This window comes from Ammospiza nelsoni, chromosome 22, assembly GCF_027579445.1.
Source record: "Ammospiza nelsoni isolate bAmmNel1 chromosome 22, bAmmNel1.pri, whole genome shotgun sequence".
Lineage (NCBI taxonomy): Eukaryota > Metazoa > Chordata > Aves > Passeriformes > Passerellidae > Ammospiza > Ammospiza nelsoni.
The window spans coordinates 762,681-830,324 of record NC_080654.1 but is presented as its reverse complement, the minus strand read 5'-3'; the positions used below and the strand labels follow the sequence as shown (position 1 = coordinate 830,324).

At 55.2% G+C, this 67,644-nt stretch overlaps 4 protein-coding genes across 5 annotated transcripts; 2 read left to right on the top strand and 2 right to left on the bottom strand.

The window, feature by feature from the left end:
* Nucleotides 1-3,287: 3,287 nt before the first annotated feature.
* Nucleotides 3,288-13,226, bottom strand: H6PD (hexose-6-phosphate dehydrogenase/glucose 1-dehydrogenase). The gene is made up of 6 exons (XM_059487425.1): nt 13,077-13,226; nt 11,745-11,896; nt 9,923-10,578; nt 8,763-8,880; nt 7,021-7,290; nt 3,288-6,416 (listed from the first exon to the last, which is right to left on the bottom strand). Exons 3-6 carry the CDS (start codon nt 10,547-10,549, stop codon nt 5,059-5,061), a joined length of 2,373 nt encoding a protein of 790 aa, XP_059343408.1. The 5' UTR covers nt 10,550-10,578; nt 11,745-11,896; nt 13,077-13,226; the 3' UTR covers nt 3,288-5,058.
* Nucleotides 13,227-35,297: 22,071 nt separating this feature from the next.
* On the top strand, nt 35,298-46,548 carry GPR157 (G protein-coupled receptor 157). The gene is made up of 5 exons (XM_059487528.1): nt 35,298-35,674; nt 41,372-41,585; nt 43,162-43,356; nt 43,860-44,124; nt 45,473-46,548. Exons 1-4 carry the CDS (start codon nt 35,298-35,300, stop codon nt 44,088-44,090), a joined length of 1,017 nt encoding a protein of 338 aa, XP_059343511.1. The 3' UTR covers nt 44,091-44,124; nt 45,473-46,548.
* A 2,472-nt stretch (nt 46,549-49,020) lies between these two features.
* Nucleotides 49,021-58,191, top strand: LOC132082983 (solute carrier family 2, facilitated glucose transporter member 5-like). Of its 2 annotated transcripts, none has more exons than XM_059487464.1 (12): nt 49,021-49,071; nt 50,578-50,673; nt 51,312-51,472; nt 51,947-52,071; nt 54,471-54,623; nt 54,702-54,827; nt 55,307-55,494; nt 55,865-55,975; nt 56,236-56,337; nt 56,500-56,575; nt 56,900-56,986; nt 57,594-58,191. In XM_059487464.1, exons 1-12 carry the CDS (start codon nt 49,021-49,023, stop codon nt 57,686-57,688), a joined length of 1,371 nt encoding a protein of 456 aa, XP_059343447.1. In that variant the 3' UTR covers nt 57,689-58,191. The 2 variants fall into 2 exon arrangements, with proteins under 2 accessions (XP_059343447.1, XP_059343446.1); XM_059487463.1 differs by having other exon boundaries at nt 56,859-56,986.
* A 733-nt stretch (nt 58,192-58,924) lies between these two features.
* CA6 (carbonic anhydrase 6) lies at nt 58,925-67,358 on the bottom strand. Its single transcript, XM_059487708.1, has 8 exons — nt 67,215-67,358; nt 64,306-64,454; nt 63,057-63,152; nt 62,534-62,600; nt 61,930-62,087; nt 60,489-60,612; nt 60,047-60,145; nt 58,925-59,538 (listed from the first exon to the last, which is right to left on the bottom strand). The coding sequence occupies exons 1-8, from the start codon at nt 67,234-67,236 to the stop codon at nt 58,925-58,927; spliced, it is 1,329 nt and encodes a 442-aa protein (XP_059343691.1). The 5' UTR covers nt 67,237-67,358.
* Nucleotides 67,359-67,644: the final 286 nt, after the last annotated feature.

The window sequence follows — 67,644 nt, the reverse complement described above, 5'->3', positions numbered from 1 at the left end:
GCTGAGGCTATTAAAGGAAGGTGGGAGGAGGAATGGCTCGGCATGGCTGATTTCTTGTGGTCAGCACTCAGCAGTGCAGATTAGCTCTGGGGTCTGGATGGGGATGAGCATCCTCCTTCTGACAACCGCGTCCCTTTGGAATGTCTGAAGCTGAATATTTAAATCCTTTGGGCTCCCAGCATGGACTGTGAGGCTGGGACAGACTCTGGAGTGACACTGCCCTAGCTGCAGAGGGGATCCTGTCGCTGCAGCCTCTGTGCCCAGGGCAGAGGGAGAGCAGCAGAGCAGCCACTCTGCCCCAAACACGTCCCTGGTGCTTGCAGGCTGTGCCTGCGGGCTCGGAGGGACACAACGCGGCACAGAGGAACAATGAGTGCCTCTAAGTGCGGCCACAAAGCCACAGCAGCCCAGTGTGCTGCCGGACAGAGGGGCTGTGAAAACAGAGCCTCACCAGGGAGAAACGCTGCCAAGCCTGCCCGGAGCACAATCAACAAACCCTCCCCAGCTGGAGAACGGGGTGGAAAGGGGAGTAAAGGAGAGTGGGATGGAGGAGGAGGAAGAGGCGTTCCCCAGGGGCACTTTGCAGGGAAAAAAGTGGTTGTCTTCATTTTAGTGCCTTCTTGAGAGCTGAGATATCAGCACAGCCAGCACAGCACTGCAACACAAGTAAATGCAGCTGCTGAATGAAATTAAACCCTTCATAAAAAATAAAGATAATGGAGTAGAATCCAGGTATTTTGCTTTACATTCACCTGGAGAGCAGAGTCGTGTTGTGATGTCTCCTCTCATGACTCCTTTGCCTTTCTCTTTCAGCACAGGGTGCTGGATGTGAAGATGCCTTAAAGAATGGAATATATGTAATGGAGCACAAGGATGCAGAATTACTCTTTAAATAGAGTGCTCCCCTACTTAGAGCAGCACTTACAACCCCAGCTCAGTGCTGGGTTATCCCTAAGATACCTGCAGGTGACTGTCTCCTCCTGAGGGGAGCACCCCTGAATTCCCAGTGGTTTACTGGCCAGCACGAGTCCTGCAGACTGGGAAAGGGACAACTCCTGCCATCCCTGCGCTGGTGTCACACACAGCCGTGCTGGTCCGGGCCTGGAACGGCTCCTCCGGCAGGACAGGGCTGGGAAAGGCTCCCAGCAGCACGGGCAAGCAGCACCCTCTGCTGCTGGCACTGCCGGCTCTGGGCTTGCAGAGAGCGGCTGAGGAAAGGCACCCGCAGCGATTCCTCTGCAAAACCAGGGCTGCTCTGGGTGCTGGACACTGAGCAGGGTCAGCTCTGTGTGCTGGACACTGAGCAGGGTCAGCTCTGTGTGTGCTGGACACTGAGCAGGGTCAGCTCTCTGTGCTGGACACTGAGCAGGGTCAGCTCTGTGTGTGCTGGACACTGAGCAGGGTCAGCTCTGTGTGTGCTGGACACTGAGCAGGGTCAGCTCTGTGTGCTGGACACTGAGCAGGGTCAGCTCTGTGTGTGCTGGACATTGAGCAGGGTCAGCTCTGTGTGTGCTGGACACTGAGCAGGGTCAGCTCTGTGTGTGCTGGACATTGAGCAGGGTCAGCTCTGTGTGTGCTGGACATTGAGCAGGGTCAGCTCTGTGCTGGACATTGAGCAGGGTCAGCTCTGTGTGCTGGACACTCAGCAGGGTCAGCTCTGTGTGCTGGACAATGAGCAGGGTCAGCTCTGTGTGTGCTGGACATTGAGCAGGGTCAGCTCTGTGTGTGCTGGACATTGAGCAGGGTCAGCTCTGTGTGTGCTGGACACTGAGCAGGGTCAGCTCTGTGCTGGACAATGAGCAGGGTCAGCTCTGTGTGTGCTGGACATTGAGCAGGGTCAGCTCTGTGTGTGCTGGACACTGAGCAGGGTCAGCTCTGTGTGCTGGACACTGAGCAGAATCAGCTCTGTGTGTGCTGGACATTGAGCAGGGTCAGCTCTGTGTGTGCTGGACACTGAGCAGGGTCAGCTCTGTGTGTGCTGGACACTGAGCAGGGTCAGTTCTGTGTGTGCTGGACACTCAGCAGGGTCAGCTCTGTGTGTGCTGGACATTGAGCAGGGTCAGCTCTGTGTGTGCTGGACATTGAGCAGGGTCAGCTCTGTGTGCTGGACACTGAGCAGAATCAGCTCTGTGTGTGCTGGACATTGAGCAGGGTCAGCTCTGTGTGTGCTGGACACTGAGCAGGGTCAGCTCTGTGTGTGCTGGACATTGAGCAGGGTCAGTTCTGTGTGTGCTGGACACTCAGCAGGGTCAGCTCTGTGCTGGACACTGAGCAGGGTCAGCTCTGTGTGCTGGACACTGAGCAGGGTCAGCTCTGTGTGCTGGACACTGAGCAGGGTCAGCTCTGTGTGCTGGACACTGAGCAGGGTCAGCTCTGTGTGCTGGACACTCTGGCCATGGCCAGCCAGGGCTGCTCTGTGTGCTGGACACTCGGACACTCGGCTCCTGCAGGAAATCCTGTGCACAGAGGAATTCTGTGTGAGAAAGCAGGGCCAGCTCCTCACCATGGGGAGTGCTGGGGCAGCAGCTGGCACAGAGCTCATCACTGCAGCACTGGTGCCAGGCCAGCCCTGCATCACTGCAGCACCCTGTGCCAGCCCTGCAGCACCCTGTGCCACCTCTGCATCACTGCAGCACCCTGTGCCAGCCCTGCATCCCCCTGTGCCACCTCTGCATCACTGCAGCACCCATGCCAGCCCTGCACTGCTGCCAGCCAGGCCTGTGTGGCAGAGCCCTTCCAGCTGCATGCAGGGAAACCAGCACGTCTGCATCAGCAGGAGTGCAGCAAGAAAATGCCTGATTTAAATCCTGCCACATCCCCTTGCCAGCCCCGGGATACAGCTGAGCTCAGCTGCAGCCCTGAGCTCACAGAGGACAGCTCAGAGGCAAACACGCAGCTCTGAGAGCTCTGTGCTCTGGTGACAGTGTCCATGGAAATGCAACACGCAGTAAATGTGGGTCAGCCAGGCCTTCCTGAGGCCTGGCCATTCCAGGGCCCTGCACAGCACTGCGTGATTCCATCTCCTCACCTTAAAAGGGCTTTGGCTGCTCCTTGTTTTGGAACGTCCTGGCCTTCTCTGGATGAGACACTAAAAAAAAAAAAAAAAAAAAAAAAAAGCAAGAGTCAGAGTGAACACTTAATACTGCAGTGACATTGTCCACTTTGCACAACTAAAACCCTAAAACTTCACTCAGCAGGAAGTGCTTCCCATCTCTGGAAGAAATTAAAAAGACACTTCTTGTTAAAAACGATTTCTTTTTTATAAATATAATTCTTTATTCATTAAACAATATGAAAAGAATCACAAAACTTTACTCATGGGGGGAAAAAAAAAAGATTGTACAATTTGATTTATAAAAGCTGAAGTGAAAAATGAGTTATTTCCAGTGTTAGCTTTCTGTAAAACATATAATCATACCATTGAATTGTTGGAATGCACTTGACATTAAAAAAATGAATAAAAATCAGTATCAATAATCACTTATGGGAGAAACAGACTGTAAGAAGTTACTCCATGGAGCTGCCTTTGCAAAGAAAGGTTAATACAAGCTCTCAAGAAGGTGCACACCTTCTATTAATAACTTTCACAAAATAAAAATAGCCCTGCTTCCTTGGCCTACAGCCCAGTGGATTGCTACCATTCCTCCTCATCAGATTTGCTGCTCATTTAACCCTTTTTCCCATCCAGTCTCTTTCTTTCCAGTCATAAATGTTGTATATTCAAAAATATTTGGTTTTCATTTAGCAAATACTAAGAATTAAAGAGTTTAACAGAAATTGTGTGGAAAAAAATACACTTTGGAAAAACCCCCCGAATAGCTCCATTCACCAAGGAAGACATGGAAACTTTAATGGATTTTAATAAAATCTCAGATAAATTTTGGGGTAACCCACTAGATAGAGACTTCACAAATAAACCCTATTTTCACCTGCAAAGAACAGTAGCTCCCTGGGGAAAAGCCCATGTGCTTATTTCAAAGTGCAAATGAACCTTTCAGTGTTCATTTCAAGAGATGCCAAGATGCCAGCCACGTATTACCAAGCAAGTGTGCAAAAATAGAAAACTCTAATGCCACAGTCACCTGTAAGACAGGAATAAACTCTGTTATTCATAACAATATAGCTACTCTCTCATAGGTCACTTTTTCATTAAAACTTGTTCCCTCACACCAAATACAAAAGAACTGGAATGAAGTTAACACAGGCATTTTTGTTTAAAAATAAAAGATTTCTCTGCTAGCTAAACCCAACAATTCCTCTGAGCACCAAGCTTTCCCTCAGTAATTATTGCACTCTCAGGTTTACATTCACCTGGAGAGCAGAGCTGTGCCACACTCTCAGCCTGCCCCATGATTTCCAGAGCCCCAACACACCCACGTGCACAGCACCATCACTGCCCTGAGACAAGGGCCTGGCCCAGCCAGGCTGAGCAGGGCAGGGATCGGTGTGGTACTATTGTCTTTTAGCCTGAGAATTACATACAATTAGACAGAATTTGGCAGGCAGTTGATTTAACAAGTCCCCCGAAGTGCCTGTGAGGTAGTTACATGCCAGTAAGCACAAACAGGGAAAGCGAGGCACTTCAAGGTGAAGTTATTTGTCCAAAGTCTCAGTGAGAAGCCAGAGCAGAGCCAGAAAGGGCACAGTGGGCTTGTGGCTCCTCCTGAGCTCCAAACACAGAGCCCAGGCTCAAACACCAGAGGTGTGCAGGCCAGAGAAGCCAGAGCAGAGCCAGAAAGGCCACACTGGGCTCATGGCTCCTGCTGAGCTCCAGACACCAAGCCCAGCTCACTCAGGCTCCAGTGTCAGAGGTGCTGCAGGCCAGAGAAGCCAGAGCAGAGCCAGAAAGGCCACACTGGGCTCGTGGCTCCTGCTGAGCTCTGGTTACTGAGTCCAGCTCACCCAGGCCCAAACACCAGAGGTGCTGCAGGCCATGGATCCCCCTGAAGGCCGGAGGCGTCAGGGATGGAGCTGCTGCTGGCACCGCAGGAACAAGGACATCGTGTGTGACAATCCAGGCTGTAAAGGCCACGCAGACAAAGGAGGGACACTGCGGCATCACCCCAGCAGAGCCTCATAATCCACGTACCAGACGAGCTGGCCGGAGCTGGGGCTGACCCCCGAGATGGGCCACTTGTGGGGCTCGCGGCCCACCCTGCTGAGCAGCGTGGTGATGTCGTGCTTGCCCCGGCCCAGCACCAGCACGAACACCTGCCTGGCCCTGTTGATGAGGGGCAGGCTGAGGCTCATCCTCTGGTGGGGCTTCACGGGGCTCTCGGTCAGCACCACCGTGGGGGCCCCTTCCAGGCCGTGCTCGGAGCGGGGGAACAGCGAGGCCGTGTGTCCGTCCGTGCCCACGCCCAGCAGCACCAGGTCAAAGCTGGCGTTGGCCACCAGGGCCGCGATGTCCTGGGCGTAGAGCTCGGCGCCGCCGTCCTCCTCCACGCAGAGGCGGCGGTTGAGGTGCACGGGCATGGGGTGGATGTTGAGGTAGGGCACCCTGACGTGCTGCAGGAGGTGCCGCTGCAGGCCCTGGAAGTTGGACTCGCCGTCGGTCAGGGGCACGCAGCGCTCGTCCGCCAGCCACACGTGGCTGTGCTGCCAGGGGAAGCCGTGGTGGTGCCTGGCCAGGCGCTGGAACAGCCCCACGGGGCTGGAGCCGCCTGACAGGGCCAGGTGGAACTGCCCCGAGCGAGCCACGCTCTGCACGGCCGCCGCCTCCATGTCGGAGGCCAGGCGGGCAATCAGCTCCTCGGGCCAGGCCGACACCAGGGGACTCTGCCGGAACTGGGACTGGATGGCCCTGAACTCACTCGGCATCTGCCCGCCGGGGTGCAGCAGCTCTGCCGGCTCTGCCAGGCTGAACTCCACTCCCCCGGCCACCATCTCAAAGTCCAGCAGCTGCTGGTTCTCCACGCCGCCGGGGTAGAGGCGCGGGGCCAGCCGGGACGTGCTGTCCAGCAGAGGCGTCCAGAAGGCCCAGGAGGCCAGCAGGCTCTCCGTGGTGATGAAGAAATCCTTCCTGCCGTGGTAGATGTGGGAGATGAGGACGGAATAGGCATCCCTCTCCTTGACGGGGCTGTACATGTAGAAATCAGACAGCGGCTGCCCGAAGATGTGCAGGTCTGAGCGAGCTCCTGCTTCCTTCCAGCTGTCCTTGGGCATGGCAGGCTGGAAGAGGTTCCTGCTCACCAGCACTGCAGGGGTGTTGAGAGCGCCGTGCCCGAAGTAGAAGATGATCTGCTTGGGCTTGCACTGGCTGTGCCCTGCGTCCCTCAGCGTGCCACTCTGAGGGCAGTAGGCCCTGTTCCTGAAGAGCACGCGGGCGTAGCCCACCCGCTCATCCAGAGCCTTCCCCGAGGTGAGCAGGAACGGGACCCCTTCCCAGCGCAGGCTGTGGCTGTGGATCAGCACCCCTGCAATGACAGACAGCCCAGCACACCTCAACAGCAGGCACTCCTCTCCATCACTGCCAACCATTGCCCCCTCAGCTCCCTTGGCACCCATTGTCTCTAGCTCCCCATCAGCCCTTCCACGACTTCACTGCCTGCCCAGAACTCCATGATCCTTATGGTCCTCTCCCACCCAGGCCATCCATGATTCTCACTCCCTCCCAGCTATCCCACTTGTTCAGCCTCCTTTCATCTGGCAGGAAACCAGTTTGTGAGCATGAGCATCATTTAGACAATTCTCTTCCTGTTCACAGCATGGCTGGAGATGGCCTCGTGGTTCACTCACCACAGAGATCAAAGCTTTACCCCTCAACTCAAGTTTATGGGAAGGCAAAGGAGGTTATAGGCTACTTCTAAAAACAGTGCAGAGATTTTATAATAATGGGCCTTAACCCTTACACTTCCCATTCCCTGGATCCCTGGTTAACTGACACAAGAGCATTATCTTGTCCAGTTCCCACGTCAGGGGATGCCTGGGCACATCCCTGAGTGAGCAGCGAGCCCCAGAGCCATGGGGCTGGCCCTGCAGGGCTCACAGCTCTCACTGCTCCCCGGCCCAAAGCCTCACCTGCAAAGGTCGGCGTGGTGCTGACGTGGCCCCGAGCCTCGGGCAGCTCCTCCTGCACCTGGCTGTCGTAGGCCTGGTACTGTCCCAGCACAGCACTGCTCCTCTGCAGCCCCCACAGGGCCTGGAAGGCCTGCAGCTTGTGCTGCACCACCTCCTGGGCGCTGCTGACGTTGGCAGGGAGCTCCATGATGAGGAACAGGAGGGCCTCGGTGAGGTGGTTCTGCAGCACGTCCCGGATCACCCCGTACTGCTCGTAGAAGCTGGTGCGCCCTGGGCGTGTGGGGAAGGCAAAATGCTGCACAGGGCACCTGGTTCCCTTCTGCATCTCACTGTGGGGCCAGGGACAGCAAAGCTCCGAGCTCCTCTCTCCCCACCCAGCAATTAACCCGACGCAATCAAGCTCAGGGAATGGGTGTCCTGTCACTGGATGTGTGCAGGGTCTGGTTGGACAGAGCTTTGGGCAACCTGTCCTAGAGCAAGTGGTCACTGCTTGTAGCAGGACAAGAAGGTTTTCCTGTCCTCAGAAGGCTCTGGCTGAGCCATACCCTTGGGAGACAAAATTTCGTGCACAGAGCCACGCTTGCCTTTCCCTGCCCGGCCTGTCATGCAGGTGGGGACAGTGGGAGAAGGACAGGGCACTGCAGCAGTGACTCAAGGCTGTGTGTCAGCAGCAGCAGGCTGCATCACCACCACAGGCTTTCCCCATGACTGATCATTCATCTCCCCCCCAATCCAAAGGCACATTCAGCAATGGGATCAGTGCTGCAGACTTGCTGGGAGCCAGGCTGCCAGCTGAAGCTGCACAGGGGAAACAGACATCAAGTGACAAATGACATCAAGTGACATCAAATGACAAAGGTGTTCGGAGAGGGGGGCACAGGGAGCAGCCGGGGCTGTGCACAGACAATGCTGCTCTCCCTAAATCTCTCTGCAGTGCACCCCTCTCCCACAAACAGGCTCTGGGCTGCCAAACCAAAGATTACCAGCCCAGGTTTGACAGGACTGCATTAGCTGAGCCTGTGTAGGCTGAGGGAGGGAGGCAGAGCTGAAGGGAGTGGGGAAGCAGCCCTGCCGGTGCAGCAGCCAGGGCACCTGCCTGGCCAGGAGTGCTGCAGGCAGAGCCCAGCCCGGGAGCTTTGTGCTGAGCACTGCAGAGGGGATGCTGCAGCATTGCAGCAGTGCAGCCGTGCCCTTCAGCAGGAGCTGCCTCTCTGTCTGGGACTGTCCCTCTGCAGTGCTCCTCCTGCCACAGAGAGGAGGGCACAGACACAGGCACACAAACCCAGACTGGCCCAGGGACAGACACACCCAGGCAGGAGATGCACGAGCACCTCCCAAAGAGCTGCACAAAGGCACACTGGGGGTGAGCCTGGGGGCTGGCAGGACAGCAGGACAGCTGGAGTGGCCTTAGACTGCACCAATTCCCAATCTAGGGCTGTTTACCAAGAACTGGGGTAGAAAGGTCAGCGATGCCCCCAGAGCTCTGCAGCAGAAAAAGCTGGGGGGTTCTGCCCCTGCTCCCAGATGAATTACAAATGGAATTTTTCCTTAGAGGCAGCAACTCTACCTGGAAGTGAGTCAGTCTCCAGCACAGGAAGGGTGGGACAGTCCCTCTCTGTTTCCCCACACCATTCACCTGCTCCTTCTGTATTTCTGTACCAGCACCACCTCAAGGGCCCCCTCCCCGTTATTGAGGAGCCTGCCAGCTCTCACTCACTCACCCTGCACACTGCCTCACCAACCTTTAGCATCCACAGTCTCCTTCAAGACAACCTCCACTCTTTCCACATGGTGCCGGTTCCAAATGGGGTCCAGAAACTGTCGGTTCTGATCCCGAAAAGGCAGGATATGGGCCACAGCCTGTGAGGGCAAAATCCAAAGACCCAATAAAAACTCAGCAGACTCCCAGAGTGTGTCTGCCTCCCTGCCCCATGCAGCAGAGCGGGTCAGAGAAGAGAAAAGTAGCAGGAGAGGCTGCAGTGATGCACAGCAGGGTCACCAGTGGATGTGTCCAGAGCAGACATTAAAGGTCCCTCTGAGGAATTTTGAGGTTTCATGTGAAAAGGCTGAACTACAAACTGCAGAGCACTCAGTTTATATCTGTCAGAGGACAAAGGGCTGAGTCAGATCATCCTGGGACTAATGTAAGGTTCCAAAGTGCTGAAATACATGCTTCAGATGCTTACACCACTAAAGCCATCTGCTCTTTTAATAAAATAATATTAAAAAAAACCCATTTAAAATAAAATAAGCCCCCAAAATAAAACAGAAGAATTGCCCCCTCTCAGTGGCGATGCTCTCCACAGCTGGACATGCAACTTCTGAGTAAAACCTGGCCACCTTTCCATGGCTGGAACAGGCAGCTTTAAAGTGTGGCATCACATCCCTGAGAAGCAAGGATGGCATGTCCTTGAGCACCCTCCCTCTGGGACAGTGCAGCTCCACATCCTGAGCTGTACCTGCAGCAGACAGCCCTGCAGGGCAGGGAGAAACCTTCCCTAAGCATCCCCCAGAAGTAACATCCCATCAGCTCCTTATCATATCAAATGGAGGAGCGCTTCCAGAAGCCATGGCTAAGCAGAGAGGCCTGTGTGGAATGAGATGTGGAGCTGGGAGAGGACAGGTGCTGCTCACTCAGCGAAACCAAACCCTGACCTTGGCGAGGAGGCCAGAGGAGCTCTGCATCTCTGCTCCAGGCACAGAGCCCAGCCCTGCTCCGCAGAAGGGACCCTCACTATCCCAACAGGAGGAGCCCTGCTTTGCTCTGCACGCTTCCCCTGCTCCCCCAGGACAGAGAAACAGGACTCCAGGAGGCCCCGCATGGATTTGGGAGGGGAACAACGCTCCCTCCAGACGCAGAACCGACCACGAGGAGCCCCTGGGGCTGGCGGGGGCTGCTCACCTGCTTGCCCAGGTAATGGTCCACTCGGTACATCTCCTCCTCCCTGAAGAAGCCTGCCAGCTGTGCAGCCAGCTGCTGTGCCGAGGGCAGGTCGTGGCCAAAGGGCTTTTCCAGCACCACGCGCAGCCAGGCCCCGGCGCGCGGCCGGCAGCTGCCGTTGATGTGCCCCGCGATCTCCGTGTAGGCAAAGGGCGGCACGGAGAAGTAGAAGATCCTGCCAGCCTCCTCCAGCCCCTCCTGGCCGAGCAGGGTCTCGATCTCCCTGTTCAGAGCTGTGTAGTTCTCGGCGGTTTTCAGCTGGTGGTACTGGCTGAGCTTCAGGAACTGGTCCTTGAGCACGGCGCAGCGGTTGGGAGGCTCGTCGGGGGGACAGGACAGCTTCTTCAGCACGTCAAACATCAGCCTCTGCCCCGGCTCCAGAGCTGCCAGGGCCCCCCCGTGGAACGTGAAGCTGTGGCCGCTGCTCACTTGGTCCCTGTAGAGCTGGAACAGACCCTGCCACAAGTACTTCTTGGCCAAATCCCCCGTGGCTCCCAGCAGGATCACGGAGATGTGGCCCTGGGAGGCTCCAGCTGGGGATGGCAGGGCTCCCACCAACAGCACCGTGCACAGGACCCTTCCCAGCATCGTGGGGAGAAGAGGCAGAGCCCGGAACACTGGAGGCCAGGAATAAAAACACAAATCAATCCATGGTTTAGCACTGCGAAACACAACACAAGGTACGTGCTTTCCCCAGAGAGCCAGGGGTCTCTGCCTGGATCCTCCACCCACAGCCTCTCCTCCCCTCCATGATCTGAATCAAGGCAGTAATTTGGGCTCCTGACAAACCTGCAGCCTCCCTCTGCACAGCAGAAGTGAAGGCAGTGTGTGCTGCAGGTCCTTGGGCAGCACATGCACTGCTCCCACAGCTTGGGGGTGTCAGTGCCTCTGCACAGGGAAACAAACCCATTTCCATCCAAATCAGGCTGGCCACAAAGGAGCACACGGGCTGCACCCTGAGCACACGTGCCTGCACCCTGAATCCTGCTGGGGCCTGTGCTCAGACACTGCCTGGCTGCCTTGGCATGGCTTCATGTCAATATTGTCACAGCAGCTCAGGGACAAACACGACCACTGGCAGCCCAGGCTCTTCTTCTCTCACTTGTGGCTCCTGTGCCCCACCACTGAACTGGGTCTGATGGCTGCTGGCAGACTGGGGTGATAAAACAGCTCTGGGGAAGAAGTGCAGTCCCCAGACTGATGTGAGCCAGTCTAGGTGCTGCCCCGTGGTGCTGTGTCTGTGGCCAGGTGACAACCTGGGCTCTGTGTTCTGCCTCCTGCAACCTTCACTATTGAAGAGCAGGTCCTGTTCTGGCCCTCTCCACTCAGTGCCCATTCAAACCACTGCAGCCAGGCCAAAAAATCCCTCTGTTCACACTCATTTATTCAAAATAAAGTTGTTTTTATGAGAAAGGACACATTTAGCAGTTACCCTGAGAAACACAGCAATGACTTTGCATCTTAAGAGATGTAATGTCACTGAAGAGAGGTTTAGTCACTCCTGTATGGGTGACTAAACCACTGTGCTGCTCTCATTACAGCATGTATTATTTCAGCAGCTCTCTCACTGGCTATCTCCTTCCCTTAATGTCATTTATAAGCTGTGTTTAGTTTAGGAGCAGAGCCTTCACAGCACACAATGTTATTTACTTCTTTAAAAACTTTGAGCTCTGGTCAATAAATGGTGATAACTAAATAACCACAAGGAACATCTAGACATCTCTCCCTGCCTGCAGCTTGAACTGCTCTGCAGAAATCTCGTGTTTCTCTCCAGCAGACTCACCTGTAACACAGGAGCTCTAGAGACCACAAAAGCAGCTGGAGATTTTCCTCCTGCCCAGCCTCTCTCAGCGCAGCTCCTGCTCCTCCTGTGTCTCTGGGTGTCTCTGCTCAGTGCTCAGGTGTGCAGCACAGGTAAGGCAGGCTGTTCCCTTCCTGGAAAACGGGAGGAAAGACCCAATTACAACAAGAGAAAAAAACTGAAGTGTCTGAGCCAACAACGAGCCAGCAATGTCCCAGCATATCCCTGCTCGCACTCCTGCCCTGCTGGCTGTGCCAAAGCCTTTGGCTGCTGTTTGTAAGCAGGTAAAACACAGGCACGGGTGGCAATTCCTGCTCCCAGGCAGCTACATGGAGCTGAAATGCAGCCTGGAAGTTTAACTCCTCCCTGCCCAGCCCTCTGCGGTGGCTGTGTCCCCTCCCTCCCTCCCTCCTCTCTGCTGTCTGAGCTCCCTGGACCCACTGAAGGAACACACCAGCAGCACTGGCAGCTGCCAAGGGGCACTGCTGAGGCCGTGCCTGCAGAATAAATGATTCTCTGCTTCCCCCTCCCCTGCTGCGGGGTTATAACCCAGATGACAAAGTTTCTCAGTGCAATAAATGGCTATTTACACTTCCTGAGCAACCTTTGTTCCAGGAACCAGAGGCACTGACACCCTGGCAGCCCTGCACAGTGAGGAATGGGATGGGTCTGGGTGGGCCATGCTGCCCCAGACCCACAGAAAAAAGGGAATTAGCCAGGGAACTTCCCGGCAGATTCAGCCACAGTCACGTGTGTTCCCAAACCAAAGGCAGTTTCACAACCCTCCCAATTGCAAAATATTGAGCTATACTGCACAGAATAAAGTAAACCCAGCAGTGTTTGTTTACTGCTTTCATATCAGCTAAGCACCACTGCTCCCATTAAAAAATAATACTCCAAAAATCCCCCAGCCAGGCAGAACAAAGTTACTCAGGCTTCAGGAAAAGCCTCCTGGGCCTGATCCACATAAAACACGCAGGAGCTTGGCCCAGCAGCCAGGCTGGGCACTCCCCTGCACAGCCACTGCAGCTCCCCTTCACAGGAGCTCATTCCAGGTCTCCAGGAAAAAATGCAAAAGGTATTTTTGTTACTGTTGTATCCCCACTGAAAAATAATCACCAGGTGCACAGCCAGAAGAGCTGGACTTTGATGGTCTTTGGGGGTCCCTTGCAGCTGAGGATATTCTGTGATTCTATGGAAAATGCAGCATGGCCTGGGGCTCCCACATGAAGGAAAGGGCTCTGGGATTCTCTGAGGACTGGGAAACCCCACTGGTGTTCTGTACTGCAAACACCAGGGCAGCAATGAGCTCACCATCAGCTGCTGCAGAAGCCAAGGCTTAATGAGGAGACTCGCATTAAAAGCAGGATGAGAGGTGCAGGAATTCGTGTTTGGCCCGTCTGGCTCTGACTCAGCCTCACTCCGTGTGCTCTGGCCCCAGCATCGTGACAGCAGCCAAAACCCTGGAAAGGCAGGACAGGGGACTGTGAGGAACCCAGCCCGGTGCGTGGGCAGCGCATGGAACACGGGGATGAGCTCAGGGCTGGCAGGGCTGAGCCCACCTGCGACAGGGATGAGCCCACCTGCGACAGGGATGAGCCCACCTGTGACAGGGATGAGCCCACCTGTGACAGGGCTGAGCCCACCTGTGACAGGGATGAGCCCACCTGTGACATCCATGAGCCCACCTGTGACAGGGATGAGATCAGGGGTGACAGGGCTGAGCCCACCTGCGACAGGGATGAGCTCAGGGGTGACAGGGATGAGCTCAGGGGTGACAGGGCTGAGCCCACCTGCGACAGGGATGAGCTCAGGGGTGACAGGGATGAGCTCAGGGGTGACAGGGCTGAGCCCACCTGTGACAGGGATGAGCTCAGGGGTGACAGGGATGAGCTCTGGGGTGGCAGGGATGGGCCCACCTATGACAGGGCTGAGCCCACCTGTGACAGGGATGGGCCCGTGACAGGGCTGAGCTCACGGGTGACATCCATGGGCCCACCCGTGATAAAGCTGAGCCCACCTGTGACAGGGCTGAGCCCACCTGTGACAGGGATGGGCCCGTGACAGGGCTGAGCTCACGGGTGACATCCATGGGCCCACCCGTGATAAAGCTGAGCCCACCTGTGACAGCGGCTGTCGCAGCTCCCGGATACCGAGCAGGGCCCGCCCGCCGCCCCCGCACCGGACGCTGCAGCTCCCCGGCCCCGGGAAGGCCGGGCCGGTGCCCGGGAAGGCCGGGCCGGGCTGCGGACCCGCGGGCTGCGGGGCAGCGGGGCCGGGAGCGGGCAGGGAGCGGCCGGGCCGGGGCTGCACCGCGGTCCCTCCGCCCCGAGCTCCTGCGGCCGTGCCTGCCCCTCGCCGGAGGCCGGGAGCATCCCCCGTTCACCCCCGCATCCTTCCGTCCATCCCTCCATCCCGCATCCCTCCATCCCGCATCCCTCCCGCATCCCTCCATTGCCCACGCGGTGCCGGAGCGGGGCGGCCGGTGCGCGCTGCCGCAGGGTATAACCGGCTGACCGCCGCGCCCGGGCTGACCCCTCCCCGGCCCGAGCTGACCCCTCCGGCCCCGGCTGACCCCTCCCGGTCCGCTCCGGTCCCGACTGCGCCCCCGGCCCGGCCCCGCTCACCGCACCGCGCCGGCGGCGGCGGGCCCGACACACAGCGCCCCGCCCGCCGCGCCCGCCCCGCGCAGACTCTGTGGTTGGCGGCGGCTCGTGCCCGGCGCCGGCGCTCGGGCGGGAGGAAAAGCCCGCAGGGCTGAGCGGCTCTGGGGACACGGGGACACAGAACCCCCCCGGGGGGACACAGAACCCCCCCGGGGGACACGGGGACACAGAACCCTCCCGGGGGGATACAGAACCCCCCGAGGACACACGGGCCCCGCCCAGCACCGGGAACGCTCGGTTTGCCCGTTCAGAGTGGTGCAAACCCCAGCTCAGTGCCACCTCTCTGCACCTGGCTCTGCTCTGCGGCTGCAGCACCAAAGGGCAGCAGAGCCCCACTGCAGCAAACTCGCTCGTGTACATCGTGTTCCCCACTCCTAAACAAAGAACCCCTTGCTGTGGAGCACATTTCCACCGCAATGCCAAAGCACAGCCCGTGCCCCGGGTTTAGAGGGGCTCTGGATTGATAAACTGTCCTCTCCAGCTTAATGCTTCCTCCTCTGGTACACCATCTTTAAACACCACCAGAACAGCTCTTTTTCCTATTGAGCTTTTTATTTGCTTGTAGAACATCTGTCTCCTTAATGTCCCTTTCCTTGCTAGCTGCCTTTTATTCCTTTATTACCATCACATGTCTCGTCTGTCACACTGGACCTTTTTCCCTTAAAGGCACACGCAGCCGAGGAAGACTGAAAAGGCTTTGACAAAAGCACACTCTGATCCAAGCCATCATCCTTACAAAATCTTACTTGCCCCAAATTATGAGATGTTACAGCTCCTTAATGAAACAGCTGAGATATTTTTAACATGGTCAAAAAACCTATTTTATAATCTGACCTTCAGCTCAGAAATAGCTGCACTATTTTTTTTTTTTTAGTTAAAAAAGAAAAAAGACTGCATAAAGCAAACCACCCCTACAGTTTCAGCCTCAATATTTAAAGTTTGGCATCATACAACTAGCTGAAAACATGGTCTCTCAACAGAGGATATTAAATGACTGCTACTCCCAATTTCCAGCTCTGTCTGTAATAATAACAAACTTGAGTGACCAGAGGCTGATTTGTGATTGCAGGGGAAATCTGTTTAGGAGTTTAGGAGTGGGGAAAAGGATGCACAGAAGTGGGTTTGCTGCAGTGGGGCTTCATTTCCCTTTGGTGCTGCAGGTGGCACTGGGCTGGGGAGGGTTTGCATGCTCTGAACAGGCAAAGGGAGTCCAGCAGGGCGAGATTTGGGTGAGGGAACCTGAGAGGAAACTTGCCTGTTACCTGCCAAATTGCTCAGCCTCTGCAAAGGGGTTTAGTGCCAAAGAAGCGGAGATGTGGCTGTGAAGGACAGAGTAATTTCTGGGATGATTTAGCTCCTTGGTCTGTGGTGTTCTGTGGGCTGGGAGCCCTGTGTGCTGCAGAGCTGCTGGAGCTGGGCAGGGCTGTGCTGGGCATGATGCTCTCCAGTCCTGGGCTATCCAGGGCTTTGGGTAAGGCTGCAAACCTCTGCTGTGAAGCAATAAAGAACAGCTGGACAGCAGCTGGGGTTCTTAGGAAATAAAATTACTGCCTTGGGGCTCCTCCAGAAATGGTGGCAGCAGCTCCTGAGCTGGTGTGGGCAGGGTAAGAAAGAGGGGCTTTGTTATGGCTCTGGGGCAGGTGAAGGACTCACCTGCTGGGCAGGTTCTGGTTTGTGGTCAGCCTGACAGGCAGAAACCTCCAGTCCAGTTTAGGAAGTTTAGATATAAATGCTTTGTCCTGTTTGGCGTCAAGCAATGCCACTCTGTGCATCCCAACTCCACACGGGAGCAGCCCTCCCCAGACCCCTGCTCTGGCTTCTGCTGGCCAGCTCGGCTCTTAAAGAGCTTAGCACCCAAGTACGGCTGAGACACTCCAAGGTGAGAGAGCATTAGAGTAATGCTGCCGCTTAGCAGCTTGTGTTTCTATTGTTTCTTGGCTTTCCTCTCCCGACTGTGGCTTTTAAACGACAAAATCCTGGCCCAGGGATTGCCCCTGGGGTGCGCAGCTGGGCTGGGGGTGCCCTCTGGGACGCTGCAGCTCCCAGTGCAGCTGGAAACCGCACACGAACAGGGCAGGGGGAAAGGGGATGGGCATGGGGATGGGGATGGGGATGGGCATGGGGATGGGGATGGGGAGAGCTCATCCTCACCCTGCTCTGCCTGAGTCAAACAGAAGTGATCAATCCGCTAAGCCGTGCCTGCGTTCTGCCTCCTGCCCTGAGCAACTGATGCTCTCATCGGCTTGGTCAGCAGATTAAAGATTGAGTGCTGGCGTCTTCCCCAGGTGTTCTGCACTGGGACGAGCTGCCTGCCGGCTCTTCCTCAGTCTCGGGCTAAAGGAGGGTGGAAATGGAGGCTATGGGCTAAACGTGCTGCTCCTTCCTTGGAAAATGGGGAAACCTGAGGTCCTAGATCAATATTGACTGGTGAAGGATGGCACAGTGAGCCTTTGGGCTGCCAGCAGGCAGTGCTGTGCTGGTTATCAGTTTGATCAGTTTTATCAGATTTATCAGTTTGATCAGTTTGATCAGTTTTATCAGATTTATCAGATTTATCAGTTTGATCAGTTTGATCAGATTTATCAGATTTATCAGTTTGATCAGATTTATCAGTTTGATCAGTTTGATCAGTTTGATCAGTTTGATCAGATTTATCAGTTTGATCAGTTTGATCAGTTTGATCAGTTTGATCAGTTTCCTGACCACTGCTGCAGCACAGCAGGGTTGATCAGTGCAGGCTGCTGCACTCAGAGCACAAATGCAGCTGGGGACAGTCAGAGGTTTTCTCTGACATCTGACAGCTGAACAGGAAGGCAAAGTTGAGGAGATGCCTGAGAGAGATCTCATCTCTCTGTCCTGTTAAGATTGGACTCTCTGATAAAGCCTGAGGCCAAAACCCTTCCCCGTATTCTCCTAGAGCAAAGTGAAATGCACCAAAATGCATGAGCATGTTTCTATAAATGGACTGTGGTGCAGCAGGGAATTGGTGCAGAGTTCGGGATGGTGCGTGGTGAGCGCTGCATCCCTGGCACCCTGCACACAGCCCTGGCCTGCCAGGCTCTGCTCTGTGCCCTCCTCACCCTGCTCTGGGGGTTGTGGGCTCCGTGGCCTTGGGATGCTTCACTAAATCAGTGTTTGCTGGGCCTTGGCAGAGATGGGGAAATTGAAAGTGAAATGTTCCTGCTGTTCAGGGGAGTCTCTCCCTGCTGCTGGTTTCAGCACACACCCAGGCGGGGATTCCTGCTGCGGATGCTCACTCTGCCATGCAGGAGCTGCAGCAGTGCAGTGCTGGCAGCAGGGCACAGGGAACACAGTGCTGAGTGCCAGGTTTGTCTCTTCTGGGGTGCTGTAAAACCAGCATTATCAAGCATGTTACTTTAAGCAACAGGTATAGAGGAGTAAAAACCCATCCAGAGCTCTGCAGAGGGGGGTGAGTGCAGTGCTGGGGGCAGACCTGAACCTCCATCTCTCCAAAGAGAAAGGGAGATTTCTCCATTTCTTCTCAAAGAGGCAAAGAATGGGCATCCTGTGCCTTGGGTTGTGCAGCTGAGGGGTGCAGGTGGCCCACTCAAAAAATTAATCTCCAAATGGAAAAGCAATGACAGAGAAAGGGGAGAAAAAGGCTCCAGGGCAGCGCCAGGACTCTCTCAGATGCAGATAATCAGCAGATCTGAAAACTTGATCTGAAAGCTTTCAAGGGGGGTAGCAAAAGGCAGTAATGAATTGAAGTTGACCCTGAGGTACACTGGGTGTTCTGCTGTGATGCATTGGAGTGTGCAGGAGAAAAACCAACGTGTTTCAAAATGATCCCTTTGCATCTGTTGGTTCCAGAGCCAGCACGTTGCAGAGCTCTCGCCCAAATATTTAAAATGCTCTGTGCCCCTGGAAATGTCCTTCAATAACCTTGAGCTTAAAGTGGTTTCCCCTGCCTCAGTCCCACAGAAGACCGGAGCAGGAGAACCAGGAATCCCTGTGCTTGGTAATTGCAGGATGCAAAGTCAAGTGTCTGCTCTGGGCATTTCCATGGATCAGAGAATGGGCTGGTGCCTGTTGTGTCTGTGCTGAGTCCCCCACGGAATGCAGGGTCTGCACAGCATCGCTGGCTGCAGCCTTGCAGGCCTGAATCAATGGAATAGCTGGGAATGAACTGTGCATTTTGTCAAACTAATAAGGGGCAGGAATTAAATTACACAGGGCAGAAAGGTTTTCTAGGCCTGAGCGGGTTTAAAACAAGGTAGTTTAGCTGAAGTTAGTGACAGCTCTTTGGATGAGGTGTTGCACTGTTCTGTGTATCAGGGAGAGAAATGTCAAATGCTTGGGGGATGCGTGAGCTTTTTGTTTGGGGTGTTTGTTTTATTTTTTTCAAATTTATTATTTATACGTGCAGCTTCTGTCTGAATTCCTGATGTGGCTGAGACCTCTTAGCAATGCCGTGGAGGACGAGATTTTCCCCGCTCATTCTGTCACCCCCTGTCCTCCCCGGCACAGTTAAAGAACGCATTCACTGCATCTCACACCAGAGAACACTGCTGGCTGCTCCAGCCTGCTCCCCACATCGAGACCAGCCCAGGGTGCACTTCAGAGGCTTCTGCAGATGTCTGGGTCGCTTTTCGCGTTCGCTCTTGGAGCAGCAGCGTGGCCAGGTGAGAGGAGCCGGCAGTGATGGAAGGGCCGAGTCCCCTCCTCGCAGGGAAACCCGGCCGCGCAGGAGCCGCGTTCCAGCCCCGATCCTATAGGATCAGGCTTCTTGCAGTGTCAGGGATTTAAGACTTTTTAACTCCCCCTCCCCCGTTTTCCCTCCTGGGCGGCGTGAGCAGCTCCGGGCTGTGCCGGCACCGCTCCAGAGCCGGCGCTGACTCCGCTCCTGCCAGCTCTGCCTCCTCCCGCAGCAGCGCCGCGACTTCGGCTGCTCCCGGCGCTGCATCCCCGGCACGCAGAGCTCCGAGCGCATCTGGGGTAAGAACAGACTCCTCGGGAGGGACGGCAGCTTCCCGAGCCCGCTTTAATGGAAGCTCTTCCCTTTGCATGCTCTTTGAGGAGGGGAGGTATCTTAAAGAGGCTGCGGTGCTTCCTCCTGCAGGGCTGTCTTTTATGGTTGATAAAAGCTTAAAAAGTGCAACTTCTGCTGCGTGCTTGCTAATTGAACTTCATTCAGTTCGTTTCCTTTCTGCATTTTAAATTCTCCTTGGGACCGCTATGAGGGAAGCTGAATCAGTGGAGGGTGTTTTTTTTTTTCATTCTGCTTTTTTAAACAAGCCGACAAAACCAAATTTGAAACAATAATAATGGAAAAAAAAAGGCACCCATCAGAAGCGAAGCAGAAGGGCTAGCGGGGAGCTGTGTCTGTGCCTGCCGGCTGGCAGGCAGGTGCATTTTCTGGCTGCTGCTGGTGCAGTTGTGCTGCAGTCCGAGCCCCGCGCCGGCTGCGGAGCTTTGCGGGAGCGCAGCGGGACCGCGCTGCCGCTGCTGCAGCGCCCGGCCGCGGCGGCTGCCCGCACTGCCCCCGAGTGGCACCGTCCCCATGTGGCATCGTGTCCCCCGAGTGGCACTGCACCCCGAATGGCTCTGTCCCCCGAGTGGCGCTGCCCCCGAGTGGCATTGTCCCCAGGGTGGCACTGCACCCCGAGTGGCACTGACCCTGTGTCCCCTCTGCACCCCGCGTCCCCTCTGTCCCCCGAGTGGCACTGCCCCCTGAATGGCACTGCCCCCTGAATGGCACTGCCCCCCGAGTGGTACTGCCCCCGAGTGGCACTGTGCACCCCGTGTCCCCATGTCCCCGTGTCCCCGCCGTGTCCCCGCTGCCCCCCGTGTCCCACTGTCCCCCGTGTCCCACTGTCCCCCGCGTCCCCGCTGTCCCCGCTGCCCCCCGAGTGGCACTGCCCCCCGTGTCCCCGCTGTCCCCGCTGTCCCCGTGTCCCCGGGGGAATGCGGCGCTGCCGCTTTAAGTTGCGGAGGTGCCCGCTCGCAGCTCCTCCGGGCCATCCGCAGCGCAGCATCCTCGGCCAGGGATTCCCTTCCCCTCCCGAGCCTCCTCCCGCACCCGGCGCTTTGCGGCCCCGGGTGGTTCCTTCCCTCTCCCCCCGCGTTTCCGAGCCGCGGCTTTAGCATGTGTCCGGAGATGTCCGGGCTGGAGCTGAGCTCCTGCAGCCTGCTCCCAATTCCCTGCGTGTCCTTGTACCTGCGGAGCCGGGTACAAGCGCGCCGGTGAATCCCAGAACTGCGGCTCATCACCTCCCCACAGCCGTCCCAGGCTGAATTTGCATGGGCATGTGTCAGCACGGCCTCCTACTGCAGAAGTTTAAACTTGCATTTTCTGGAGGCATGTGCAGTCTGATTTATTAATGGCGCAAGAACTGGCTGGTTAATTTTAACTATAAAGTAAAAAAAAAATTCACTTTGACATAAATATCTGCTAGCAACTTGCATTTTCCTGGTGTAAAAATATCTATTAATTGGAACGTAGCTTCTTAGCAATTCCAGAGTCTTGGGAACTGTATGGGGCAAAGGGGGAAAAAATGCAGTTTGAGCAATTATCAATTCTGTTGCGATAGCAGTGAAGTCAGCTGTGCTGAACTCCCTGCAGGTCTGGGTCTGATTTTCCGTGTCTGGGGGAGGCTGCTCAGCAGCCAGTGCTCACAGCACATCCCGAGCCAGAGCCTGGCTGCAGCCTGCAGCTGATGCTGATAGCATTTGCAGCATCTGAAATCACCAAATATTTGACTTGCCTGTCCCAGTGATGTCTCCTGACACCAGCAAGGGTGTGCTGGTCCCTGCCGGGGCTGAGGCAATTACTGGTGCCTGCCACTCTGTTTGAGAGTAGTAGTGCATGTTTACACTGATTAGATCTGTAATTGGGGTGGGCTTTTATCCTGTGCTTGCACAAGGACTGAGAGAAGTCCCTGGCATCTGTAGGAAAGGTGAGTGCTGTCCCCAGCACAGAGAGCTGCCACTGGAGTGTGATCTCTCAAGGTCACAGAGCCGGCTGATGGCAGAGACAAGCCCTGGGCACCCTCAGCTGCTCCTTTACATTCCCCAAAACTTTCAGATCCTCCTTCACAGATGTCTTTCAGACCCTCCTTCAGAGATGTCTCTGGCACCAGTCATGGGGGCACAGGGGGAGTCAGCTGCAAGGCCAAACCCCAGAATTTTGTGTGATTTAATGCAGACTTCATGCAGCACACTCACACCCTGCTACTTCTGCTCCTTACATCATCGTCTTAATGAGCAAGGAGGCTCAATCTCATTTGTACAGTGCTTGTGCATTAGTTTGTGGCATTCGTGGATAACTCTGATTGTTAGAACAGGAGCAAAGGAAAAGTAACTGAGCTAGGAGCAGGCTGGGTGTAAATCAACGAGGGGCAATGAACACCAGGATGCTCCTACATCTGGGTGTGTGGAAAGGTTCTCACCATAAATAAATGTTCTCAGCATAAATAAATATCAGTCTCTGCCTTAGGGAAAAACCACACAACTGCTGTAGAACTGAACAGAGCAGACTCCCCACTGGTGGTACAAGTGGGGCAAGCTGCAGATTCCCTGGGCTCTGCTCTCCAGAATGGGCACGCAGCCTCTCTGTCTCCCCACAAACCTGGTGATTTCCAGCAGAGGGAAAATAAGAATGATTGTAGAGGGTGAGACTGAGACAAACCAGAGAACTGAGGGTTTCAGGTATATTGAAGTGTCTCTGGCCTGGTATAGGGTGGTGTGTACCTGGTGCCCTGCTGCTGGAGGGAATTCGTGGCACAGACCCCTTCAGTGCTGAGCATGGCAGGGAGGGTCCCAAAAGACAAAACAGCACCAGAGTGCAAAGGGAGGGAGGGTTCACTTCCTGCCATTTCTCCTCTCACAGGCTCTGCTGCCCCAGCAGTTCTTGCTTTGCACACCTGGGAAGGCGCCCTCAGCACTAAAATTAAATCTCAACAGGAATTCACAGCCCCTCCAGTGCCACCTGAAACTCCTGTGCTGTGCCTGCAGCAACCCAGAGAGATCCCAGGCAATGTGAACAGAACCCCAGGCAGGTTCTGAGCATCCTGAGTGCCTCTGACACCTCCCAGATATATCCCAGCCAGGTTCTGAGCATCCTGAGTGCAGACCCAGTGCCTCTGACACCTCCCTGTGCTGTGCCTGATGAAAGGCCATATTTCAGCTGATTCCTTCCTCCAGTGCCAGACTGATCTGGAGAGCAGGGATCCTTTCCTGGCTGCCATGGTGCATTTTAGAGTGAGTTTTAGCATTTTGGGCTGCCTGGGGTATTTGCTCCTGCTGGAGCCTTTTCCTTTAATGAGAGTAAAGTGTCCTGAGAAGTATTTTTATAAAATGTGAGGGGTTTATTCCTGGTGCTGATGAGCTTGCACAGACAGATGCCACCTGAAACCCCCTGGTTACAGCAGCACTGCTGCCAGAACCTCCGCTCTGCTCCACCACATGTTTAAGGATTGCGCTTAAATTAAGCTTTGCTTGTTGCCACTTGACTTTCGAGCTCTGTTTGCAGGGGCTGGCACAGAAATGTTTCTGGAGGGCTGGGTCAAGTGGCAGCATGTATTTTTGGAGAGGGTCACGGGTCCTGTGGCCCAGTGCAAAGGGCAGAGAGCCCTGAAATAACTGGGTATGTGTGTGAGCCCTGTGGTGCTGCTCAGGCAGGGCGGCAGCAGGCTCTGAGCTGGGCTGCAGGGATGCAGCTCCTTTCCAGCCTCATTTTGCTCCTTATTCCCTCCCTTAATTTTCGACAGGCTCTGTGGGTATTGAGCAGCACTGCAGCAAACCCACGTGCTCCAAGTTTCTCTCTTCCAGGAGCTCTGCTGTTATCAGGAGTGAGAAACACAGGAGAGCTGTGAGGAAGGGGCTGCTCTGCAAAGTGGGGTTTCAGAATTGCTGCTGGACCCCGGGGCAGGGTCTCGGGCAATGCCTGCTCCTGTGAGGGATTGGGAAGATGCTCTTTTCCTTCCTTTTTAATGGAAATCTCACTTTCCTGCAGACCTGGAACCATCAGGCTGGGGTGAAGAGAGGGCTGCTTCTTGCAAAACCTCTGCAGGTTCTTCCAGCTGGCTTTTCCCTGCAGAGCTGGGGTGATCAGGAGTGCAGGGGCTGGGCAGCTCCCTGGCTCAGTGCTGTGATGCTCCAATGTGTTAAAAACCCTCCCCAGCTGCTGGAAATTGCTGTCTGCCCATCCCTGTCTGACACGTGAACACAGGAATCCCCATGTGCTGGGAATCCTAATGTTTCCCTCTCCCACCTCTGTGCCTGGGTGTAAATGTCCTCAGGATGTAATTTTTCCAGCTCAGCCTTCAGAATTTGTAATTATGCTGAGGAGCTGAGCTGCAGTGGGGCTGCATCCACCATCCAGCTGCCCTTGTGCCTCTCCTGCTGCCCAGACAACTGAGCTTTGGAGCAGGGACAGTCCCCGCTGCTAAAGGAGGGACAGCTACAGCTTGGCAAACCTCAAAGAGTTTTCATTTGCCTCAATATTCTGCAGTAAATAACTTTGCACATTTGTAAACAAGGGCAAACTCAGCACGTTTTAAGAGCTTCCTTGGGGTGAATTGGAAGTCCTCTGCTCTTGTCTGGCAGAGCAAAATTCAGGGAGGGATGTGCTTGTCGGAGATGCCTTTCACTCGGGTTAGCAGCAGAAATTGTGTTGAGTTCCTGCGGAAACAAAATAAGGTCCCTGCCCCAGAAAAGTCACAGACAGGAGCTTATCCAAGAAAAGAGTGGAAATGGCCTTGGACCGTCTGCTGACCTTGAGCTGTTGGTGAGGTTTTTGGTGGATTGTGACCGAGCATCGCTCATGAGCCCTTTGCCAGCCTGGTTGGTTGGCACCATTTGATTAAAGATGGGAAGTGATGGGAGAGCCCCTGAAGGTGACTGGGCAGGGCGGGGAGCTGTGGCTGAGCTCAGGAGCTGTGTGTGGAGCCCCCAGGCCCTGCAATGTTCCCCCACAGCCCCGTGTCCCAGGGGACACCCGAGTGCCTTCCCTCAGCAGCGAAGTGAGCGCACCGCTCCTGGCAGCGCTCCCTGTGCCAATGCAGCGCCACACAGAGCAGGTGACATCCCTGCGTGCCCTGCAGGGTCTGCAGAGGTGTTTGGCACCCAGGAGCACCCCTGAGCTGCTCGAGGCCAGCAGGGGCCTCGGGGAAAGGTGCAGGGCAGGAGAAGGTGGGCACAGGAGGCTGGGGAGCGGCCTGGGCTGGAGGTGTGTGAGGAGCCACACCTGGGGCTGGGCACCAGGAGATGTCCTGGGGATGCTCGGGGCGGAGGGGCCGTGCCAGGGTGGCACAGGGAGGGTGCACAGGCAGGCTGGCACACCCCCAGGCAGGTTCTGAGCATCCTGAGTGCAGACTCAGTGCCCCTGACACCTGACTGTGCTGTGCCTGATGAAAGGCCGTATTCCAGCTGATTCCTTCCTCCAGTGCCAGTCTCTGGTCTGGAACGCAGGGACCCTTTCCTGGCTGCCATGGTGAATTTCAGAGTGAGTTTTAGCATTTTGGGAAGGGTGGCACAGGGAAGGGTGGCACAGGGAAGGGTGGCAGTGTCAGGGTGGCACAGGGAGGGTGGCACAGGGAAGGGTGGCACAGGGAAGGGTGGCACAGGGAGGGTGGCACAGGGAAGGGTGGCAGTTCCAGAGTGGCACAGGGAGGGTGGCACAGGGAGGGTGGCACAGGGAGCAGAGCCCGGGCTGCCCCTGGAGCTCCGAGCAGGTTGGGGCAAACCGGAGCTGCTCCTCCTGGGGGGCTCGGTGCTGCCCGGACCCGGTGTCCGGTTACCGAGCATCAGTGTCCGGTTACCGAGCATCAGTGTCCGGTTACCGGGCATCATCAGCTCGGTGCCCGGGACAGGGCAGAGCAGGGGCACTCCGGGACAGGGCAGACAGAGCAGGCACCCTCCGTGGCTCGCTGGCACAGCAGCCGCTCTGCGATGCACTGCAGCAGAGCCCTGAGCGAGCCCTCCTCAGCCAAAAGGACATTGCAGGGGAGGGAGGGGACCCTGCACGCCCAGCGATGCTGCTGCTGCTGCTGCTGCTGCTGCTGCAGGGCTGTGGCAGCCAAGGCTGGCCCGGGCTCCCTCCCTGCAGCCATTTAGTGATGGAGTTGGCCCAGGCCATCGCCTGTGCAGTGTCCTTCCCTGCATGTCCTTCAGGTGCAGCAGGGACAGGGCCGTGCTGGGTGTCCCCAGGGCCCGGGGCAGCCATCCAGGAGCTGCCAGGCCCAGGAGCGGCTCCAGGAGGTGCAGGAGCCTGGCTGAGCAGCCACCGCTGCAGCTCTGCCCCAGCCTTGGGGACACAGGGGACAATGCAGCGTCCCTGGAGCAGCAGGGATGGGGGAAGGAGGTTGGGGAGAAGGAGAAGCCTGTGCTGATGCAGCGCAGGGCATCCTCGGCTCGGTGCTGCAGCACGGGCAGGGCACCCTGCCTGTCCTGCAGGGCAAGGCTGAGATGAGGGCTGGTTCTTGTATTATCTCCTGGGGGCTGGAGCTCTTCCCTTGGATCCAACTGATTCCCTGTTGGAGCTGGCAGCAAAAAGCTCAGTTCTCTTAAACTGATCCACCAGAGACCCTTTGCTGCCAGCTCTGAGCCAGAGACACCCCAGGTGTCACTGAGGGGACTGTCCCACCTGTCCTGTCATACCCTGGCTGCCTGCAGGGCTGGGGAGGGATGGAGGAGGCCAGGAGATGTCACTGCCAGGACAAGGTGTCCCCTGTGCCTGGGGATGGATGGAGGAGGCCAGGAGATGTCACTGCCAGGACAAGGTGTCCCCTGTGCCTGGGGAGGGATGGAGGAGGCCAGGAGATGTCACTGCCAGGACAAGGTGTCCCTTGTGCCCGGCTCCCAGCAGAGGGAGGCAGCAGCTCACCAACCTGCAGCCCTGAGCTCCTCCAGCCTTGGTGTCACTGGAACAACCAAACCAAGCCCACAGCACCTGCCCAGGTAAAGACTGACCTCTCTTGCTGCTGGACAGCCAAACCCGTGAGCAGCAGGGAATTGCTGCCTGTAACTGCCCCAGCTAATCCCACCTGCACGCTCTGCCCCTCGCCTCAGGTTAGTTTTATTCCTGGTTCAGTCCCTGCTGGATTCCTGGCACAGCAAACGCTGAGCCTTGGTCTGTGCCTTTGCACTGGTTAGTGGGATCAGTGAGTTGGGAGGGATCCTCCCTTTATCCCCACTGTGCAGGAGGACATGGAGACCCTGCTTTTCTGAGGGAGGTGAGTCCAGGCTGGTGGAAATGCTCAGAGAGGGGTGGGAGTGCAGATGGATGAACTGGAGAACTGTAGCTGGCCCTGGCCCAGCCCGAGGGAGCAAACACAATGACTGCAGCTCCTTGTGACTCTGCTCTCGTGACCTTAGCCCAAAAGTCTCTCTTTGCTCCTTTTGCCTCTTTTTGAGCTGAAACTGGGTCTCCAGCTTGCTGCTCTCCCTTTTCCCCATCAGCTAATTGGCAGAATCCCTGTGCCAGGCAGGCCCTGCTCCTGTGGCTGAGTGTGACAGTGTGGTTGAGTGTGACAGTGTGACCTGAGTGTGAGTGTGACAGTGTGACCCTGAGTGTGAGTGTGACAGTGTGACCTGAGTGTGAGTGTGACAGTGTGACCCTGTGGTGAGTGTGACAGTGTGACCTGAGTGTGAGTGTGACAGTGCGACCCTGAGTGTGAGTGTGACAGTGTGACCCTGAGTGTGAGTGTGACAGTGTGACCCTGTGGTGAGTGTGACAGTGTGACCCTGTGGTGAGTGTGACAGTGTGACCTGAGTGTGAGTGTGACAGTGCGACCCTGAGTGTGAGTGTGACAGTGTGACCCTGAGTGTGAGTGTGACAGTGTGACCTGAGTGACCCTGGGGCTCCCTGGTGCTGTCACCCTGCTCTGTGCACACCTGTGCAGCCGCAGAGCCTCTGTGCCATCTCATAATGTGCGATTAGCCTCTGCGAGGTGTGTGTGCAGCCGTGCATGGCTGCAGCAGGGGTGCCACAGGGATCTGCAGGGCAGCTGAGCAGGGCTGCAGCTGCATTTGAGCTCTCCAGTCAGCAGGTTCCTGACAGCTGAGGGCTTGTCCTGTGCTGCTGCCCCAGTTCAGCTGTGAATGTCCCCGGCCCCTGTCCCCTCTCTGCTGTCAGCAGAGCAGCAGGAGCAGCTGCAGGGGCAGCAATGCCAGGCTCAGGCTGCAGTGGGGTGGATCATTCAGGTGCCTTCACCTCCCTCATTGCACAGCCTGCGCTTCTAACAACCATTGCTGGGGGACAGGGGGAGCCTTTTGGGACAGGGGCTTCATGGACAGGCAGAGGAAATTCTCCAGAGCCTGTGGGGTGAGCTTGGGGTGGCTGCTCCAGCCCTGGGTCCTGCACGCAGGGTGTTGTGCTGCAGGATGGATGGATGGATGGATGGATGGATGGATGGATGCAGGGATGGATGGATGGATGGATGGATGGATGGATGGATGGATGGATGGATGGATGGATGGATGGATGGATGGATGGATGGATGGATGCAGGGATGCAGGGATGCAGGGATGCAGGGATGGATGGATGCAGGGATGGATGGATGGATGGATGGATGGATCCCAGCTCCTGGAGCCTCTGAGCAGATTGCAAACTTGGGGGTGACATCCCTTTGCCAGGAATCCTACCTTCCTCCTCCTCACGTGGTCCTCCTCAGTGGAACACTGGATTCATCCTTGGCACCGTGTGTGGCACTTCGGGGTGTCTGAGCTCCCCTGCCCCGGAGCTGGGACAGAAATCCCGTGCTGTGGCCGGAGCCGCTCCGTGTCCGTGTCCCCTTTGTCCCCGCAATCCCCGCTGTCCCCGCAATGCGTGCGGGGCTGGCGCTGCCTCCGGCCGGGCAGATTCAGGAGGAGCCTTCCCGGGGCTTGTCCGGGCTTGTCCGGGCCCGAGCCCGCCTCTGGCTCCGCGTGTGCGGCAGCCCCGAGCCTGGTGGAGGAGCCGAGCCGAGCCCCGGTAAGGACCGAGCCCCTGCTGCTCTGTCGTGTCGGGGTAAGGAATGTTTCCTTCTCCTTTCTCCCCCCTTCCTCCTCTGTCGCCTTTTTCCTTCAATCCCCCCGTGCAGAATTGCACGCTGGATTTGGGGATGCTGCTCCGGTTTTGGGATGCTGATCTGGATTTGGGGATGCTGGTCCTGTTTGGGGGATCCCAGAAAGCGGTTGCATGCTGGATTTGGGGATGCTGGTCTGGTTTTGGGATGCTGGTCTGGTTTTGGGGGTGTTGGTCCAGATTTGGGGATGCTGGTCTGGATCTGCGGTTGCTGGTCTTGATTTGGGGATACTGGTCTGGATTTGGGGACGCTGGTCTGGTTTTGGGGATGCTGGTCCAGTTTTGGGGATGCTGGGTGAGCCAGGCCCTGAATTGCTGTGGAATTGGGCTCTCTGTGATGCATTGCCATGCCAGGTGTTTACAGGGGGAATATAAAGCTGGAGTTTTCCTTCCTCCTGAGGAGCTGGCAGCTGTCCCCTCCCCTGCCACACTTGGCACAAGCTGTTCTGTCCATCCTGTCCCCAGAGCTGCTAGCTGCTCAGAGGGGTGCCTCCAGTTCCCCTTTGTGCTGGAAATGAGCTCCAGTGCTCACCTGGGGGAGGAGAGCTCTGCTTTGCCTTTATCCTGACAGCAGGCCCACCCATGCTTTATATCTGATATAAAATGCATTCATTTGTAAGCAGCCCACCTCTCACCTGCACAGTCAGTTTGGTAATTTATTAGCTGTGTATACATGCCAGGGTGTTTTGGAGTTCCCAAAAGCAGTTTTGTAGGCAGGTCAGTGTTTCCTTGTGTTTTGAGGGTAAACCACCAGTAATCTTCTCAGAACTGGTACAGATAATTTCTTAATGCAAACAGAGAGAACTTCACAACACACGAGCCATTGTTTTGTTTCCAAAGAGAGACTCAGCTGAAGGGGCTTAGACAAGAGTGGGGATCTAATTCAGCTCTCAGGTTTATATATTTCTTCTTGTTTTCATTTGAATACATGGTGGGAGAAGTGACCAGACATTCAACCTATGCCCAGCCTGCCTGGAGCAGCCTTCCCCCTGGAAAAAGAATCCTGCACCCAGTGGACCAGAGGAGGCTTTGGTAAGAGGAATTAGAGTTTAAAAACTTGAGGAATTAGAGTTTAAAAATTGAGGAATTAGAGTTAAAAAAGTTCCTGCAGGTGTTCCCCCTGGTGATGTAAGGATGCTGCTGCTGCTGCTGTACCTCCACAGGGGAAGCAGCTGAGGTGCAGGATTCTCTCCTTGTCTGCAGTATTGCAGTGCACTCCTGGGGAGCTGTAAATGCACCTCCCAGGGGTGAAAAATGCACCTCCCAGAGGTGATAAATGCATCTCCCAGGGCTGATAAATGCATCTCCCAGGTCTTTTCTGTTAGGGTTGGGCTGGGGGGAAGGTGTGGGAGCACCTGAGGGTGATAAAGGTAAAATTGGGTGGGTCTGGCCTTGGAAGAAAGGAGAGAGGCATGTCCAGGGGCTCTCCAGAGATCCCTCAGAGCCCTGATGGAGGAGGAGGATGAGTCTAGCAAGGTAACAAAGGGTCTGTGGCAGGAAAATCTCTGCTGTGGATCAGCCTGGCAGCATCCTGTGTCCCAGCAGAGGATCTGGGGCTGGGGCAGGAACATCCTGACTTGGATAAACTTGTTTGGGCTGACAGGCTGGAGCAGGAGTGGGATGCTGAGAGCCTAACCTGGCTGCTGAGCCCAACCTGGCTCCTAAACCCAGCTCAACCTGGCTGCTGAGCCTAACCTGGCTCCTAAACCCAGCCTAACCTGGCTGCTGAGCCTAACCTGGCTCCTAAACCCAGCCTAACCTGGCTGCTGAGCCCAACCTGGCTCCTAAACCCAGCCTAACCTGGCTGCTGAGCCTAACCTGGCTCCTAAACCCAGCCTAACCTGGCTGCTGAGCCCAACCTGGCTCCTAAACCCAGCCCAGCCCACCTGCGCAGTGCTGGGTTAGTGAGTCACCCTGGCTCTCCCTGGCTGCAGCAGCCTGGACTCTGCCCAGGCTGTTTGAGCTCCTGAATCAGCAGAATGCCCCAGCCTGCTGTCCTCAGGCTGTCCTGGCTCTGCAGAGCAGGGCTGGCAGGAGCAGGGGCAGCCTTGCTTGCAGGAGCATCCCTGCATCCAGCCTGGCCCGGGCTCTGCTCACACCCAGGGCTGCAGGGTGCTGCTGTCTGCACCACAATTCACAGCTCTGGCAATTCACAGCTCTGCTCAGCTGCCGGTGGAGCTGGGAGCTCCTCAAATACCCTCAACAGGGCAGTGTGGGCAGCACTGGTGCCTGACAGGGGAGCACAGAGCAGCTCTGGCAGAACATTTTGGCTCCTGCTCGAACCTTTGGGCTCAGTCTGCTTTATCTGAGCTGGCTGAGAGCCAGGGAGGGAGTGGTGTAAAGGGAAGGGATCATGCTCAAGCCCGTGCACCAAGGTGTGAAACACGTTCTGGGCATGTGAAACACGTTCTGGGTGGCACAAAGGTGCTCTCGTGGCCACTGGGACAGAGATTTTCACAAAGAGATGTCTGTGACACACCAGCTCTGTGTTTAATCTCTGTAGAAACACCTGCTCCCAGATCCTGCCCATGGGAGAGCCTGGATGTGGGGTTTGACACCTGCCCTGCAGCCTGAGTGCTGAGCCCTGAGGATGGCAAGGTTTGATACCCTGGTGCAGAGGAAATTTAATTTCACTGTGAGCAAATGAGAGCCCAGAGTCTCCACTCCCTCTGCCTTGAGTCCCAGCTCCCTCTGCCTTGCTATCTGCACACAGAGCAGACTCTGGAGCCTTTGGAGTTTGGAACTGGGTGCTCTGGGAGGGGGATGGAGGCTGTGCAGGATCCCAGGTGAGGTGTGCTGGGGCTGCTCCTGAGCAGCACCTTTGCTCCCAGGTGTTGCACAAGAGGCCCTTGGGCAATCCCTCGCTGCTCCTGAGCCTGTGGGGAGAGGGGAAGCAGCTCCTCTGTGCTGCAGGCTGTCTTCTCACATGGTCCTGTGCTTCCAGGAGCTGAGGAATGCTGGATCGCCCAGAGCTTGTGCAGTGTGTGACACAAAGTGCCCTGGACGGGTGAGCATTGGTGCCTCTCTCCTCGGTGCCCCAGTGAATTCTCTTTCTGTGCCCCCTGTGCAGTGCATTGAGCACTCCAACGCTCCAAACAGGTTTGTATATCTTGAACTATTATTCAGCATTTGGAAATACTTTATTGTTCCACTGTCTTGCCTGAATGGTGGTGTGGGAGACCTGGGAGCTCATTGAGACAAACACAGATTACAGACGAGCCAGCTGTGCTTATCTTGTTAATATTGGTAATTTTTAGAGGCCCTAACCAAGGTTTGGGGGTGAGGGACAGGACAACTGTTGATTTATGAGTTTCTTCTCCCTTTAAAGCTTTTCCTTCAGTGCTGCTGCAGCTGCTCCCCTGACTGTGTGCTTGTCCCCAGCCCCTGGCCCTGTGTGAGCGAGAGGAGAGGAGGATTCACCCCTGCCCCAGCTCCCTGGTGCCAGCTGTGAGTGTTTCTTTGGCAGTGTCTTAGCTGGTTGTTGTGAGCAATAGTCGAGGAAGCAATCAGCAAGTATACTGCCCTAGAAGTGCTGCACATTGTTGGGCTTGGGCAGGAGCTGCAGCGGTGCCACGGGATGCCAGTGCCCCACAGAGGAGAGGAGGAGCAGGAGAAGACGAACTGCAAGTTTTGGTCTTTATTTGTCCTTCCTGAGTGCCTCTGGAGGGCTCTGCTGCACCTTTCCTGTGCAGAGCTCTCCTTTTCCTGCACCTTTCCCTGCATCAGGGCTGTCCTATTCCTGCACCTTTCCTATGCAGAGCTGTCCTTTTGCTGCCCTGCCCTTCTTCTGTTCCAAATCCCTTGCATGAAACACCTGCAGTGGTTTATCATGACCTTTCTCCACCCTTTGGCTCTCGCTCTCAGCTTTTCTGTCTCACCTGTGCTGAAACCACACCTGTGGGCAGCCCCGTCCCTTGCACAGGGGATTGGGTTGGCACAAAATCTATACCCCAAAATTCCTAACATTTGGCCTGTTTTCTAACTACTGAATAGAAGAGGTGCAGTCCATACCTTGCTGTTTTAGATAATGAGAATGTTGGAGAAATAGCGTTGAAAATTGCACAAAGATCAGAGCAAGGGCACCTCTTTGCATTCTGTGTGAATGCCCTCTGCCACCCCTCCCTCCATGCACGGTCAGGTCCTAAATGTCACTTCTGCTGTTTGTTGGTGGCATGCTCTGTTTCGTTGTGGAATGCACAATATTAATATCTTAATTTTTCTCCACACAGCCGCAGCGTGAAGGAATATCCCATATTAATCCCCCTAATTTAAATTTGAAATTAATGACTATCACAACACTCTGAGCATCCTTTAATCCATTGATTGCTGCTGGCTGGGTTCCAGCAGTGCCACTAATTACATTCTGCCTGGAAAAAAAAAAATAAATTCTCATTGCTGGTGGCTTTTCTTCTGAGGGCTGCTGGCTGGAATTCCTGTGCCACCTCTGCAGCCTGAGACACTTTTTGATGGTCCAATCACAGACACACTTGATGCATTCCACAGCAGAGGATAACTATTATTTACATTTTGGTTTCCTTCTCCTCAGAAGGAAAAAATCCCAAGAGAGGATTTTTAGTGAAAGGATGTCTGTGACACGGGGGCTGGGGATGGGACAGCAATCCCCGTGCCAGCAGTGACCTCTGCTGGGGCTGGGCTGCCTGGGGACACTGGGAGTGCTGATATGCAGAGGTGCTGTGGGCTCTCAGCATTTTTAAATTTTCATTTAAAAGCCCCAGTGCATATGACCAGGTTCCCAGTTAATGGAGAACTCTGCCTCAGCCCAGCTTCCTACCCAGCTGCAAAGTAAAACCTTGTTAAAAAAAATAAAAGGTTATATCAGTACATTCTGCCTCACTGAGGAGGTAAATTTATGTAGTTACAGCTCACCCAGTGCTTTATAAGATGCAGAGTGCAGCCTGTGTGTCAGAAAGGTCTTTTAGTAGTTGGTGGGGTGAATTCCAGTCATTAAAGATTTTTCTGTGTCTTCTCACCAAATACCATGTTGCTTCATCTCCCTGTGCTGTAAAAAGCAAATGAAGGTGAAATTCTGAAAGGAGAATTTTCATTGTGTGCACTGCTGTGTGACAAACCGCTTCCTCAGATTTTTTTGTTCCCGAGCTGTAGACAATGCTGCCTTTGAACTGAGATGTGTCTTTGGGCCCTTCCCAGATATTCCTGTTCCCCGGGCAGCTGCAGATTCCTCGGGGCTGGAGGAGGAATTGAGAGGAGGATTTGCTCAGGCAGAGGCAGCTGCAGGGAGCAAGGGGGGGACAGCATCGGGGGCAGGAGTGCCACAGAGATGCTGCGTGTGGAGGTGCTGAGAGAATGGGAGGCGATGGGGACCTTTCGTGAGAGTTCTTTGCCTTTTGTCGCTCAGTTTTAAAGCACAAGCTCTGAGTATGGCCTGCTGCAGAGTGGTGACTTCTGTGTGCAAACTCCCCATACTCCTATTTTAGAGAACAGGGAGAGACCTGGCAGAAAATCCTCTGCTGTCCTATTTCTGATTGTTAAGGCAAAGATCCATTTCTCTGGGTTTTAGTTCAACAGTTTATGATGCCCTGACAAGCCACTTTTTAAAGAATATTTTAGAATATCTGAATCACAGCCACAAGTCGGTGGAAATGCAAGTTCTGGTTTTATCTTGGTTCTCTATCTGGCATGACTTAATTAAGCTGTGTTCTGGAGCCTCATCCATCACCCAAAATAAAAGCAGCACTCACCAGGCAGGGTGTTTGCTGATGTGGTTTGTCTGGATGTCTGTGGTAGGTTGGGCTTGTGCTATAAAAGTGGGGAAAAGGGAAACCAGGAGGAAGCCAAGAACGTGTGAGAGCAACAACTGGGAATGCAGCCCTGACAAGGCTTTGTGGGTGTTTTTTTTGAGGGGTCAGATGGTTGCTAAAGAAAGCCTGCAATAGTGATAAAGTTAAAAGAGCTGTTGGTGTCAGATTGTGTGCAGGGCAAATGCAAACTGCTGCAGCTTCCTTTTTCTATAAAGAACATGCAGGGGGCATCGCGCTCCGAAATAAATTCCTAAAAGAGTAAAGGCTGCTTGACTGAAGTTTAACCGAGTGGTAATTAAGGTATGTTGGAAGAAGATCTTGTTTCCAAAGGCAGCAGTTTGTGTGTAAATCAGTGAATAAATCCCGGTGGCTCCGGCTCAGCAGGGAGAGCTGTGCGCTGTCCTTGGGGAGGAGGTGTCCGTGGCAAAGGAAGGGGACAGCAGCAACAACCCGGGGCTTTGTTCCTTGTGCTCCCGGGGGCCGGGGCGGGAGTTTTGATTGAAAGAAGAAAAAAGGGGGAAAAAAAGGGGAAAAGGGTTTTCTGCGCTGCGGGGCTGCGGCGGGGGCGCTCCGTGCGCCCCGGCGGGAGCGGCTCCCGATCCTTGTCCCGATCCCCGTCCCCGTCGTTATTCCCATCCCGGTCCTTGTCCCGCTCCCGTTCTCGGTCCTTGTCCCGATTCCCGTCCCGCTCCCGGCGGGGATTCCCTCGGCTCCGAGGGGGCCGGGCCGCTCTCACATGACGGCGGGGGCGGGCCGGGTCCCGCCGCTCCCGGGGCTCTCCTGCGGCTGCCGCGCCGCCTCCGCGGCCGGTGCGGGCTCCGGGAGAGCGCTCCGGTCACCGCGGACACAGCGCTGCCTTCCCGGCCGGTGCCGGCTCCGGTCACCGCGGACACAGCGCTGCGACCGGACCGGACCGGACACTCCGGCAGAGCGCGCCCGACCCGCGGGGCTGCATCGGACTGAACCCCCGCTGTCCCCTCGCTGTCCCTTCGCTCCATCCCGCTGTCCCCTCGCTCCTCTCCTCTGTCCCCGCTCTGTCCCGGCTGTCCCCGCTGTCCCGGCCATGCCGTCCCCGCTGCCGCCCACCCGGCTGCCGCTGGCGGAGCGTGTCCCGGTGCTGCTGTCGTGCGCGCTGTCGTGCGCGGGCTCTGCGCTCCTGCTCTGCTCCCAGGCGCTCTGGCCCGAGCTGCGGACGCGCCCGCGGCAGCTGCTGCTGCACCTGAGCCTGGCCGACCTGCTCTCCGCCCTCTCCTACTTCTACGGCGTGCTCAGGGACTTCCAGGGCACCTCGTGGGACTGCGTCCTGCAGGGAGCCCTGTCCACCTTCGCCAACACCAGCTCCTTCTTCTGGACCATGGCCATCGCGCTCTACCTGTACCTGAGCATCGTCAGGGCCTCCCCCGCGGGCCAGGGCTTGCTCTGGGGCTTCCACGCCGTCAGGTGGGTGCTGTGTGCTGTGCTGGGCGTCCCCTGAGTCTCTTTCCTTTCCTTCTCCTCCTCTACCCCTCAGATTCCTTTTGAACAGGGATTTTGGTGTCTTTAAGCTAACCGACCCTGCTTGTTTCCCCTTTCCCTTCCCAAGTGAGCAGTTGGAGATGTGGAAAAGCTGGAGGGTTTTTTTTGTTCAAGGTCACTTAGGAAAATCTCTGGCAAGTTCTAATGACTGGAAATCCTGGCTTGGCTTCCCCTGCACTCTGATGTTGTAGAAATAACATAACAAACCCTGTGTCTGTGATACCTGCCTGCTGCTGCCCAAGCTTCTGTGTTTGGGATCTGTTTCCACAGGTCCCCAGCTCCCCTGTCAGCCTGGTGTGCGGATCCTCCCCTCTGCCCAGGCAGGTTGCTGTAATCCCACACTCACAGGAAAATGTTCCTCACATGTGGTGAAACTGCCGGGGAAGCGCTCTGAAGCTTGTTTTGGCATGTTTGATTGAAAGCAAGACAAACCAGTCCACAGCGTAGCTTTATGTCTCAGTTTCTGCTATTTAGGGCACTGGTTTTCCACATCATGTTTAGTAAAAGCTTTCATTATGCAATTGGAGCTTGTGGAATCATGTGCTGTGTCCACGCTGAGCAAAACAGTGATCCCTTAGTCCCCTGTGCTGCCAAGCTTCTGTAATAAATTAAAAGAGCAGTGATCTGCTTTAAAAGGGAATAAATAAATAAAAAAAGCCCTCGGGACAAGTAGAGAATTTTCTTTGGTTTCTTAGTCAAATATTTGACACTTTTTAGTTTCAAACAGTAGAGCTGAGCTCAGGTGAGGATGGGCAGGGAGGCTTTGAGGCTGAGGGTGAGCCAGGGAAGAGAATTTCAGTCCTGGGATTGCTGCTGGTGAAGGGCTGGGGGGCTGCACAGGGCCCTGGGCTGTTGCTGGAGCTGGGCAAGGTGCCCTGCAGGAGAATTAATAATGGGATAGTAATGAGAATTAATAATGATGTTATCCCATCTCCAGCAAAGCAGAGTTGCACTCTGAGAGCTGTGGTGAGGACGGGGTGCTGCTCAAGAGCCACGTGTTGCTAAATGGATGTAAAACCCCAGTCTGGCTCCTTCCTGGGCATCCTGGCTCCATCAGGCACATCAAAGGGCTCAGGCAAATCTGGCCTCGTTGTAATTTTCCTGTCTGCTAATTGCCTGTGTGGCTTTTGTCTGCACTTCAGTTTCTCCATCTGGTTTAGTGCTCCTCAGCCTTGTCAGCTACCGAGTGTGGAGAGAAACAGAGGCACTGAAACAGAGCTGGCTGCAGTCTGTGCACTCCCAGAAAACTGTAAAAATCCTGGGAGGGAGAGAGATTGCTCTACCCCGGCACAGAGGGAGAGATGCTCTGGGGGGATTTGTTCAGTTTATTTTCAGTTCTTTACAATGAAAATGAAATGCCATCTTCAGTCCTTGCTATTGATCAGCACCGTCTGCTCTGTTTAAAGGCTGTTGAGCACCTGTGATCAGGTTCTGCTTTGTAAATGCCTGTTCTGTGCAGAGCCAGTGTTTAAAGGTGTTTCTGCTTTATGATGTGTCCGAGAAGCCAGAGACAACAAGTGAGGACGTGTTCTGTGCCCATCCGCTTGTGACACATCACCCTGCCTTCCTTCCCTGCGCCTTTGTAGTTACTAGAGAAATTAAATTCTGAATATAATCCTTGGGGATGGAGCTGGCTAAACACACGTTGGAAGTCAGGACCTGGAATTTTCCTGAGGGAATCAGGGTGTCACAGCGGCTCAGACGCGTCAGGCAGGTTTGTGCCACAGGGATTCCTGTGGGAGCACATCCTGCAGAGCTGCACCTCTGTCGTGCTTCTGAACCCGCTGAGCTTCGAGAACAAGCCTGCAGCCAGCTTTGGCAGCCCTTAGGTAGCTGCAGAATGTCAGTGCTGGCAGTGCCAGTGGCCAGGCTGCCTCACTGCTGTGGATTCCCCAGGGTCAGGAATCACCTGCTGGAAAACATCACCTTTGTTGGGAAAGAAATTCATCCAAACTCGGGGTGAGGAACGGAGCAGGCAGAGCCCACCTTGGGGTTATTTCCTGCTTGGCTTTTGGTGCCAATTGCTGACAATGTTTTGAAGGGTTTTCATTTAATGATCAGGCTGTGCAGATCATTTTAACCATAAATATATTACTTTAAAAAATCTATAACATATGCATGCTTATATATTAAAATATAATAAATACATATATATGCATGGTTATAAATGTTCATATATATATTCATGTTATATATTAAAATATGTTTTTTATATATATACATTTATAACTATCTATACATGTATCTATTCTATCTATAATGCACATCTATTCATGTTATATATTAAAATATATGTTATATATATGTTATATATAACATATATATAACATATATGTTTTATATATATAACATATATATATAACACACACATATATAAATATATAAATATATATATATATATATATATATAACATGAATAGATGTTCCTCCTGGACTGCCTGGGACGTCCAGGATGGCTCCTTGGCTAACCTGTGCAGGCAGGTGACAGCAGCTCACCTGCTTGTCAGAGCCCTCAGGGGGGAAAAGCAGTGCAGCACAAATCAAAATGTGCTTATTGGGCAATCTGACCCCAGAGAACCAGGGCAAGTCCAGCCGAACGCTGCTGGAGCTGAAGGGGCCTCGCCTTGCCTTGCTTTGGTGTGGCTGTGCAGAGATCTTCTGGGTTGGAGGATTTTTTTATTCACAGATCACCGGGAGCTGTGTTGGAGGAATAAATGCTGCTGTGTCTGCCTTGCAGGTTGGGTTTCCAGCTCTGTACAGGAATGGGGAGTCACCTTCCCTTCTCTCCCAGTGTTTGCAGCCAGGTGTGCTGTGGAGAGGCCCAGCTACAGAACTGCTCTTTGGGGTTTAGGGGGACATTTCTGCTCTCTGTTATCTGGGATCCCTTTTGTTCCAGTGCTCACCCACACCGTGGGTGATGATCTGTCCTGGTTCGGTTCCTGCCCTCCCAGCTCAGTGAAAGCTCTGACATTTGGCCGCCCTCCTGAATCTGTGGAGCTCCTGAGAACAACTGAACCTCCACTCTCAGTTCTCCTTTCCAGCTGCTGACATGGAGCTGAATTCACAGAAATGTCTGATTCCTTCCTAGCTCCTCTCTGATTTCCCTTTGTTGGTAATCCTTCTGCCTGGTGTCAGTGTTAAATATCCATCTGATCCCAGAATATTCCAGCGAAATTAACTCCTGTTAATGCAGCAGTTTTGTTCTTCCTCTCCCCAGTTTTCTCCTGAAGGTTTTTAAGTCCCTTTCTCAGTGGTGAGTTGTTTCCTCTGTGTCTGTGCTTACCCTGTCCTGCCTTACATCCACACTCCATCATTTCACCTGGTTTTATCATCATTCTTTTGCAGTTTCAGCTCACTGATGAGATCATTATTTGTAAAATCATGTAAAATTAGTTTCTCCATTCACTTCCTTTTTCTTGCTGCCTTTGTGCCTTTCCATGGTTTCTTTTAGGAAGTGCCATTTCTCTGTAATTCTCTACCTTAGTGCAGCCGAATGAGAGCGGAATGCCTTTGCATTTGCAGTTGTTTTCTGAGAAATCCCCAGTTTCACCAAAAGGGCTCCTGGGCTGTGTGGAAACTTTCCTGGTGGTGGTGGTGGTGACGTTTGGGATGTTTTTAGAAGCCTGCTCTGATAACAGAGTGGGGAGGGCTTCCTGCAGCACCCCTGTCCTTAAATAACAGCCCTGGCTTGGAATAGCACTGCCTGTTCTGAGCTGGGCCTGAGACAAAATGTTCCACACGGGCTGCACAGTTGACTCTGAAGGTTTTTACAGCCTTATATTTATATTTGCTTGTTTTGTCAGTAGGTGAATCCAGACATTATTTCAGGGTAGGAAATGGGGTATTTTTGAAACCTAATACCGTGGGATTATCTCTGGTGCTGCAGTTGGAGTTTCAGATAATCTGGTCAAGGCAGCTGCTCTTTGCCCACCTGGTCTGGAATCTGATTTTTGGGGGCAAGATCCTCCCCATGCTCCCTGCAGCTGCTCCAGGCTGTCAGGGGAGGGCTGTTTGAGAGGAAGGCAGTCATGGGTTTGTTTTCTGTGCACCTGGGAGAGAGGAGGGCAGTGCTGGAAGCTGGGGTGGCAGGGGACACACTCAGCTGGGGTGGCAGAGGGCACACTCAGCTGGGGTGGCAGGGGACACACTCAGCTGGGGTGGCAGGGGGCACACTCAGCTGGATGCAGGGGGCACACTCAGATGGATTCAGGGGGCACACTCAGCTGGGTGCAGGGGGCACACTCGGATGGATTCAGGGGGCACACTCAGCTGGATTCAGGGGGCACACTCAGCTGGATTCAGGGGACACACTCAGCTGGGTGCAGGGGACACACTCAGATGGATTCAGGTCACACACTCAGATGGATTCAGGTCACACACTCAGATGGATTCAGGGGACACACTCAGATGGATTCAGGTCACACACTCAGATGGATGCAGGGGGCACACTCAGATGGATTCAGGTCACACACTCAGATGGATGCAGGGGACACACTCAGCTGGATTCAGGGGACACACTCAGCTGGATTCAGGGGGCACACTCAGATGGATGCAGGTCACACACTCAGCTGGGTGCAGGGGGCACACTCAGCTGGGTGCAGGGGGCACACTCAGCTGGGTGCAGGGGGCACACTCAGCTGGGTGCAGGGGGCACACTCAGATGGATTCAGGTCACACACTCAGATGGATGCAGGGCACTCCTGTGGTGGAATTTCTGTTTGGGCCGCTGGGATTCCTCTGCTCCTCCTCACGGTTTCTTGTGGGCAGCCCAAGCTGCTGAGTGACTTCATTCCAGTGTGTCACCACAGTTATTTTTTTTCTAAATGCTTCCCTGTATTTACCTCTGCCATCAAGTGAGAAGCCAAAGTCACAGCTCCAAGTTTTGAGGATGTGGCTCCTCTTTGCTTTCTTAGCTTTTTACTGTTGCTCCCAGTACTTTTCCCTGCCTCTTTGTCCTTCAGAAACCGTATTTTTTGCTCCCAAAATACTGACTCCATCTCCACTTAAAAGCAAAGCAAGAAAACACACCACTGGCAGAATGAAGTTGTGGATTTCTTTGAGTGCAGAATTTTGAAATGGGAAGGTGGGACTTGGCTGCTTGTGCTCTGAAAGCTCGGGATCAGCTGGCTGCAGGAAAATCACATTTTACAGTGCCCTGGCCTGTGATTGTGTTCACAGGGGTTTTTGGATGAGGGAAGAGATGGAGATCTGACTCCATGTTTCAGAAGGCTTGATTTATTATTTTATGATATATATTACATTAAAACTACACTAAAAGAATAGAAGAAAGGATTTCATCAGAAGACTAGCTAAGAATAGAAAAAGAAGGAATGGTAATAAAGGTTTGTGGCTTGGACTGAGAGTCCGAGCCAGCTGACTGTGATTGGCCATTAATTACAAACAACCACATGAGACCAATCACAGATGCACCTGTTACATCCCACAGCAGCAGATAACCAATGTTTGCATTTTGTTCCCGAGGCCTCCCAGCTTCTCCTAAGGAAAGGATTTTCCATAAAGCGTGTCTGTGTGACAGCCCCTGCCTCTGGCACCATTTCCTGGGGTCTGGGGGCTCCTCTGGGGACGCCCCTGGCCCAGCCCCCTCTCTGTGTGTCCCCCCAGCTGGGGTGTCCCCCTGGCCATCACCGTGGCTGCCGTGGCCCTCAGGAAGATTGGCTACGACGCCTCCAACGTCTCCGTGGGCTGGTGCTGGGTCAACCTGGACGCCGAGGACCGGCTGCTGTGGATGCTGCTGGCAGGAAAGCTCTGGGAGATCCTGGCCTACGTCACCCTGCCCGTGCTCTACCTCCTCATCAGGAAGCACATTAACAGAGCTGTGAGTATTTGCTGGGTGGTTCTGTACCCCCACACTCTGCATTTCTTGCTCCCTGTTCAGGCAGGAGGGGTTCACAGCTCTGAAATGTCCCTGATCCAGCAGCACCATCACACAGTGACTTAGCACAAGCTAAGAATGCAAAAGCCCTTTGAAAACGAGCAGGGGGTGTGGGATGCTCATGAGGGAAATGCTACAGTAAGAATTGAAACAGAATGTGAAGGACAAACTCAGCTTTAATCAGTTTTCTGCAGTTCCACTTGTACCAAGGTTGGAATTCTCAAGCCTCAGTGCTTTCAATGTCTGCAGTGGTAGTTTGTGTTTGTGGATGTTATTTTGTACTGCATTTGGGAGCCCAGGCACTGGATGGCTCTGGGCTCCACACAGGAGACTCCCTGTCCTGGCAGGGTTTGGAATTCAGAGTTCAGTTGTTCTGTTCCTTGAGAACACAGAATCCAGGCATCTAGGGCAGCATTTGCATTACACACAGATCCAGATGAGAGTGCCAGAGGGAGCTGCACCCAGACATTCCTTTTCTCTCAGCTGGGTTAGGGAAAAAGGCCCACGTGTGGGTGGGTGTCCTTCTGGAAATTCTGTGTCTGCTTGCGGTGGTGGTGGGCATGAGCCCAGCCCCGGTTAGGGCAGGATCCTGCAGATGATTTGGGAGAATGAGGTGATTTTCAGCAGCCCTGAGTGTCCAGGGAAGGGAAGGGAAGCTGGGGAGGGTTTGCTGGTGCCTGTCAGCATCACCTGGCGTGCAGCAGGCAGGACACGGTGTCCCAGGCTGGGCACAGACAGCAGCGTGACCCGCTGGAAACCTGAGCGGGCTCCTGCCCCTGCCAGGACTGCTGGGGACAGGGCTGGGCACGGGCTGGGACAGTGCTGGGCATGCTGCTGTCCCTGAACAGTGCTGGGCACGCTGCTGTCCCTGAGCAGGGCTGGGCACGCTGCTGTCCCTCCCCAGTGCTGGGGACAGGGCTGGGCACGGGCTGGGACAGTGCTGGGCACGCTGCTGTCCCTGAGCAGGGCTGGGCACGGGCTGGGACAGTGCTGGGCACGCTGCTGTCCCTGAGCAGGGCTGGGGACGGGCTGGGACAGTGCTGGGCACGCTGCTGTCCCTGAGCAGGGCTGGGGACGGGCTGGGACAGTGCTGGGCACGCTGCTGTCCCTGAGCAGGGCTGGGGACGGGCTGGGACAGTGCTGGGCACGCTGCTGTCCCTGAGCAGGGCTGGGGACGGGCTGGGACAGTGCTGGGCACGCTGCTGTCCCTGAGCAGGGCTGGGACAGTGCTGGGCACGCTGCTGTCCCTGAGCAGGGCTGGGCACGCTGCTGTCCCTCCTGTCCCTCCCCAGTGCTGGGGACATTGCTGGGGCAGCTGGCCCCGTTGTCACCTGGGGATCAGAGCAGCACAGGGAGCTGTCACTGCTCGCCTTCAGCAGCAATGTCACTGTCCCCAAAGGCAGACCGTGCGCTCTTCACTGCAGCCCTGCCCTCCTCCTGAGGGTTCCGTGGCTCTGGGCAGGGCCCTGGGGCTGTGCCACATCTGCAGGCTCCTGCTCACCCTGTCCCTGTCCCCCAGCACGCTGCCCTCTCCGAGTACCGCCCCATCCTGCCCGCAGCCCCGGCCCTGCGGCCCCGCGCCAGCCTGGCGGACAAGAAGCTCATCCTCATCCCGCTCATCTTCATCTTCCTCCGCATCTGGAGCACGGTGCGTTTCGTGCTGACCCTGTGCGACTCCCCAGCCGTGCAGAACCCCGTCCTGGTCGTGCTGCACGTGAGTGTTCGCTGGGAACGCACCCCCGGGCAGGTGTGGTGCACACCTGGGCACCTGGCTGGGCAGGTTTGGGGCATCCCTGGCTGGGGCAGGGCAGGGTGGGAGCTCCCAGTGCGGCTTCTCTCGGTGGCACCGAGTGTTGCAGGAGCAGCTGCTGCCCCCAGGCGATGCCCGGGCTGCGGCAGAGGCAGCAATGCAGCAGCAGCTGCTGCAGCAGCATCTAGTGGCTGCAGAGGAAAGCTGCACCGGCAGGGATGGACGGGGGGATGTTGGACGTCTGTCCTCCAGCCGGGCTCAGCCCGTGCCTGCCCTACACCGGTGCCACCACACAACGGCTCCTGGTCTGCTCTTGGGTGCTTTTTGGGGAAAAAACCCTAATTTCTCTGAGTTCCTTGTCCTCAGAGGGGGTGGCTGTGGCCCTGCAGCAGCTGCGGCAGGCGTGAGCTGTTCTCCGGGGTGCCCCGGGGGCATCCCTGGTCATGGCTGTGCTCCTGCCCTCGCAGGGCATCGGGAACACGTTCCAAGGAGGAGCCAACTGCATCCTGTTCGTGCTGTGCACCCGGGCGGTGCGGGCGCGCCTGCTGGCCCTGCTGTGCTGCGGCCCCTCTGCACAGCTGCCCTGGCCTGGGCAGGGCGCCCCCGGCCCCCGGCAGCGCCCCCAGGCCCGCGGGGATGGCGACAGGGACTGCGACAAGGACCTGGATGTGCCAAAGCCGCTGCTGCCCAGCACCTGAGCTGGCCCTGCTGCTGCTGATTCCTGCTGCCACGGTAATTGCTGTGAGCCTTTCTTCACCTCAGGGCAACTCCAGTGTGAGCCTTTCTTCACCTCAGGGCAACTCCAGTGTGAGCCTTTCCTCCTGCCATGGTAATTCCTGTGAGCCTTTCCTCCTGCCATGGTAATTCCTGTGAGCCTTTCCTCCTGCCATGGTAATTCCAGTGTGAGCCTTTCCTCCTGCCATGGTAATTCCAGTGTGAGCCTTTCCTCCTGCCATGGTAATTCCAGTGAGCCTGTGGAAGGAGGATGGAAGCAGGAGCTGAGCTGCAGGGCTGTCTGCCCCACGGGAATGGGGCACCAGGCAGAGCTGAGGAGGAGTTGGTGGCTGTTTATAATGGGAAATGCCACGTGCACACCCATCCCATCAGTGCTGCACACATTGGGTGTTTGGTGCCCCCAGTTCATCCCCACCAGGGGATACCTCTGTGGGCAGAGGTGACTCCTGTTCTCCCCTGAAGCCTTGGCATTCACACCATAATTATATCAGTATATTTATATAATTATATCCGTCTATGTATATAATTATATCAGTATATTTAAACCCTGTGCAAACACCCCTGAGCCCATTCCATGGGGCTGCTGCATGGCTCTGCTCCCCAGCCTCCCTGGAGTCCCTGAAAGGCAGATGGAAGCGTCTCATCTGTGCCATGGATGACTCCAAGAGTTGTTTTTTCTCCTTTCAAAAGGCTTTTATAAACTTCTGAAAGCCAAATAGCAACCTTGATGGCTCAGCCTCCTGTGAGTCCCACAAGGCTTGCAAAGAGGAGATGTGTTAAACTTCTTGCAGAAAGGTAGGATAGGAATGTTTAAATTTTATGAGACTCAGTATCGTGCTGTGCTCCGTTTGTTGGAGCCAGCCCTGAAGAGAGAAAGAATTGTCACCAGCTTGGCTTAGGGGAAAACAAAACAGCAGAAAAAACAACACCAGAAAGAATCCAAACAGACTCCATGTCCTCAGTTCGCCTTTTCCCATTACAGAGCTGTGAGAAATGCTGTGGGAGGAATGGGCCAGGGTCACATTTCCAGCTCAGGAGTGTGACTGCCACTGTCCCTGCAGGTTTGGGGTGGTGGCAGTGCCCTGCAGTGACTGTCACTGTTCTGTCACTGTCCCTGCAGGTTTGGGCTGGTGGCAGTGCCCTGCAGTGACTGTCACTGTCCTGCCACTGTCCCTGGGGTGCTGTGACAGCCCTGCAGTGACTGTCACTGTTCTGCCACTGTCCCTGCAGGTTTGGGGTGGTGGCAGTGCCCTGCAGTGACTGTCACTGTCCTGCCACTGTCCCTGGGGTGCTGTGACAGCCCTGCAGTGACTCTCACTGTCCTGTCCTGTCCCTGTCCCTGCAGGGTGCTGTGGCAGCCCCCCAGAGGGAGCTGCAGCCCGGGGAAAGCAGCGCTGGAGATGCTGAGCCCTGCCCGGCTCCCGGAGCTGCTCGGCTGTGTCAGGATGCTCTGGAGCACGCTGCCCTCCCGCTTGTGTCCCCTCCTTCCCAACGGGAAGCTGAACCCTCGGCTGGGGTGTTGTTTTCTGCCTGCCCAGGCTGGCGTGGTGAGTTCTGAGGTGAACAGAGCCCGGCCAGGAGGCTCCAGGAGCTGCCGAAGGACTGACCTGGGCAGGGCCCTCAGCGACGGTGAGAGCCCCGGGAGCCCCAGCCTGGCTCTGCTCTGCTCTTGGACTGGGACAGGACAGGGATTGTTCTGTGGTGATGCTGGATGGCGCCTCTGGATGCTGAACCTCCTCCCTGGTGTTTGTTTGGGGATGCTGATCCACCACTGGCGTTTGGGGATGCTGATCCCTCTCCCTGGTGTTTGGTTGGGGGCTGTCACCACTGGGGTTTGGGGTTGCTGGTCCCTCCTCCCTGGTGTTTGGGGATGTCACCATTGAGGTTTTGGGGATGCTGATCCCTCTCCCTGGTGTTTGGGGCTGTCACCATTGGGATTTTGGGGATGCTGATCCACCATTGGGATTTTGGGGATGCTGATCCCTCTCCCTGGTGTTTGGGGCTGTCACCATTGGGATTTTGGGGATGCTGATCCACCACTGGGGTTTTGGGGATGCTGATCCCTCTCCCTGGTGTTTGTTTGGGGATGCTGATCCACCATTGGGGTTTGGGGATGCTGATCCCTCTCCCTGGTGTTTGGGGCTGTCACCATTGGGGTTTTGGGGCTCTCCTGAGGGAACCAGAGCCCTGTGGCTCCCCAGGGATTGGGGATGTGCTCAGGCTCCAGCAGGGACAGCCCTGCCCACAGCAGGGCAGTGCCTGGCTCACAGCTCAGCTCCTGGGCTTGGTCTGTGCCTTGGATCACACTGGGCAGGGGCTGGGGCTGGGTGTGCCATTTGGAGATGATGTTTTACCTCATTCACAGCTCTTTGCTTGTGTTTTTAAAGTATTTTCTCCGAGTTTTACAAAATAAAGGTCAGTTTCTTTACCAGGACAGTGCCCAGCGTTGCATTTGTGCAGCACAAACAGGATCTGCTCTGGTTCTGGTTCTGGCTCCAGAGCCCAGCTCTGCTGCTGTTCCCTGCAGAGCCTTCTCCGGCACTTTTACTGTCCTGCAAACTGAGTTTGCCTCTTAATCATTTTTTTCCCCCCGAAGATATCAGGGTTTCATCGGACCCAGCCTTGAGCACACATGGTGTGGATAAATAAATCATCAGGTGAGGGTGAATAAATCATCAGGTGAGGGTGAATAAATCCCTGCACACCAGGGGCTGGGTGAGGGCAGGGGAGTCATGGGGAGCATTGAACATCTCCAGGCACACAGGGGTGGGGAGCAGATGTAAAACCTTGGGCTGTGCTGCAGCTGAGATGGAAAACGTGCTTGTAAATGCTGTAAAATCAGCTCTTTGCTGGTTCCTGGCCCTGCCCTTTGCCAAGTCCAACAGGATCCCAGCTGCTGGAGGTGTCACAGCCCTGCAGTGCTTTGAAAATCCAAGAGTTTGATTTACTGCCCTGTCTCCCTTCACCAAGCTCCTCCAGGATCATCCCCGTGCCAATGACAACCACAGAGATGTTCCTGCCACGCTCCTGCTGTGTTCAGAAAATATTCCAACTCTTCTGCTGCCACAAGCAAATATTTGCTGTGATGAAGGGGTTCTGATGACAAACACATGTGATCTCTTTGATTCCTGCATGTTTTCAAGATTATTTCTTCAAGTTCAGGAGCAGAGCTTAAAGACCATGATAGAGAATTCTCCTTCCCTGCATTTACTGAGTGTCAGAGCAGCTGTCAGAGCTCCCAGAGGGTGAAGCAACCTTTGAAGGAGTGGAAATTTGCCCTTTTTGCAGCTTCCCCTATTCTGGGGCAGAATTTTCCCTCTTGGCTGCAGACGTGTGAAGGTGAGGGCAGCAGGAGCTGATCCCTGCCATGGCAAGCTGTGTACATTCGTGAATGAGACGGGGCAAACCTGAACCAGTGTCGTGAGCTGTTTATTCAGCACATCAGTCTCGGTCCACTGTTAGGACAATGGAGACAGGATGTTAACAGCTCTCTGATCTAAAGGGAATGCCAAGGGGGTGTTGCATTACAGCACAGCATAAAGCCATCTCAGCCTAGATTTCAGCCAATCTCACACAGAGCAAAACATATTGACAAGAATTCTATCTAATCGTATGAAACACACGTCATGATAGGTGACACAACGGCTCGTTCATGAGAGACAAAGCACAGAGACTCATTCATACTAACCTTCTAAAGATGTACATTAAATAACCTTGTTGCAATCTATGAAGACACGTTACAAAAGTCTATTGTGCTGTTTCTCACGTCTGCTCTACTGCTCAGAAAACTTTTTGCTGCATTAGCAATGCTCACAAATCTGCTGTCAGAAGCCTGCCTTTTTAACCACCTTCTCAAAACCCTCTGATTTTATGAATCCCAGCAATCCCCATCAGGACACCTGGGAACAGCAACTTCAGGCTCTGAAAAGAAAGGCAAGGAAAGAGAAAAGCAGCGGGGCTGGATTTTGCTGAATTGCTGCTCCGTGGGAGCAGCAGGCGCTGCCCTGTCCCTGCTCGGGCCGTGCTGCAGCCAGCCAGGGGCTGTGCAGGGCACGTGGAGCACGGCAGGAGCTGCTCAAGAGGCGCCTTTTCCTGCCTGCCCAACAAAAACAGGCAGAGCAGCAAGGCAGCAGGTTCTGTTCTGGTTCGTCCTGCTGCTGGGAACGCCTGTGAGCGTTTCCCTGATAAACTCTGGATTGTAGTGGATGATTAACCGGGCTCCAAAGCCGTCCCGTAACAGAGGAGAGGCAGCAGCACGTGCTGCACCCTGCCTGGAGAGGGGAAGGAGCTGCTTTGGAGGAGACAGCCAAGGAGCAGCTCTGGAGGATGAGCCCTGGGGGCTGCAGCGCTGCCTGAGCCAGCTGGGCTGCAAGGTAGGACAGGAGCGGCATTTGGGGCAGATTTGTGCAGCTCGTGTGCACGGGCTCGACGGGGTTCAGCTGCAGCTCCCTGGTGCCACAACTGCTGGGCACCAACTCTGGCTGTGCCACCCCAGGAGCCGCAGCTCCATGGGCTCTGCTTGTCTGTATGTCCAAGCAGATACGGGGGAAATTGGCTCATTGTACCAGCTTTGGGGAAGGTCTGCCCCTTCTCCCTGCAGAGATGAGCCTGTGCCCCCCTCACTGGCCAGCACCTCTGTCTGAGACAGCATCTGGTGGAAGAACATCTGTCACTGGCACCAGAGCTGGGTGACAATGAAACTGCAGCCATGGGAGAGTCAGGCAGGGGAAGGGGATGATCAGTCACAGCCTTACCCTGGCTGACAGAGCCTGGCAGGGTCTGGAGGTGTTTGGGAGAGTCACGGGAGGGGTTTCTCTGTGCAGGGCAGTCCCCTGCCCCCGTGGCTGCTGGAGGAAGCCCTGCTCAGCATCTGTGATCCGCGCCCCCAGCAGCATGGAAGGAGGGAAGCGGGACAGCTCCGAGGGCACCCAGGGTGCCAGGGGGGTGAGTGTGGTGCCTGCCTGCCCCCAGGGACACGGGGACACCTGGGCACACCTGTGACGAGAGGAAAGACCCTGATTTTGGGCTGAGATGTTTCTGTTCTTGAGCCCGGTTTGTGTCTGTCTGCAGTGCTGCACTGAGTGATTGATTGCAGCTCTGCCACCCCATAACTTCTGTGGGACTTTTCCTTCTGTGGAATTTTCCTTCTGTGTCACCTTCTCCTTCTGTGGGACTTTCCCCTTCTGTGTGTGAGTTTTCTTCCCTATTTTCCAGTCGGTTTTTGCTGCAGATGCTCCTGGACGGGGCTGCCTTTCCCGAAGAGGAGCCTTGCCCAAAGCGCCGCTGGGGAACGCCAGAGGTTTCCTTGGGAGTGCTGGATGTCAATGATTTACACCAGCGGCTCTTGTGAGCTCCTGGGAGCTGGTTAATGGGAGCAAGGAGCTGCTTTTCTTCACCCATGAGGGAATGTCAGCAGCCTCCTCCCAGAAAAAGGACCTGGAAGCCTGAGCCTCCTTCCAAACCTGAATTTGGATCTCCTGTGACACCTTAAACCCTGCAGGTCCCTGGAGCTGGGCTGCCAGGGATGCTGAGGGACAGAAAGGAGCACCAGCAGCTATTTGGACAAATGTTCAATTAGGGAAGGGACAGAGAACTCGTGTGGGACCCGAGCTGAGAGCTGGGACAGAAATCCTGGCAGCCATCAAGGCCATTAGGGCTGGAGAGGGTGGCAGCAAAGGAGATTAAAATGAAAAATGGCTTTATTGATGTAGCAGCAGCGAGATGCATTAGTGAGCTGTAAAACCCAGCCAAAGAAAACCCCAACAACCCAGCTCTGTCAGCACGGCCCGGGGCTGAGCTGCCGCTGAACTGCTGGGAAAAGGGAATTGTTCTGGTGGTTCGTGAGCCTGGGGAATGTGTGCCCACGTCGGTGATCCTGCTCAGATGGCAATGCCCTCCCCTGTCCCAGGGCAAGGTGCAGCTCCTGTGCCCTCTGCCAAGCCTGGGGGTTGCCTGGATAAATTCTAATTGGCTTCGGTGGCAATCAGTCGGGTCCATAAACAGCTCCATCCCAAAACGCAGAGGAAGAGAAAACCAACAGGAAAGGGATTTGGCCACTTAATGCAAAAATCACTTCTTTTTAAGGCTTTCCTGTGCCAATATCCTGCGTTATCGCACTGCCCAATTTGCACATTGGAAAAGGATAATTGCACACAACCTTTTTCCCTGCAGGGTGGTGTTTTAAGAATGGTAACTTGGAAAAAAATTAATCATCCAAATGATTCATCAATAGCAGCAAAGCAGAGTGAGTTACTCTAATGGCTGTGGGCATATCAAGCAGAACAAAGTGAGCTGTAATGGAAACAACCCATTGGGCTTTAAATGCAGCAAAATGAAGGGAAAACACAGAAAGCAAGACTTGGTGTATTTCATTGTTTTTACTGGATGTTGTTAATGCCTAAGAGCCACTTCCAAGGGGGTGCTGATGGTTTTTCTCTCCCTCTGCAGAAGATGACGCTGCCCCTGGCCCTGGCGGCTCTGATTTCTGCCTTTGGCTCTTCCTTCCAGTACGGCTACAACGTGTCTGTGATCAACTCCCCTGCCCCGGTGAGTGGTGAGGGCCGGGGTTATGCAAATTCAATTCATTGAATTATTTGAAAAATAATTATGAAAAATTATTTGTGGGGGGCTCGTGCTCTCTCTGTGCGCCTGGGACACAGCTCTGGGAACCAGGCACATCCTACAGGGCAGGACAGCCTGCAGGAACACAGGCTTTTCATCTTCCTCCTCCATCCTCCTCCTCCTCCCCAGGCTTCTCCATCCTCATCCTCCTCCTTCATCCCAGGCTCCTCCATCCTCCTCTTCCTTCATCCCAGGCTTCTCCCTCCTCCTCTTCCTTCATCCCAGGCTTCTCCCTCCTCCTCTTCCTTCCTCCCAGGCTTCTCCATCCTTCTCCTCCTTCATCCCAGGCTCCTCCATCCTCCTCCCCAGGCTCCTCCATCCTCCTTCATCCCAGGCTTTCCATCTTCCTCCTCCCCAGGCTCCTCCATCCTCCTCCTCCTCCCCAGGCTCCTCCATCCCTCCCTTGCACTCATTCCCAGCTCAGCCATCCCATTTTTCCTCAGGACAGTTGTTTTATGGCAGGGTTTTATGGCAGAGCTTTATGGCCCTGAGCTGCTGTTATCTAACCCTCCCAGCACAGGGATTGTCCCTCTGTGCCAAACCTGCTCTGTGCTTCCTTCCAGTACATGCAGGACTTCTACAACAGCACCCACCTGGAGAGGACAGGGCTGCCCATGGACAGGGGCTTCCAGACCCTGCTCTGGTCACTCACAGTGTCCATGTTCCCCCTGGGTGGCCTCTTTGGGTCACTCCTGGTGTGGCCCATGGTCAACAGCTGTGGCAGGTGGGTGAGAGGCCCTGCCCTCCTTCGGGAGAGACAACGTTGAGCTGGTGGGGACCCCACCTTGCCCAGCCCTTGAGCTGCCTGAAATTCCCTCTCACACCTTGGGGCAGATGGAGAGCAGCTGTTGTGTCCCATTGGGAAGGGATTTATGGGGTTCTGGTATGGGTTGGGCTCAGCCCCAAGGGTTATCTCCCATTGGGAAGGGATTTATGGGGTTCTGGTGTGGGCAGGGCATGGAGCCAGTGGGGAAATAAAGTCCTGGGGTCAGATCAGGCCCAGCTTCTGCTGCTCAGGCTTCCTGAGAAACTCCACTTTGTTCTGGAGGCCTTCATTGCCTGCAGGAAAAACGTGGCCATTGCCATTTCCTCCTTGAGCAGTGTTTGGCACGATGATTAATTGATTTTTGGACAGAGGGGATCTCTCTGCAACTCAGCGATGCCCAGCTGAATCCTCTCTCCTGCTGCTCCCTTGCAGAAAGGGCACTTTGCTGATAAATAACCTCTTCTCCATCGCTGCTGCAATCCTCATGGGGACCTCAGAACTGGCAAAAAGCTTTGAAGTGATCATCCTTTCCCGTGTCCTCGTGGGAATATTTGCTGGTAAGTGGGCGGTAAAGGGGGAGCAGTAAATATTTCCTTGGCTGTGGAAAGGTGTTTTATTCCCCCAGCAGATGCTCTCACAGGTATCTCACTTCGGGATCTGCATGACAAGGCTGCACTTCAGCCTGGTGCAGAAGGACTGAAGATCTTTGGGAGATAATGGGGCTGGAATCTGAGCTGCAGGGAGGAGATGTGTGTCTGTAAATGCAGCAATAAACATCTGCTGGGCACTGCAGCTCCAAACCCGCTGAGGATAATCTGTTTGCCCAGACATCTTGAAGCAGATAGTCTGCTCCTTTCCTTTTTAACAGAACCAGAATAATCCATCAAAAGCACTGCCAGATCCAATAATCCAGTCCTGGAACTGGCTGTTCTTCCTGCAGCAGAAAAGAAATGTTAAAAGGGAGAGCAAAGGGCTCAGAGCCCCTGGGTTTCCTGCAGAGGGAGGGAATCGAGGATATCTGCGTGTTCCTGCTGGATTGGCAGTGCTGGAGCTGCAGGAGCAGAACAGAACCGTGCTGGGTGCCCTGAGCTCAGCCAGGCCTGTAAGGGTCCTAAGAGCATTCAGGCTCAATTAATTGGCTTTGGGCTGGTGAGACTGGCACACTCCATGGCTTGTTAATGAGCTGGGCTGGCTTGTAAGAACAATTTCCTGCCTTAGCTGGCCAATTGTAATTGCTGCATGCACAGATCAATTGCTTTCCTGAGCCAGTTTCTTGTTTTCCTTTTTTTTTTTTTTAATCCAAAGGTTTTACCCTGACTTTTGACTCCCTCAAACCTGGCAGCTGCCCTCAGCACGGAGCTTGGGACAAATGCTAAGGGTCCTGTTGAATGTGATCCCTCTCTGCAGTTATTTACAACCCACAAATCCAGCCTGGCTGCCCTGGCTCGTCCCACCCTGGCTGGCCTGGCCTGAACTGGGGCTGGGGAGGACCCAGGGCTGGCACCCCCTGGCACTGGTGGCTCTGGTTTCTGTGCCTTTTAGGTGTGACAGTGGTCACAGGGTGAGGGGAGAGACGAGAATGTTGACTCTATGCTTTAGAAGGTTTGATTTATTGTTTTATGATATATATATATATATTACATTATAACTATAGTAAAAAGAATAGAAGGGAAAAGTTCATCTCAGAAGGCTGGCTAAGAATGGAGTGGAATGGAATGGAATGGAATGGAATTAGAATAGAATAGAATAGAATAGAATAGAATAGAATAGAATAGAATAGAATAGAATAGAATAGAATAATAACAAAAGCAGCTGGCTCAGACAGAGAGAGCCAGCTCTGCCGTGACTGGTCACTAAATTTAAGCATTTACACAAGACCAATCACAGATTTACCTGTTGCATTCCACAGCAGCAGATAACCATTGTTTACATTTTGTTCTTGGAGCTTCTCAGCTTCTCAAGAAGAAAAAATCCTAAGGAAGGATATTCATAAAAAGATGTCTGCGACATTTAGGCCTTTGAGCTTTCAAATATCAGCCCGATCACCTTTGGCTCCTGCAGCCCAGGGGCTCTAGAAAGGTCAGACGAGAGCTGCCTGTGGTCATTTGATCCCAGGAGTTTGGGAGCTGCAGGATTGGCAGCACAGGGGCTGGCTGGGGTCACTGTGGGCAGCCCTGAGAGCTCCTAAAATAACCCGTGTCCCTGGTGCCCTTATTAGAGCACGAACAGCCACTGCAGCAGGCCACCCGCACGGCGTCACGGGCCAGCCAAGCCCTCAGCACGGCCTGACCCAGCAGGGAAGTTCTAAATCCGACACGGAGCCATTTCCTTCCCCTTTCACAGCAGCGTGTCTGGGTACTGACTTCTCTTCTGGCTTTAGAGGAAGCAAAAGGTTCCTCTCTTGTATTTGCAGTTAGTTTCCAAACCTGGAGCGGCACAGCTTTTCTTTGTGTGCCTTGTGCCGCTCCTGGCAGAGCCTGCTGGGGAAAGCTGCATTCAGGGGGATGAACACTGAACACTCAAACCAAGAAACCCCCAAATATCTGCTGGCTCTGCAGGCAAGGCAGGCTCCTGCTCGCCCTGCCACACTCCACAAGTGCTTTGCTGCCCAGAGCTGATCACCCAGGCACTGAAAGCAGAAGGGTTTGGCTGTGAAGCTTGCACCTTGTGGTTCTTCAGGGATCTCTTTTGTGGCCCATGGGCAATCAGCAGCTGGCTGAAGGCTGAGCTGCATGTCTGACACTGCTCCCAATTTGTCTAGGTAGTGGCAAAGAAGCCAAGAAAATAGGAAAGAAACAAAAAGAGAGCAAAAGAGTCAGCTTCAGTGTGCAAGGTCGTTCTAGAAGTAGTCTGCTGGGAAAGGAACCCCCAGTTGAATTTCCAATGTGTTCATGCACTTGATTCAGTAACTGGTCAAAGTAAAAACCAATCCTTTTGTACAACTCTTAACTTCTAGGTCTGGCTTCCAACGTGGTTCCCATGTTCCTCGGAGAAATGTCCCCCAAGAACCTGAGAGGAGCTGTGGGGGTGGTGCCACAGCTCTTCATCACCATTGGCATCCTTGCAGCTCAGATCCTCGGGCTGCAGGGCATCCTTGGCAATGCCAGAGGTAAAGCTGTGGCCCGGGGCCTCTCCAGGCTGCCCGGGGTGAGGATTTCCCTCCCTGATTGCTGTGACCTTGCTGCAGGGTGGCCCGTGCTGCTGGGGCTCACTGGCATCCCGTCCCTGCTCCAGCTCCTGGCACTGCCCTTCTTCCCCGAGAGCCCCAGGTACCTGCTCATCCAGAGGGGCTCCGAGGAGCAGGCACGGACAGGTACAGCCCCACGCTGTGCCCTGCTGCCATGCCAGGGGGCTGCCAGGGCATGGGGCTGGCGGTGGGATGGGGATGGATCTGGCTGTGGGACAGGCTGGCAGCACCACGAGGGTGGAAAAGGGAGCTGGGAGGGGATGGGGCTGATCTGGCTGTGGGACAGGCTGGCAGCACCACAAGGATGGAAAAGGGAGCTGGGAGGGGATGGATCTGGCTGTGGGACAGGCTGGCAGCACCACGAGGGTGGAAAAGGGAGCTGGGAGGGGATGGGGATGGATCTGGCTGTGGGACAGGCTGGCAGCACCACGAGGGTGGGAAGTTCTCCACTGATGGGGGTGGAATTCTCAGGACACCACTCCTTTCCCTGGGCGTGGGGACGCCCAGGTGCCCAGCACGCTGCCCAGGTGCCCACCCTGCTGCGTCCTGCTCTGAAGCAGCACAGCTCTGCCATCCTGGGGCTGTCCTTGTGCTCTCCCCACCAGCTCTGCAGAGGCTGAGGGGCTGGCAGGACGTGGATGAGGAGATTCAGGAGATGTACCAGGAGGATCGCTCCGAGAAGGAGGAGGGGCAGTTCTCTGTGCTCAGCCTGTTCACCTCCAGGGGCCTCAGGTGGCAGCTCATCTCCATCATCGTCATGATGGCAGGGCAGCAGCTCTCGGGGGTCAACGGGGTGAGTGGGGGGGCACAAACAGGGCCGGAACTTCAGAGGGGTCCTGGGGGCACTGCTGGCACAGGGCAGTCCTGGGGGCACTGCTGGCACAGGGCAGACCCCTGGGAGAGCCCCTTCACCCAGGACATGCCCAGTGTCACACAGGGCTGGGTCAGGCCTGGCCAGCTCCAAACACAGGACAAGGTGCAGGCTCAGTGCCCTGTTAATGGTCACTGGAGTGTTTCTGGAGCAAAGTGCCCACATCCCAGCCAGTGTCTGCAGAGATGGACAGATTCCATCCTGGGGCTCCAGTGCACCAGTGCCAGCATTTAAAGCAGTCCCCACGCCCTGCCTCAGGCCACGCAGTAACTGTGCTGTGGTTCTGCTGCAGGTTTTCTACTATGCAGACAGGATCTTCGAGTCAGCGGGGGTGCACAGCAGCAGCATCCAGTATGTCACCGTGTCAATAGGTGCCATCAACGTGGTCATGACGCTGCTGGCTGTAAGTTTGTGCTGGGGCTCTCTGAGCTCTCCCCTGCCCCTGTTTAAATTAGGTTGTGCTCGTGGAATCCTGCAGTCGCAGAATGTTTGGGTTGGAAGGGACCTTAGAGGTCATCTCATCCCAAAAGCCTTCCACTGGAGCGTTATTTGCGCACTTTGGGAGGTGTTTTCCATGACAGATGCCCTGTGGCGTCCCTTGGACAAAAGCATCTGCAGCAATTGCTGAGCCCCTGGTGTCTGCCCCTCTCCTGTCTCTCCCAGGTTTTCATTGTGGAGTCCCTGGGGAGGAGGATCCTTCTCCTGGCTGGCTTCGTGCTGTGCTCTGCCTCCTGTGCAGTCCTAACCCTGGCCCTCAACCTCCAGGTGTGTATGATGGCTCAGCTGGTCCCCCCCATGGTTTCTGTGCCTGATCCTGGCACTGAAGGGTGACCCTGCCCCGGAACTCACCCAGACCTCACCGTGAGCAGCTCCCTGAGTGTGCAGGGCACGTTCAGACACCCCTCAGCTGTGCTTCCATCCTCACAGAGCTCTGTGTCCTGGATGTCCTACCTCAGCATAGTCTGTGTCATTGCCTACATCATTGGACACGCCGTCGGACCCAGTGAGTGCCCACAGCCTCCCCAGGAGCTGGGTAAAGCCAGGTGCTGCCTTCAAGGTCCAGCCAAAACCTCTGTGGGGCTCATCCAGGGGGGGCTCAATTTCGCCCCTGTGTGGCCATGCCCCGTGCAAGCCATTTAATTGCCCCGTTTTTTCCTTTAAATTGAATCCTTGTTTGATTTGCTGATACCTGAAACCACTGCCTGCCACTGAGATGAGCGGTGTAATGAGGAGCTCAGGGTGAGGGGACTCCCTGAGGGGTGGCCTCAGCTGCAGCTGCCCTGCAGGTCCCATTCCTGCCGTGATGATCACCGAGATGTTCCTGCAGTCGTCCCGGCCCGCGGCGTTCATGGTGGGCGGCTCTGTGCACTGGCTGAGCAACTTCACCGTGGGGCTGCTCTTCCTCTACATGGAGGTGAGAAGGACAGCACTCGGGCGTCTTCACCCCCGTGCCCTTGCAGAGAGGCTTTGGGGAGTGTGGATGCATTTGCTGGTTCCCAAATGCCCTGGGTGGGATGTGTCGTGGGCAGGAGACTGATGCTGCTCAGCATTGTCTCATCACACCTGCCTGTTGCACAGGCTTTAAAAGAAAGCAGTTTGATTGCCAGGTCTCATCCTGAGCTCAGGAGCTTGGAAAAGATGGCAAATTCCCCATCTTCCCCTGCAGGATGTGCCTTGAAGGGACAGTTTTAGGTTCTGAAATCTGGATGTCCAGTTAAACTGCCCCCAGCAGCAGGGACCACAAACTGCTGCAGGCCCTGACCTCACCCTGGGCAGAGGCAGCTGCTGAGTTTTGTGTGAGTTACAGAGCAGACCCTCAGCCTCCTTTCCCAGTGAGTTTCCAATGAACCCCTGGTGTTGGTTGGAGAATACAGAATCTAAAAGCTCCCCAGCTTTGAGTCGTTCAGGCTAAACCACGAGCACCTCACCGTGGCAGCATTTCCACAGGCAGGGCAGGCCCAGAGCAGGCATTCCCAGCTGGAATGTGCCCTGAGCCCTGCTCTCTCCTGTCCCTGCCCTAGGCTGGCCTGGGGCCCTACAGCTTCCTCATCTTCTGTGCCGTCTGCGTGGCCACCCTGCTCTACATCTTCTTCATCGTTCCCGAGACCAAGAATAAAACCTTCATGGAGATCAACAGGATCATGGCCAAGAGGAACAAAGTGGAGGTGCAGGAAAGCCAAGAGCCTAAAGATTCCTACCCCCTGAGCAGGCAGGAAGAGAAGAAATCACTCTCCAGCACTGAGATGTGAGCCAGCTGTGTTTGGCCTGACAGGATCTGTTCAGCAGGAAAACAAATCCAGGGATTCCTCCTTTGATGCTGATCTGACAATCACAGAACTGTTAAGGCTGGAAAAGACATTTAACATCAAATCCAAAGCTAATGCTGCCAAATCCTCCTCTTGTTCCAAGGAACAGGAAATGTCCTCAGCCAGCTCAGTCTGTGACCAAGGAGCTGATGAGTGTCCCTGGTGTCCTGGTGGCACATCCAGAGGACATACGGCAGCCCTTGGGCTGGCTGTGGGGCAGTTGTGTGCAAGGAGTGCCCTAAACTCCTCTGAGAACTGTCACTTGTGTGTTTGAGGGTCCAGCAAGGGAAATTAAATTCCATTTGGTATGTCAGTGTGTGCCCTCTGTTCTGACAAAAGCAGAACTGTTGAGCAGCTTGGCATGGATCTTGTGTAGTAGATGGAGAATCCCTCACTGATTTACTTTAACCTTAGCAAATCAGTTTATATATACAACAATCAGTTTATCTACACAATACACCTGTGCTCAAGTTTGTGATATATGAGTGTTGGAAAAGGAGCTGTTTCCATGCTCTGTCTCTGCATCCACTACAGAAAAGAAGCAAAGTTGTGCCACGGGCCAGGGCACAGGGAGTGCACAGGACCTGTCCTGGGAGCTGCCCTGCCACAGCTCCACATCTGCTCCTGTGGGACACGACTGCAAGGGAAGGGAGGTGAGTTGGCGCTGACAAACAGGAGAGACAAGCAGGGAGGATGGAGAGAAACTGAGACTGGGAAATGAATGGGAGAGAAATTTTATTTGAGAAAGCGGCTCCTTTGAGCAGAGAGCAGCTCTTTGGCATGAAAAAAAAATCTGTGTATGGGGATCTAAATCAACCCCCTGGAGAGAGGTAACAACCCAGGGTGCTGGACTGTGCCAGATTCTGCAGTTCATTGCTTTTATCTCACGGATGGAGGTTTTGGTCTCTTGGAAAAACACCCTGGAGCACCAGGAGGTGCATAGCGAGCCTACAAAGCAGGAGGAGCAACAAGCAAACCAGCTCAGTTTTTGTGACTTTCCCAGGCCACAGCTGGGGCCGTCTGGATGCCCTGAGGCAGGGCTGTGCTCACTGGCAGCTGGAGTCAGGCTGCAGAAGGACCCCCCCGAGCAGGGCCATGGGGGTCTGTCCCCAGGCTATGACATCCCCCGTGGGCTGCCCTGCCTTGCAGAGCGCCAGCGCCCGAACCTCGGCGGCGCTGAGCACCCTGCTCCACAGGCTCACCCGGCTCAGCCAGCCTGCCAAGCCGTTGGAGAACGTGCCCAGCAGAGGGTCCCTGGCCTTGCCCAGCAGCAGCGAGCCCCCGGCCCGGGTCACGTAGCCCTTCTGGATGCTCCTGGCTTTGCCAGCTGCCCCGTTGAGCCAGAGCGTGGCCGTTCCCTCTGGGGCTGCCCAGGTGACGCAGTGGTGCAGCCAGCCCTGCGCCCCGTGCTGCAGGGGGAAGCTGAGGAAGTGCCCTCCCAGCCAGAGCCCCAGCTCTGAGCCCACGGTCACCTCCAGCTCGTGCTCGCTCTCCCCAGTGGAGTAGGACAGGACGGTCTGGCTGCCCTGGGGCTGGGCTCTGCTCCAGAAGCACAGCGTGAGGGCTTGCAGGGACACGGCACGGAGGGGATGCACCTCCACAAAGCTCTCAACGTTTTCCACGGGGAAGTAGAAAGCTGGAAAGGTGCTGGATTTGGTATCTGGAATAACCCAAAACCAGCAGTTACATTTCCTGTAAACCAGCCAGATTCTGGAGGCCGGCACCCACAGAGCTGGTAGGGCCGTGCAGTCTGAGCTCCCAGCTATGCTGTGTGTTGTGCCAGCAGGGAAGGGCTTTGGAATGATAAAAAGCTGAGCTGAGCTCCTCCACAGAAACATTTGGGCAAAAAATGGCTTTCCCTCTTTCCTCCCTTTTCTCATGCTGTATAAAATAGAGGTGAGGGTTATTTACCCTGGGGGAACTGAGCTGAGCATTTTTACTGTTTGTAAAAATGTGCTCCCATGTGGCAGGAGAGAGCTGCAGCTGCTGTGGGAGTAGCTGGCTTAGGGCTGGCCTTGATGATGGTGAAGGATTTCCATCAGCAGGCCCAGATATGGCACAGAATTCTACCTGTGTGTGCCAGTGCCAAAGCTGTCACTGGTTTGGGCCACCAAGCTCAGCAGGGCTCTCCACCCTCACAAGGTGAGGGGACTCAACCTGTGTCTTACCTGTGTGGCTCAGTCCATTCAGCAACTCTCTCTTCATGTCCTGGAGCTGCATCTGGATTTGGTCCAGCCTGAGGGTGAATTCCTCCGGATCACACTGTGCTGGAGCAATCAGAGAGCTGCACTTACAGAGGGCTGGCACCTGCACAAGCTGCATTTTCCAACCGGAGCAGAAGCTGCTTCAAACTGCAGCTCCTCTCCTCAGTGTGGCTGCCCAGCCAGAGCTGTTCCTGCAGCTCCATGCGCCAGACACAGCTGAGCTGAGGCTCCCGACGCGGTGCCAGGTGGCACCAGCTGCCCCGGAGGTGTGACAGCCCCAGGGCAGGGGAGGCACGGGGACAGCTCCGCCCGAGCAGGGACACTGCCCTCCCAGGCAGGGACTGCAGCCTGTCCGAGCACAGGGCCTGGCAGTGTCACACCCTCCCCCAGGGTCCCCTGGCCCTACCCTGGCCCCGCTGGGCACGGAAGGATGCCTCCACCACGCGGCCCCGCAGCGGCTGCGCGTGCCGGTAATCGTTGCGCAGGGTGCGGTTGTGCCAGTCCAGCAGCGTGTTCTCCAGCAGCTGCACCTGCCACGGGACAGGGACAGGGCACGGGGACATCACTCGGGGCATGGGGACAGCAGCTGTGCCCAGACCTGCAGTGTGGAATGGCACAGGGACATGGCAGAGGGCACAGGGACATCACACGGGGCATGGGGACAGCAGCTGTGCCCAGACCTGCAGTGCAGAATGGCACAGGGACATGGCAGAGGGCACAGGGACAGCAGCTGTGCCCAGACCTGCAGTGCAGAATGGCACAGGGACATGGCAGAGGGCACAGGGACATGGCAGAGGGCACAGGGACATAACACAGGGCATGGGGACAGCAGCTGTGCCCAGACCTGCAGTGCAGAACGGCACAGGGACATCACAAAGGGCACAGGGACATGGCAGAGGGCAGAGGGACATTACAGAGGGCACAGGGACATTACAGAGGGCATGGGGACAGCAGCTGTGCCCAGACCTGCAGTGCAGAATGGCACAGGGACATGGCAGAGGGCACAGGGACATGGCAGAGGGCACAGGGACATCACACGGGGCATGGGGACAGCAGCTGTGCCCAGACCTGCAGTGCACACCCTGCAGCTGGGGATTGCACTGAGGATCACACAGGAATCCTCAGGGTCTCTCGCTGAGCAGCAGCTGGGGAAGGAACAGGACTGAGGGCCCTTATCAGCCAATTCGTGATAAGAGCTGGGGGAGTTCTGGGCTCCTGCCTGAGGACAGCAGGGATGGAGATTCTGCTGCTATTCAGTGCTTTTCTCACAAGTGCCCTCCAGCCTTCCCCTGCCAAAAAGAGTATTTCTATTTCAAAGAGAGCACACTGTGATCTCCCACTACTGTGGTCTCGGTTTTATCTTTTTCTTCTCCTGGAAGAAAATGTTTCTGATGCTTCTTTATTATTTATTAACTTTAAAGCATTACTTTCAGTGTGAGTCTAGACACAGAAAAACCCTGAAATACCTTCTAAAATCGGCCAATTATTCTGTAATTATTTTAATGTTATGGTTTTTTTGGTGTTTTTTTTTTTTTTTTTGGCTTGGTTTTTTTTTCAGGGGGATTCTCTTGCAGTAGTTTTTGCCTTGTTAATCTCATGGGTCTCTTCCTTTTTTATAGTGCTCCAGGGTGGCTGAGCTTTGCTGAGCAGAGTTTTGTGATCAGTCACCAGAGCTTGGTGACAGCTGCACAGCCTGGCCCTGCTGCCAGGCAGAACAACAGGCACCTGGAACTCCAGGAATCCGCCCCAAATCTCTGTGGGAGAGGTGCCCCAAGAGCTCTGTGTTCCCTGGAGGGCAGAAAGGGAACACCCAGAGGGAGGAGGAGCTGGGGAGAGGCAGCGCTGACCTGAGTGTGGGACAGGACAATGGGCGAGTGGAAGATGGTCCAGATGACGCTCTCGGAGCACGGAGGGGTGGTCAGGGAGCCCTGGTACCTGTAGAAGTGGGAGAGGTTTTCTGGCAGCATGGCTTGGATGTCCAGGGAGCTGAGAGTTGTGGAGTGACCTCCAAAGGAAGCAGAGATGGTATCAGCAGTTAATGGGGCAGCGCTCTTGGAGCTGGGGCTGGCAAAGCCCTCTGGCCCATCAGAACTGTGGTGGAGCCGGGAGGAGATGGAGAGGCACGAGAGGCCCTTTCTGGGCCTGTGCTCTGTCAGACAGACGTGTCTGGGTCCTGGGGGTGCTGGGCAGTGCTCTCAGTGCTCTGCCGGTGCCTGGGGTGCTCCAGGAGGCATCAGGGGCTGTGCAGGCTGCAGGAAGCTGCTGTTTGGTGCTGCACACACCTCCAGGAGTGCATTCATTGCAGCCCTGAGCCCCCTCCCCACAGCTCTGGGGTGAAATTGTGCTGGGCTGAGGATGCTCTGCCAGCACAGCAGCAGGAAAAGGGCAGTTCCCAGTGTGCACACAGGCTGGGAGCTACCAGGGACAGAGGAAGGCACTGCCAGGTCTTACCTGCAAACCTGATCCTTGCCAGTTTGGAGATGAATTCGCTGTAGTAGGTGTTCTCAAAGTGCCCATCCTAAACACAGCACAGACACTTGATCAATGGTGTGACCTGCCTGTCCTTCTCACTGCTGAGCACTTGGGGGGAGACAAAGAGAACAAACACCACCACAGGTCCCCTGATGGGCTGGACAATGCTCAGGTTTGTACAGCTTGGGCAGAACAGTGAACAGGATTCTTTTTTACTACTTTAAAATTCAAGTGTTCCCACTGGCAAAGCAGAGCAAGGCTAGGAGGCACAGCAGGGAAATCCCACCTGATATTCTCATATATGGGAGATATATATATATATAAAATACTACTTAAGGGGCAGTTTTCTGGGGCTCCCAAGGGGTTTTGGCTGGTGCTGTGTGAAGCCCAGATGGCCCAGGGGAAGCAGCACAGCCCCTAAAGAGGGCCAGCTGTGCAAAGCTCGTGTCTCAGGGAGGTTTTGCCCAGGCAGTGCCCCTGCCCCAGGCTGGCTCACACCTACCGTGTACAGGAAGGCCAGCACAGCCAGCCCCTGGGGCTTGTCCTTGGCTTCCTCAAAGCTGGAGTAGTTGGCAGAGTCGTAGTGGACAATGTGCAACTGCCAGGAGAGAGAGGGGGTCATTCAGCAAGGAGTGATGAGTGGCTCCTGCAGGGTTAGAGGGACACACTGGCGGGACAGACACCCTGCCAGTTTGTGCTGTTTGTGCCTCAGAGCGGGCCAAAAGGTTTAACAGGTTTGTGGTGACTGTGGGGGAACACCTCTGAAGGACACGAGTGCTCTCACCATGGCTTTTCTTGGAGTTTTCTGTGCCAGCACTGTCAGACTCAGCCCTGGCATTGCCCTGCTTTCCCCTGGCCTCCCTACAGGCTGTGTGGGGTGCAGCCCCCTTTCCCATTGCCCTGCTTTCCCCCTTATCTCCCTGCAGGCTGTGTGGGGTGCAGCCCCCTTTCCCATTGCCCTGCTTTCCCCCTTATCTCCCTGCAGGCTGTGTGGGGTGCAGCCCCCTTTCCATTGCCCTGCTTTCCCTCTTATCTCCCTGCAGGCTCTATGGGGTGCAGCCCCCCTTTCCCATTGCCCTGCTTTCCCTTTCCCTCCCTGCAGGCTCTATGGGGTGCAGCCCCCCTTTCCCATTGCCCTGCTTTCCCCTTCCCTCCCTGCAGGCTGTGTGGGGTGCAGCCCCCTTTCCCATTGCCCTGCTTTCCCCTTCCCTCCCTGCAGGCTCTATGGGGTGCAGCCCCCCTTTCCCATTGCCCTGCTTTCCCCCTTATCTCCCTGCAGGCTCTATGGGGTGCAGCCCCCTTTCCATTGCCCTGCTTTCCCCCTTCCCTCCCTGCAGGCTGTGTGGGGTGCAGCCCCCTTTCCCATTGCCCTGCTTTCCCCCTTATCTCCCTGCAGGCTCTATGGGGTGCAGCCCCCCTTTCCCATTGCCCTGCTTTCCCCCTTCCCTCCCTGCAGGCTCTATGGGGTGCAGCCCCCTTTCCATTGCCCTGCTTTCCCTTTCCCTCCCTGCAGGCTCTATGGGGTGCAGCCCCCTTTCCCATTGCCCTGCTTTCCCCCTTCCCTCCCTGCAGGCTCTATGGGGTGCAGCCCCCCTTTCCCATTGCCCTGCTTTCCCCCTTATCTCCCTGCAGGCTGTGTGGGGTGCAGCCCCCCTTTCCCATTGCCCTGCTTTCCCCCTTATCTCCCTGCAGGCTCTCTGGGGTGCAGCCCCCCTTTCCCAGTGAGCCCCAGATCCCTGATCCCCACGAACCTCAGCGAAGTAGCGCATGCCGTCGATGGTGTGCTCCGAGCCGCTGCTCTCCAGGTCCAGCCCTCCCCAGTGCAGGTGCATCTGCACAGCTGTGTACACACCTGGCAGCCCTCGGGAGATGTTCATGGTGGGTGGCAAGTCGATCTGAACTGAAGGAGGACAGGGTTGGAGGCAGCAGGGGGGGCAGCCTTGCCCGTCCCTGTGGTGGCACCTCCTGGAAGGAGCGGGCACCGTCACCACCCCGGCGTGGGAGGGAAAACGGTGAAATTTAAAACTTTGTGTGCTTAAAACCTTTCCTGGGCTCAGGCTGGTGCAGGCACGAGCAGGACTGGGCATCCCCAGCTGTGCCTGCAGACCCCTTCTCCCCTGAGAGCTCTGGCATTGGCAGCGGGCACTAATGAAAGCTTCAATGCTCGGCTCACCCAGCTCAGCACATCTGGCACAGGTCTGTTAACCAATTCCTATCCAAGGCAGAAAAGGGGAATGGGAATCAACACAGCCAGTGGCCTCATCTGTTATCACAATTCCCAGTGAGGCCCAGCCCTTCTGGGAACGCCCTGCAGGTTTGAAAAGGCTGTGTCACTGCTGAAGGATTTGTGGAGACAAACCTCTTTTCTTCTCCTTGCCAAGGAGAAGTCACAAACCCTTTGTCTTCCTGCTAATTCCCTGCCAGAAATCATAGATTATGTTAATATATCTAGGAGTGGAAGTGGAGAATTGCCTCATCTAAATGAAAGCCCCCAGCATGTTACAAAAACTAGCAACTATCCTTGCAAAATGCAGCACAACATATTATTAATTAATCATAGTTTGGGTTTCTGAGGAGTTTCTTTTGTTTGCGAACTGTTTATAGACAGACAAGATGAAAGCATGTTTCCTTTTAATATCCCAAAGGCTCTAGAGTGGGAGGGATAACACAATCTACCTTTTTCATGAGTTCCCTGCTGACTGCCTGCCATAACGAGGGTTATTTACTTCAAGCACCTCACCAGGGTTTCTACTTCCTACAAAACACAGCCAGGGAATTGTGCTGTGAGTTTGTAACAAGCTCGAGGCTCCTCTAAGACATTCCAGGCAAATATTTGCTGCAAGCAAAAGGCAGGGAGCAGCCTGGCTTGCTTCTGCTTTTCCCCCACGTGGAGTGTGAGTGGGGAGTGTGAGTGCTCCATGGAGTGTGAGTGGGGAGTGTGAGTGGGGAGTGTGAGTGCTCCATGGAGTGTGAGTGGGGAGTGTGAGTGCTCCATGGAGTGTGAGTGCTCCATGGAGTGTGAATGGGGAGTGTGAGTGCTCCATGGAGTGTGAGTGGGGAGTGTGAGTGGGGAGTGTGAGTGCTCCATGGAGTGTGAGTGGGCAGTGTGAGTGCTCCATGCAGTGTGAGTGGGGAGTGTGAGTGGGGAGTGTGAGTGGGCAGTGTGAGTGCTCCATGGAGTGTGAGTGGGCAGTGTGAGTGCTCCATGGAGTGTGAGTGGGCAGTGTGAGTGCTCCATGGAGTGTGAGTGGGCAGTGTGAGTGCTCCTGCTCTGCCAGGCGGTGGAGAATCAGCTGGGCTGAGCAGGGAGAGTGCAGCTGAGCCTTCCCCAGCACTGCTGCTCTGCAGCTTGGCCCCTGGCCATGCCTGCCTGCAGGGACAGCAGCACAGCCACCCTGCCTGCCCAGCCCTGGCCATTTGGGGTTTGGCTCTGAGAGCCTGTAAGGAGAGTCCTGCTGTAAATCCCTCTGCTGTCCCTTTCAGATCTGCTGAGTGCTTTCCCTGAGAGATTCTGCTGCCCTGTCCCATCTCACTGAAGCCAGTAGAAAAGCCCAGCCTGACTCACAGGAGCTGTCAATAGCACAGCCGTTTGTCTTTGTGCTTTAGGAAACTGCCCCGCATCAGAAAAGCATTGTTGGGAAGTTAACAAAAGAACGGACAAATACACACATGTGGTCAAAAAAGCTAAACCTGCAAGAATTAATGTCTAGGCAGGCAGGGCAGTAGTGCTGACAGAGAGCTCCGGGCTGAACGCTGACTTGGTGCGGCCACACAAAAGGAGTTTCAGTTTTCGGGGGCACAATCACAGCAGTCTTCCCCTGCTGGCACTCCCCTGCCTGCCCTCACCCCGGGTTTCTCTCTCCTTGTTGCAGGCAGGAAGGAAGAGCTGCTGTGCAGGACTCAGGAGCTGACAGCTTTTTGCTGCCATCACCTTCCCAAAGCACTCATCCTCTCTCCCCTGCAGCCATCAGGAAATTCTCTCACTGCTCATCTGTAGTCCAAAGGCGTTATCCCAACAGCACCAGCTGATGAATTATTTAGGCAATGAATTACAGATTGCAGCAGGGGGATCTGGGATCTCCTAAATGATAAGCATTGCCCTGAAACTGGGTAGCCAAAGGCTGGGTTTTTAACGTGTGCTGTGCTTCAGTTTCCTTTCCTGAGCCCCAAAACACCAATCCCCTGGTGAGGGAGGGATCCTCCTCTGCCTTGTACTCAGGGTGACCTACATCCAACCAAACCTGGGATGCAAAGGTTCCATTCCTGTCACAGGATTCATGCACAGGCCAAAAGATGCATTTTTCTGAAAGCAGAGGAGTCAGTCTGAATGCAGTGTGCCCCAATACCACCCACTGCTGAACGCCTGTTGTCTTGCAGCACATTAAAGGAGAGGATCAATCTGGAATTCTCCAGCTGCATTTTATTCCCTTTTCATGTCCAACAGAGAAAATACCTTGCAGAAACCTAACTGCCTTTTATTTGCCTGACTTATTTATGTATTTCTGGAGAGCTTTCCTGCCTGACTGAGGAAAACAGCAAACCTAAGGGAGCAGAATGAGGTGAGATGGCAAAGCAAGGTGAGTTCAGAACAAGGGCATTGTCTGGGGATGCATTTCCAAGCTGAAACACAATATGTGTTCCTGCAGTGCCCCAGCCTTACCAGAGTGGCCATTGTTGGTCATCCTGAGCTGCCCCTGCAGGGGCTCATCGTAGCCACCGAGCTCCAGCTGCAGCGTGGGGTTGAACCTCACCTTCCTCCTCTGGATGTCAATGGGGGACTGCTGCTGGCCAGCGCAGTCTGGGAAGTGCTGTGCCCAGTGCTCCTCGTCCAGCTCTCCCTCTCCTGCAGGGAGCAAGGAGGGCGACAGGGATGTGCTGTCAGTCAGCAGCCAGAGCGCTCTCCTCATGTGCCAGCGGGAAATGCCAGTCTGATTATGGGAACGCCAGGAGCTGCAGCCATTACAGGCTGCTGTGCCTTCCCCAGAGTGGAAATGCACATTATTGTGTCTGCAGGACAGCTGTGCTGCAAAGTGAGAAACCTGCATTGCAGCAGAGGCTCGGTGATTGCTGGAGGCTGAGCCCCCACCAAA

Coding starts and splice junctions, on each gene's coding strand:
- LOC132082983 (XM_059487463.1), top strand. CDS start 49,021: ATGGAAGGAGGGAAGCGGGACAGCTCCGAGGGCACCCAGGGTGCCAGG. Junction 49,072..50,577: donor GCACCCAGGGTGCCAGGGGG/GTGAGTGTGGTG, acceptor CCTCTGCAGAAG/ATGACGCTGCCCCTGGCCCT. Junction 54,828..55,306: donor CGAGGAGCAGGCACGGACAG/GTACAGCCCCAC, acceptor TCTCCCCACCAG/CTCTGCAGAGGCTGAGGGGC.
- H6PD (XM_059487425.1), bottom strand. CDS start 10,549: ATGCTGGGAAGGGTCCTGTGCACGGTGCTGTTGGTGGGAGCCCTGCCA. Junction 7,291..8,762: donor GGAGACTGTGGATGCTAAAG/GTTGGTGAGGCA, acceptor CCACACGCCCAG/GGCGCACCAGCTTCTACGAG. Junction 6,417..7,020: donor CACCACGCCGACCTTTGCAG/GTGAGGCTTTGG, acceptor CTGTCATTGCAG/GGGTGCTGATCCACAGCCAC.
- CA6 (XM_059487708.1), bottom strand. CDS start 67,236: ATGACCAACAATGGCCACTCTG. Junction 60,613..61,929: donor TTGTCCTGTCCCACACTCAG/GTCAGCGCTGCC, acceptor GTCCCGTGGCAG/GTGCAGCTGCTGGAGAACAC. Junction 59,539..60,046: donor GAATGGACTGAGCCACACAG/GTAAGACACAGG, acceptor GGGTTATTCCAG/ATACCAAATCCAGCACCTTT.
- GPR157 (XM_059487528.1), top strand. CDS start 35,298: ATGCCGTCCCCGCTGCCGCCCACCCGGCTGCCGCTGGCGGAGCGTGTC. Junction 41,586..43,161: donor GGAAGCACATTAACAGAGCT/GTGAGTATTTGC, acceptor CCTGTCCCCCAG/CACGCTGCCCTCTCCGAGTA. Junction 43,357..43,859: donor CCGTCCTGGTCGTGCTGCAC/GTGAGTGTTCGC, acceptor CTGCCCTCGCAG/GGCATCGGGAACACGTTCCA.